Genomic DNA, 70,701 nt, shown 5'->3' with positions numbered 1-70,701 from the left:
AAGTAATACTGACTTTCCCATAAGTTAGCACGAAGCTAACGCTCACAACTAACATGTACCTAGGTAAGGTAGAGACCTGAAATAACAAACACACAGTAAGTAGGCCACGTAAATATTTGTAAAACGCTTGTTCGCCATTCAAACTGCGCTACGTAACGGAATTGCTACAGGTAAAATACAAATATTTTAAATGTGGGTACATTAGCTCTTAAATGAAGTTGTTTTGGCTGAGTTATTGTGGTTTATCATTCATTCGTCAACGTTTAGGGAGTACCTAAGGTTGTGTTGAAGCTGCGTACTCTAATTTAAAAACTGTAGGACGGGGTTTTTTTTCTGACATTTTTCTGGTAACAACATTGCCTGTTGGACGCCTATTTCAGGGACACCCTGTATACGATGTAATAGTGAGTTGCCCTATAACCAAGCAAGAAGCTAACGCTCACAACTAACATGTACCTAGGTAAGGTAGAAACCTGAAATAACAAACACACAGTAAGTAGGCCACGTAAATATTTGTAAAACGTTTGTTCGCCATTCAAACTGCGCTACGTAACGGTAAAAAACAAATGTGGGTACATTAGGATTTGAATGAAGTTGTATTTGCTGAGATATTTTATATTTGAGATTGTCATACATTCGTCAATGTTTAGGGAGTACCTAAGGTTGTGTTGAAAAAAAGTTGTTAAAAACTTATTAATTTATTGCCTTACATGTGATTATGTGATTGCGATATTTGCTAAGCTTAGGTAATGCGAATTGTATTGTAATATCATTTTTTTACTATTGTGGAAAAATCTAAAATAGTAATGTTAAATCTTTCTTCCTTTTTTTGGAATTCAGGGGGCAAACGAGCAGACTTTTCGCGTCTAAGTGGTAAACCACCCTTCTCGCACCACCAGTGGGGCCACAGGTGCGTTGCCAGCCTTTTAAAAAAAGTGTACGCTCTTTTCTTAACCTGACTCCATCCCTTTATTCTTCCAAAAAGATTTAAAAAAATCAATTAAAGGTGTCTAAAATGACCTTTGAAGTAACATTAGATTTAAAGGTAAGTTATTCAAGTGTGATAGAATGTTTCCTGCGTACTTTACGTAACATTGAATGTTATTGATAAACCTCTATCACTAACCTATCTTGTGATACTCCTATGAATAAATATTTTTCTCTGAACCATACAATTGTATATTTACTTAGGACGACTACGCAATTTCGTTTACAAATTGGCAAGTTCAAGTTAAATCAACTCATACATTTTTTATTGATGTTTAACGAAAATGGTTAGTTTGATTTGAAGTACGTAAGCCCTTTGTCGCAACATGGTGGTAGGCAGTGCCTATACAGCGCCCATTGACTTACAAATATTTCTTAAGCTTCCATTACATTAATGTACCTATCTGGTCATTCAAGTACGTTGATTATAAATGAAGATAGTAAGGAAGGGCAAACCGAAATAGTTCACAGTACTTTACACACTGATTGGCTAAACCGATTTACAAATAAACGTGCAGCTAATTTTATAGGTTCAGATTATAAGCAAATGCCACGGGGATTAACATCTTACAATGTGAGGAAATATCAAAACAAAAGAGTGTAAAATGTTTTAGGAATGTTGGACGAAAATTGTCATTGGAAGATGCAAATGACACTACATGTAAAAAACTAAATAGATTTGTATATGCATTAAAGAAACGCAAAGTGCTGACACGACACAAGCCCTTAGGCAAAGGCCAATCTAGTATGGGGCTCAACGATTTCAGATAAAAAAAAAAAAAAAAATGTACCTACGCATCTGTCCTTTTTTCATTACGTCTCCAAGTATTTGTTATTTTAGGCCGAACCCTTCCGGCGGTATTACAACCATCAATTCCTCTTGTAAATAAGTGCCTACTCGTACTATCACTTTCATTCATCCTCTTGAATAACTACTGGAAAATTTACTGCTCGAGAAGTCCGAGAGTATGGCAGGTCTAACTACTTAAGTTGGCTTATTGATAATTTAGTTTTGATACCCTAGAAGAATTTTTTAAGTATAGAATATAATTTTATATGTAATAATAGGGTTATTTAAGTTCCTAAGTTTTCGCATGCCTACTGAAGGCGAAATGTGTTTAGCTACATAATTACCTGTTACCACCTTTTTTGTACCATATTTCGGCGAATAAAGATTTATTATTATTATATTATTATTTTTTTAATTTATCGACTGATAACAAAATTGTCATTTTGACAGTGACACTGACATTACACTTCGGCAGAATTACCTGTCGTGGTGAGTCGTGTAATCTCTTGATAGAGATTATAAAATAATTGTTCTTTGGTTTTAATTAAGGCAAGTGGACTGGTAATTCTTTCTTGCCAGATCCAAAACTTCGCGCGAGGAGTCTCCGTACTCCTACAACCCTTGTAAGAAGCTACTAAGCTTCTTTTAATGTCTATGTATTCAGTGCTTATGAACAATATAAAAATGACTCTAAATCCGAAAGACGTAATTATAAGTATAGACAGGCCTAAAATACTGTTGTTAAAGAAACATATAGACTACTTGGCTAAATATGGGACGGACCAGGACGATTATGAGTACAATATGACGGAGTATCTTCGGATGTCAGGCATCTACTGGAGCTTGACGGCGATGGAGCTAATGGGAGCCTCTGATAGGTAAGTCCACCTTCATCCGAGATACGCGACTTAAAAATGTATTACATTCTTTTAAATTGTATAATTTGATTCATTATGTTACTAGAAGTTTTAAGTACTTGCAATTCTAATATACTATTTCCTGTACAGACTATATAACTGCTAATAAGAACTTTAAATAGAAAAACAATAACTTGTTCTAATTATAATTAGTTAATTGTACTCATGTATAATTGTCAAATACAATTGTTATGGAAATGGTTTAACAACTGAACTTACCCAAAAGAAATATCCTTTTATCCAATATACAACGGAAATTAATTAAAATATACTTTTATCTGGATATAACAGGATGCCAAAGGATGACATAATAAGCTTCATCTCAACATGTCAGAACAAGGAGTCGGGCGGCATCTCAGCGTGCTTCCCACATGACCCTCATATTCTATACACCTTGAGTGCTATACAGGTTAGTATACGGACTACAACATAAGACTTAATATTAATGATATTATGTTGCGAATATTAATCTATGTATTCTATGTCAAACAAGATGTATTTTTGACCTATTTACACAAACCTCCCTATAAATAACTGTAAAAGATCATGAAATTCAGTCTAGCAATCATATTTTGTACTATAATCACTAATGATGTGAATATTTTTAAATGATTCTACTTAAATGCTTTGGCAAATTATGATAACAGACTACATAGTGGACGCAGTGGCTGGGCAACTAGCTGCCATGCAATGTGTAGCTGGTTCGATCCCTGCACGGAGCAACTCATTGCGATTTACAAATTGTTGTTTTTGGACTGGGTGTCTTGTGCATGCACAGGAGAAAATCCTAGTGTGGGGCAAAATTAAAAAAAGAGAATACAAAACTTTCTTTCTTCAGGTTCTGACCATGTACAACAGGCTGGATGCCATAGATGTGGAGGGTGTGGTCAAGTTTGTGGCGTCCCTGCAACAACCTGATGGGAGCTTCTATGGTATTTATTTATTTTCACTGTTTTAATACTATCTCATTATGTTTACTTTGTGCCCAACTTATATTTTGAATCTTGATACACTTACTATTATGATAAAAAAACTGCATCCAAATCCTTAAAAAAATATATACTATTCCACAGGGTGTTAATGGAAGACTCCTGAAAAACGCAATTTTTTTTTGTCATTATAATTTTAGTTGTTTTTATTTTCGTGTTATTTATGCAACATCAACCTTAAGCAGTTGATTACAACTATTATTACATAAAAAAAACATTGAATTCCTTATTTTTTAAGTGAAAATAAGTCTCGTTTTTTACCATCACCTGTTTGCTGGATTTGGGAGTGTTCCATTTACACTTGTATATACAGGACATTTATACATATTGGTTTTTATTTCTGCTACATAGGTGACATCTGGGGTGAGCAGGACACAAGGTTCACATTCTGTGCGGTGATGTGTCTCTCACTATTGCACCGACTGGACGCCATTAACGTTGACAAGGCAGTTGAGTTTGTGCTCAGCTGCATGAACTTTGATGGAGGCTTCGGTTCCAAACCTGGCTCTGAAAGCCATGCTGGTAAGTTGTTAAAATACATATTGAATTTTGATAGTAAATAAAACTATTAAACAGCTAAGGCAAAAATCACGATTTACTCACGTAAATGAATGGAGAAGAGTTCTACTAATTTTGTGAGTAAACCATGATTTTTAGTTAAATTAGTATGTCTCATGATAGTATAAAATTCTGCTAAAGCAGTTATGGATGTCAATGTCGAAAATGTCTCTTTTTTTATGAAACACGCCAGACGTACCACCTAGTGGTAAGCAATCGCCGCCGTCCATGGACACTTAAAACAGCAGAGGCGTTACAAGTGCTTTGCCGGCTTTTTGGGGGTTAGGAATTTAAGAGTTATTGTTCGGGAATCGGGGATTAGGAGATTGGGAAGGGGGAAATTAGGGCCTCCGGTAACCTCACTCACACAACGGAACACAACGCAAGCGTCGTTTTGAAAAAACTAACTAGACTAAACAACAATTAAAACTAAAGTGTTTTAAAACTGCAACCAACAAGTTGGTAGCAATTTTTTAGTCATAGATATTCAGTATTGACTGAAATCAGTTTTGCGGTCAAGGCTTAAAAACACCTGCAACAAAGCAAGTGTGATTGGAGGTCAACCTTACTGCATATCAATAAAATTGTTAATAATTATTAAATCTTGCAGTTTTATCTTAATTTTTTCTTTACCAGGGCTCATCTACTGCTGCGTGGGCACTCTCTCCATCTGCAAGAGGCTGGATGCACTAAAAGTGGATGCCTTGGCCTGGTGGCTGTGTGAACGTCAACTGCCCAGCGGTGGCCTGAATGGCAGACCTGAGAAGCTGCCTGACCTTTGCTACTCATGGTAATAAATTATTTCTTACTTAAGTTTTCATAGTGAATATGGTGTAATTACAAATTATGGTCAATTTAAACTAGCGCAGAGTCAAAGCGCATCGAAGCATCTTTCCAAAACTGAACATAACAAATTCAACCTTAACTCCACAGTGTAACGCACACATTATTTCTGAGATTTTAAAAAGCATATTCGCGCGCTGACGCGCGAATTCCGAAGAATGCGCGCGCCTTTTTAACATCTCAAAATAATGTATGCGTTAGTAAAGTAGAAGTAGTGCGTGCGGAGTTAAAGTTAAGAAACGCTTCGACTCTGCGCTAGTATAAATCGACCCTTATTGTTTTTCTTTCATTACTTGTTTCTCATCATTGACGTGATGTAATGTGAAGTGGATAATTTCAATTAATTTATTTTTCCAGGTGGGTAATATCATCCCTGAAAATCTTGAACAAGATGCGCTGGGTGGACAAGGAGAGACTGGAGCAGTTCATAATGGCCTGCCAGGACCCAGACACGGGCGGATTCAGTGATCGACCAGGAGACATCACTGACCCATTCCACACACTCTTCGGTGTAGCCGGGCTCTCACTACTCGGCAACAGCAAAATCAAACCAGTCAACCCTGTATACTGCATGCCACAAGAAACCATTGATAGGCTTAAACTGAAACCACAAATGTTATAAGTAATTTCCAGTATGTATGTCTGAATGTGTGTATCGTAGTTTAAGTGGAAAGCGAGTAGGTAATGGAGTAACTTTTTATTATTCTTTAATAAGCATCATGATGGAAGCAAGGGCAAGTACAACTTGAGAAGTGTTATTTGAAAATGTGTCCCGATAATGGGACACATTGTCAAATGTGACGAATTTATCCGATGGCTTTGGAACTGACTTTTATGACTGAAGGTGTAGTTTCTTGTCTTTTCCTTCGTACCCTATAGTTAAGTAGCATCATTTTTTATTATAAACTGAATGTACGCTGTCAACTTTTATATTTATTATATATTTAAGCAGCTATGCAATAATAAAGAAGTATACAATGTGATAATATATAGCAATATCTGTGTTTTTCTTCCATGTAATCAATGTTAAAGACATCCTTAGCAGTTCATTAACGTTAGTCCTGCTAAATACATCAACTATCGCCTTCATTTCTATTGTTTTTGAGAATCAGTTGTTCCTGTACTTTCCACAGGTATCCATAAATGCAACAATAGTCTGTGTTTATTTGCCTAGACTCCCGCAATTTGACTTTTTTTACATGTATGAGTGGTGGTGATGGTGAGCATGAATTTTGTCAGACAGGAATGTTCAAAGAAAACAGCCGTGTTTCCGAACTATAAATGAAACTCGATCAGTGGGTCATCTTAGCGATAGGTACTGAGCAGCAAAGAAAGCAGAAAAAAATAATATTTTCAGGATTTAAATAGTCAGTTGCGATATTTATTTTTTTACTTTCTGAAACGCATTCTCTAATTTTAACGAAATCTTCTAATGCCTTTAAGGCTACTGTCCAACATGAAACTCTCATAAATATGACCAACAAGGTGGCGGTGGAGATTGTAAAAGAATGTTGGTATATAGTCTAGACGTGTGAAGTTTCATCTAAACTAAAAAGACCAGGTTTCCAAACAAAAAAAAATATGTCAAAATACTATTTGTCAATGTCAAATGAAGTTCATTCATACTTTTCAAAAGTTGTAAACAAACATAACCTAACACAAACGATGAATAATTTCGATTTTATGAAATAAAAATGCCGTGCATTTACTAAATAGTAGTTTATAATGATAATTCACTATGTTACCAGTACATTGTTGTCAGTTTTTGTTATTTAGTGTATGTGTTCACATATCTACGTTGTTTATATACTTAGTTTACTACAGTGACTTACTATCGACTGCATATTTTCAAGAAATTAAACAGGAATATGACTTTATCATTGGTAAGAATTATTTATGAAGTCTTCTTCTACTCTTTTCTGACCCTAACTTATTTTTACTGAGCTTACAACAGGTTTTTAATAATAAAATAACTTTAAGATGTAGAATAATTTCCGTCTCTCTTAATCTCTATTTATCTTATCTATTTTAGTACAATATTAATTACGCTATATCTGTCTCTCTAATAATAAACTGTGTATTGAAATTTATTAAATATAGATTGTTATTGCATGTTAATTTCTATCCTATTTCCTATTTCCAGTTGGTTCTGGCACAGCGGGCTCTGTGATAGCCCATAGACTAGCAACAGAGACAAATTATACCTTCATAGTGGTGGAAGCAGGTACCAGAAGTCATGCATTACTTGAAGCACCAGTGCTTGGCCCATTCTTCCATGGATCACTGCTGGACTGGCAGTACCAGACTGTTCCTCAGGAACATGCTTGTTTTGCTATGAAGAATAGAGTGAGTTCCTTATACTTATTTAATTTTATTTGTAAAAAAATTTTGCTTAATAATTTATTTTGTTTTTTTTTTAAGATTCAATCATAATGATAATTCATATAGTTTTTAGAAAGAAAAAAAAAACATTTATTTAACATGCTAAACATTTTTAATTTTAAATGAGGTGCAGAAAATGTAATGGAGTTCTTTAAATAAATTTTGTTCCATATATGGATTCCATTAATATAAGTAGGTACCTAATTAGTCATTTTTTTTGCAGAGATGTAAACTAGCTCAAGGCAAGATTGTTGGAGGATCATCAAAGCTGAACAACATGATACATGTCCGTGGCAACCTAACACACTACCAGAACTGGTTCCATGGTAGATACACCAAGGAATACATTGAAAAACAATTTGAATACATAGAAAATAATATTTTACACCTCAATGAAGTACAGTATGAAAGTGAACTAGCCAACACAATATTAGCAGCAGCTAAAGAATTAGGTTATACAAATCTAGACAAAGATTTTAAGCTAGGTTTCAGAAAAAATATAGTCAGTCAAAAATATGGAAAACGATGGTCCACTTCTGACAACTTAGAATCAAAACATGTTATAACAAATGTATTGGTAGAAAAAGTAATTTTTAATGGCAACACTGCTCGTGGCATTCAAGTTCTTACATTAGGTAAGCGAAGTAAAATATACGCCAGAAAAGGTGTTATTTTATCTGCTGGAGCGATTAATACACCAAAAATACTACAATTATCAGGTATAGGGCCTGAAAAACTACTTCAATCTTTAGGTATACCAGTGATAAAAAATCTACCAGTTGGTAGAAATCTCCAAGACCATATAGGTACTGGATTAGATTTTGTATTATTTAATAAATCTGTTTCCATTAGTGCTTTGGATATGATTAATCCATTCCATGTGTTAGACTATTTTATTAACGGAAAGGGTCCATGGACCACGCCAGGGTGTGAAGTAATTGGTTTCCTTTCTACCAAAAACCAGTCAGAACCAGATATACAATTTATGGTGCTCCCAGTAGGACTCTCCTCAGACAGAGGGAGTTTACTAAGAAATAATGTTAATTTAAAAGATGATATATGGGATAAATATTTCTCTAAAAGTTTTCACAGTTATGTAGGAACTATTCTACCTTTAATATTACATCCTAAGAGTAGAGGCTATGTTTTTATTAATAGTACTGATCCCAGTTTACCGCCGTTATTGGACCCAAAGTATTTGTCTCATAAGGATGACAGAGACACCTTAATTAATGGTTTGAAACTAGTCATGAAGTTTGTTAGTACAGAAGCTATACAAAATGTGGGAGGCTACATTAACCAAATAAATTTTCCTGGTTGTGAAAATTATGAGATTTTTACAGATTCCTACTTTGACTGCTACATAAAACATTTGACATTAACAAGCTATCACCCTGTAGGTACTTGCTCTATGGGGTTACCAGACTCTAAAAATACGGTAGTGGATACTTCTTTTAGAATATTAGGGGTGGAACATCTATATGTGGCAGATGCATCGGTGTTGCCAACATTGCCCAGTGGGAATATTAATGCGGCTATTGCAATGATGGCAAGCGTCTGTTTTGAGACTATTATTAAAGGTGAAACTAACATTCCAATTTGTGATAGACGCGATAGGATTAATGAATATTTGTTTAGAATATGTTTTGATAGTTAATATTGAAATGTACCTCTAGAAACCAGTAGAACTACTAACTAGTCAGAATTAAATACCTCTTCCTTATAATAGGAAATTGACATTTTCTCTGAATTTATTCAATAAAAAATGTTATGTAATTATTTATTTTATGTTTGCAATATTAGCTCTTTTGTGAGGGGGGAAATCATTCAAAGCCTTCTCCCACCTAGGGTGAGACGAGAAGGACTGTCTGACTCTTACTGAGTTTCTATTCTCACTCTTTGAGCCAGAGTCTACAATGCAATATTAGCTCCAAAATAGAGTTTAATTGTAAATAGTCCTAATAAGTTTACATGTAAAAATATTTTTTGACTTGTACAAGTTACAAGACATAACTTCCAATGTATATCTCATAAACTATGTGTCATATAGGACCTATTATACAATATACATAGAAATTGGTAAAGAAAAACAACAATATTATGTTGTAACACTTTATTGAATATATTAAGGACACTTCTAAACATGAAATCGCGTAGTTTTGAGCGTCAATTTCAAAACAACCATTTTTAATACCAAACAATTTCGGTACGATTTATTTAAACACATATTTCAGAAGAAATGTTTTATTTTTTTATTTAGTATTATAATATGATATGAATAGGTGTAAAAATGACTACTTATTTCATTTACAACTGTTTTAAATCGTACCAAATTGTAATAAATAAGTTTTGACTAATAAAGATTAGTACACAGTACTTCAACTTAATTTTTATAATAAGAAATTTATATTTGTGCCACAAGAAATTATTTTGAAATAATTATACATTATCGTTTGTAAGTTATACAAAATAAATTACAATTATACATATTTCGTTTTCACATTTAATTTTCTATAATCCTAACGTCTAAACACGTAAACACGATATTAATATGACTAGTACATGTTGCAGGCACTTAACATTAATGGACATATCGAGACATGTCTAATTCATTAGTTTTTATTTCTTTTTCATCATACTTATTTGTCAAGATATATTTTTTAAATCGCCTGCGTATCGATTCATAGCGTGATTGATACAATTTTTTTCCCCTTTTTTAATTACATACATTTTATCTGCGTTAAGGATACATCGTATAAATAAAGGCATACAATTTGTGCCTATTTCACAAACATTTTAGTTCTTAGTTTATTAGTATTACATTTCGTATCAATTCAGTGTCAAATGGGACACCTTAATTTCGAAAATATGGGGCATTTTTATTATAAAACACATAGGTAACAACCCTAATATTCTCCACGCGTAGGAGAGGTTGTATACTCAAATTTTCCTCCGATATAGGAAGCTAGCTTCTTACAAAACTTGTTCTACATCGGGACCAATTTCTAACACAGAGAATTTCCAAGTACAAAAGCCCAATAATACTTTTTCCGACCCGACAATAGAGGTCGAGACTTCAATGCTCGACTCTTTCGTTAGTTGGTCGGCAATAATTTACTACACATTATTAACTAACTAATAATCCACTTCAACAATTCATTTTTAATTTTACAAGAGTCTAGAAAGGTGTCCTGAATCCATAGTATAAGTTTGCTTTACGTTTAAAAGTAATCGAAACGAGAGCCCGTTCGGCGTTCTGATTGGTTGGTTTATTCGAGCCGGCCAATCAGAGTGTCGAACGCGCTACTTTAACGACATTACTTTAAACGTAAAGCAAAACTTATACTAAGGGTACTGGAAGATACCTCTTTATTATTAATTTTATACATAAAATCTTTAAGACACTCACGGACGGAAGATTTTTCTACATTTTAAATCTATAAAACTTTACAGATTGTTATTATTAAACACCGTATTATTTATTTATTACATATATTGTGCACGTAATTTAATTTACACATGTGTGTTTGTTCACATAAAATCTAACACAAATTATACTAATTTGCTAATCAAAAAATTTATAAGTATCTGAATATAAATATTACTAGATGCTTTTGGGTACATACTGTTTATACTGGATATATTTTTGTATAAGCTAGTCACGAGATATAGTATTACTGTTGTATAATAATAATGACGCGATATTCTTACAAAATGTCATAAATTGTGATATACATATCATTTTAATTATTTATTGCTATAATACACCCAGGATAGCTACACTACTAGGTATTCATTATACTGAAAAAAAAAAACAAAATAGTATTCAATAGTAAAATACAAAAAGCTTAAATTCTCGATCTCGAATAATAATAAACTTAAGCTTAAGCACTCTTCAATTGCTTTAAGATTTTTCACACTTATATAATATATAGTTGTTTTCTGAGCAAAATTCTCTCAAAACAGTTGACTGTTCATAATACTGGACGGATTATCTGATAATGCTTCATAAGACACTTACATAATAAGATATATAATTATATAAATATAATAAAATATTGCCACACTCCTTATAAGTTAAAAATAAATTTACTAATACTTTGTACATTTTAATACTGAGCGGTAAATGCGTCGGTTTTTATACATAAGCTTACATTTATAGCGAATTTAGAGTTAACAACTAAGGATATATAATTTTAACTATAGGTAGTTAATATTAGCCATTCATTTATACATAGAATTGAATTGCATTTATTGTAAGACCTCGTGGTAGACCGCTAAACTCGCAATCACTTGATCAGCGAGTACAACCTAAATTTCTGTTTCTAACCGTCGTACTCAGAGTCATTTAATGGTTACTTAACACATTGAACGCCGTGGTGGTCACCGGTGACCGACGTTAGCGGAGGATTTGCCTTCAATAGTTTTCTGTTGGCAGTCAAAGACTTAACTCAGTCCTTATTTATTGTTTTCAGAACAAAATCGTTAATAAGGACTAAGGAATAGCTTAAGTTATCATTAAATGTCTCTGAGTGTGGCAGTAAAGTTTCTGTCATAAAGATATTAGTTTAGAGGACTAATTTAGACATGAGAATTAAAATCATGTAATCTTTCACTTATATTTTAAATGCAAAGATATGTTTTTCTTGTCCTTCAGACAGATATTGCACAAATGGCTTTAAAACGTCCTCATGTAAGAATAATCGATATTTTTATGACTAACCCACTGACTGCTGATCAATATTAATGACCTACCATAGTTACTCATCGATTCATGTAATCAGTTAATTGCTATATTTTTAACCGACTTTAAAAAATGGAAAATTTAAAATTTGTTCTTAGTTGTTAACTCTAAAATAACGCATAGATTTACAATCTAACAAGTAAATAAATTGCTACAAATTATTTGTGCATATTTTTTTTAATAATAATACTGTTATGTTATTTGTAACCCAATTTATTAGGCAAACAACTGAGCTTTGTTTGAGCAAAATTATTAATTTTGAGACAATTCGTTTTGAAGTATTTCATACCTCGGTTTAATTGTTATTGTGAACGAAACAGTTCTATTGAACATTATTACGTTTAATTTTTGGGCCAGTAGATTTATTAAGAATATTAGGCATATTTTAACTGAAGGCACTGTTATTTTTCTTTATACCTTTATAATTATGATATTTTAATAAGGCCCATATTTTAAACGTCTAAAAACACATCTGACATTTTTTATCCGGACAGCAATGATAAATTTATATAATTTAGGTATTTGTACCTGTATTTAGAGATATTCTGTTTTTAAAGTAATTATAGGACGGCTTCGTTTAATAAATTGTGCCTTAAATACAATTATTACAAAAAAAACCTAAATAACACCATTTCATTCTATCTCTGTTCAGTATAACGATTCTGGCGTTTTGTACGACATAGTGATATGTTTAAATAATAAAAATCTATAACCTATTGACTTTTTTAAACACGTTCAATTGAAACTTTAAATAGTGTTCTTAAACACGGATCTCCCTACATTCTTACGTATAAAACAAATTCAACATTAAAATTCCTACCTAATCTTTCGCAAAAGCCTTTTGTTGACTAGACTATATTATGTATCTTGTACAAAATGAAATAAATGTAAAAATTTATTCACATCAAGTTGATAGGATACGCATACGAGATTATTATTATAAGTGTTTGACTGTCTGTTACCTCAAAATTCCGACGACGACGCAACGTTTGTAAACGATTTTCTTTTTATCCTATAGCAATGTATAATATTTTTCTTTATTCTTATTTTAAGGACGGCTTTCATAAATTCTACTATTTTTCTATCATTAATTTCATAAAGGCACACTAAAAAGATTAGTTTCCCGGGAAAAGCACAAACAGTTCATGTCGCAGTCACTATAGAAAATCGGACAACTACGAAATACACCAATTTTTAGACCGTAAAAATTAAACGTCACAAATTAAATAATTAATTATCATCAACTAGTAAAACGAAACTGTACACTCACTAACATCGATTTGGAACGGATACGACTAACAACAAATGCTTAAAAACTTACTCGAAACATGAGTCCAGGTAATTATCCAACATGTCTAGCTGCAGGTCGTTCCACTCTGTAGGGTTGAGGAGTAAGGACGAGAGGTCATCTTCGGGCATCAAAGGAGGTGGTACAGCCGGCTCCACAATCACATTAGCTCCTATATTCGTCTCCAAATCAATGTCAGGAAGACTCTGAATGCTCCCAATATTGAAATCAGGCAAGTGCAGCATCACAGCCTGATTTATTTCATTCGACATTTCTTCTACCGCATTGACCTGCGGAATATTGGCGACTGCAGTTTTTTCCTCTGTGACTTTTTCTTTGGACGCTGATTTCTTCTTCTTATGAGGTCTATTTGAGATTCGTTTGGTTCCTTCTAAATGTGCGAGATCGAGTTTCCAGAAGCCTCCTTTCCCCGGCTCGTGTTTTGATCGAGCTACTTTCACAAACACTTTGTTTAGAGACAGGTTGTGTCTGATGGAATTCTGAAAGTTGAGGGAACACACTTTAATATTCGTATCAGAATTCACATGTTAGACGTGACAAACCTCCAGACATACGTATTTGCACAAGTTGTGTAATACGTGATGAATAAAAAAATGCGTCACGTTATTTCATGGTTAAAAAGAACCCCTTTAAATTATTTTTACTACCGCGAATATATTTATAATCAGCAATCACTAATAAATATCCAATAAACTTATCAATCAAGCACTCGACTCCCTATTCATAAATCCAATTAGACGTAATCTTATCACAATGTTTGCGGACCACACGTTTATTAAATCATGAGCTTTCCCTACCGGCGCGATAGCACTCACCTGCCAGGTGGGGTCGGCGTTCCTGTAGTACTTGAAGTTGTCCCTGATCCACGAGTATATCGCGGAGAGCGTCATCTTGTCGTTGTTGTACCTCATGGCCATGCAGATCAGCGTGCTGTACGAGTACGGCGGCTTCTTCTCACTGTTCGTCCTATACTCGTGCTTGTTCTCCGTAAAGTCTTTCTGACACTTCGCTATCGTCTGGTTAAACTTCTGCAGCCTCGTGTTCTGCGGCTGCACCTTCACCTGCGGAGCCGGCGACACTGGAGGGATCGGAAACTGCGGCACCGACATTATGTTCGTAATATTCTGCAGCCACGTCAAATTCGTGAGGTCAGCCTCCGGCTCCTCGTCTACTACCATCTTGTTAGGCTTGTGTTTGCTGTGTATCTTTTTAGAGTATTCAACTTGATCAGCCGCGACGACTTGTTCACTCTGAGGCACATCTGTTTCTGTATCTTCTTGGTTAATGGCATACGTGTCTGGCTGCTCGTACACATACTCTATCTCCACTGTGTGGGACGACTCCGGGACCGTGTGGTCCACAGCAAAGTACGTCGTCCCATACTGGTCTCCTGCATCTCCGTAAAAGTTGAGCGACGCCGTGTCCAGCATCTCGCCGGACGCCGGAGACAGGCTTGACGTTATATGCATCGCGGCCTACTACATCGCTCGCCCTGAAAATATTACGACAAAGAACTGATGAGTCACGTAGTTGATGAATCAGCTAATATCGGAAACTTCGATTTCTTTGAATTATGAATAATGAAACACTGGTAATGGAAGTACTTGATCACTTGACTTGTATTACCTGAGAAAAAAGAAGGTGGTGGACGGTGTTGTCCAAGATGTCCGAAGGGAATCGATCGGCGACGGCGCGGCCGGCGTGACGTCGCGGCGGTCAGCGGCGCCCCCCCGCGCGCATGGTGTCGCGTCGGCGTCGAGTGCGTGTGTGCGCGCGGAGCGGCGGCGCGCGAGCTAGTGGGCAGGTGCGCGCCCCATTGTGTGCACCGTCGAACGATTCCGAACAGGTGTGTGCTGCGATCGATATTTTTCCACCGCAAGACAACGCCGGCCCGCATCGCTGATAGCTCCGGACAATTAGTCACGGTTATCGGACCCAGGACCGGACCGAGGCGGCATTGTGCACCAGTCTGCCACCACCAGATGTTGGCTTCCGTAGAAGTTGCTACCATAATGACATACTTTCACGTGGCAAGACGTAAATAGAGCAAAATACAGTTAGTTTCAGCAAACATTAACCAAGTATTAATATTAATGTCTGTTTTATGATCCCTGGTGCTCCAAGTGCGGGCCTGATCGATGGTTTCTGAGGCATATCGTCACGAGCTGGCTCGTGCGGGTACTTCCGCAATATCACTCACATTTTCAATTAACGTTGTTATTTTGCCCATTCATGTGGTTTTTCTTTAAAACGACTACCTAAATTACCATTCAGTACACCTAGTTTTTTGAGCGCTTGTCCAACAACATCTCTCCAACTTTTATATCAAGCGATACAAGGTCCTTTGAACCAAGAACTCATTCATAAAATATTCGAAAAAGTTACGTAGAATACGAGACCTATTCTTGCTACTTATTTGATTATTCTTCCTATGTACATACTTATCAAAAAGTTAGGTAGGTACTCATAGATAATTCAGTCATCCAAACTCCCCTTTAAAAGTCCTCCCCTCATACGAAGAAAATGTTGGAAGCACATGGCACATAATTTGTAAAGCTCCAATATGTTTGATCCGCATAAATAGAGAATTAAGGCAAGTGCTTGTCCAATGTCGTTCAGAACCCTTGTTTACTTTGTATCGATAATGATTTAGTAAGTCTTCTGGAAATAGCACCCTTGCGAGACTTGGTAATACAACCCCTTGTTGACTGACGGAAAATTTTGCTTTCGCTGTTAAAAACTGCATTTTTTTAAGAATTCGTACTGTCATGCAACGTATTCCGTTGGTATCCTATCATATTATCATGGTTTCTTGATCTATCTTTCTCTGGGTTGCATCTAAATATGTCCAACAGTTTTGGAGGATGAAAGGCAAAGACATTCTCATATTTTCTACCTTTTCTAGGTTCTAACCGGCACTGTTGCAAGCGCCATGATCACGGATGAACTGCTAAATATCCCGTCTTAAGTTCTAATGATAGTGTTAGTGACCATGTCAGTTTAAAAACTTACATTGAATATTATATATAGGTACTTCGAGAGGTCTTTGCACTGGGTCTCAATAAAATCTATAGTCAATCTAATTAGCATGGAACGTGATTTTACGAAAGCGTTACGTTTGTTCAGACTTATATTTATACGTAATCCGAAATGTAATGGCTCGAGAGGGCAAAGGTCGTTGTAACTTTAAATGTGACCTTTCAGTTTTGATGTAGGTATATATAGATATACCTATAGTAAGGTATGTGCGCCATGACTGTACATTTGGGTATGAGGTCGGAATTACTAGTGGGTACTTGAAGTTGTCTAGAATCGAATATGATATTATTTTTTATTTTAATGTCCGTCTTGTAGATTATTTTAAAATATTAGACACGTATTTTTTTATTTTCTTACGGTAAAAATTACTTTTGAAGATTGACGGATCTGAAATATCGCGTCATGTCACTTCTTTACGTTTTATACGTAGAAATGACGTATTTGCTTCCACTCTTGAATTTTGATTCGTTTTATCTAAGTATTGTTATCTTATATTGTATATGACAAATGACAAAATAAAAAATACCTGTCTAATATTTTTTTATTACTTAACTGACGGAGTTATAGATTTTTAATTTTTATACTCCGTCATCATCCCTATTGGTGTTAGTGACGTCATTATTCTTGGTCTACCAGTCATAGATAGTGGAGTATCTATTTAAATAACTTACCCACCTGTTTCTTTATTTTTGTATGAACTAATAGATAAATTACAAAAAGCTAGGAAAGTTGGGGTGATTGTTTATGACAATTAGAGTACTTATCTACTTAAAAAAATAGTAGCTATACGGACTTACCCTTTACTCATAGATCTTTCCAGAATTTATAATTTTTTCTTCATGACGTCATTGCCCTTCAAAGCTCAATGAAAAACGGAACCAATCGAACTTATACCTAATGACGTTAAACATAGAGTAGATTTTTCTTCATACTTTAAAAACCCCATTGGTAATTAGATTTTTTAATAACAAGGGATGAATTTGGAAACGGACCCGGCGACTGGCACGGCTGCGTTCCGGTTGGCGGGTACACCTGACAATATGGCCGCTGCGAAGGGTGAAAAACGCGGGAAATATTTTTTTTTAACAATATCATTACATCTCGTCACGCTCTTGTCTCTGGTTTGAAAATAAAAATAATTAGCAGACGTAATAATAAATTTTGAGATAAAGGGTTTATGAAATTAAATAACCATTTTATCGACGTAATTTTATGAAGATTATGAACGGCGTGATTCTATCGGTGTGTTTATTTATGTAAATGTGTTATTGTCGAAACGAATCGATAACTTGTTGCGTATGTCCCTACAGGCGAACTCCGTTTGTAATGAATTAGATGGTATTTATATCTAGGTACCTGATTTGCAGCAATTTAAGTGCCGGCCTGCTGGGCGGCAGCCGCCCAGTTATTTTTTTAGCTTTTATAAGTCTGCATTTGGCCACCAATCCGCTTTCTGCTAGGACGGCGAAGCGAAGATGTGGCCGAAGATGGCGCACACATATTTAGAAAGTATCTATTCACTCTGAGCTTGAAAAGACCCGGGTTGTACAAGTATTTCTCAGGGAAATTAGAAGCCGGCAGTTTGTTCCATTCCCTGGCTGCACGGATTAGGAACGTGGATCCCAGGTCAGGTACTCTAATTCAACGTTAAAAAGTAAAACGAAATAAAATGTTATTTCAAGTAATTCTATTAGTAAATCAATAAAACCTACGGCCGAAATTAAAACGAAACTTGGGATTCGAGAAGCGGAGTAGGCCCCTAGGTTCGACACCACGTCATATTTTAAATCTAGATGCCTTCGTCAGTGATAGATGCATAGAAAAGGGTATACACCTACGCAATTTCCCTCAAATTTAATGGTAATTATGCGAGAAGTACCGATTAAAACAATTGTCCTATTATTATAAGTACCAATAAAACGATTTACCATACTCATGATAAACATAATTACGTGAATAGATTAAGTGCTTGTTTCTCACTTGTGTAGCACTTAAAACTAATTGGTGACGTCACAAATGTCCGAACATGTGGACTTAGCGTTCGTAACACATGTTGTCCACCTGTCTCGTTACGGTAGGGGACATACCGCCACTGGGCATACATTACAGTAGTCCAACTTTGCATTAATGCTGATATAGGTGACCAGGAAACAGCAACTGATACAACACAATTTTGGACAACCCTATAGGTATCGGTGTAGGTAGGTACTTGTGAAAGTGTTTGATGATATGAAATCAGCGTATTATATCCAGCAGTAGGCATCCAGCAGACACATGCTGGGGATGATAATAATTAACCATGGTTAGGAAGTTAAAGCAGTTTTCAAACGGACTTAAAAAAGAAGAAAGTTCTTTGTTTGACCTGTATGTATGTTTGTGCGCGATTGTTTCTCGATTGAACGAACTGATTTTGATACGGGTTTCAGAAAAGTGATTTACGGTTTTCACTTAGAATTAAGGCAGATTTAGTATATTAACCGACTTCATAAAGTGTAAGTCGAAGTTGGTTTTTTAAACGTAGTTTATTGTAAATTGTATTATAACTAGTACTAATTTATAGTATTCTAAGCAACACTGACTCGAGAGGTTGCAATTGTTAAACAACGATTTATTATAATATGTAGGTACCCTTACAGATGGTACTTATAGACGCTATTTTGTATCCAGTTATAGTATACTTATAGAATAATATACCACACAGAAATCGGGCCTAAATAGTTTAACCGAAATTTTTAATAGTCATGAAAGAATGGCCCTTCTGTTTAGTCTGCACTACACCTCAATCACACGGGCGATTAGCTACATGTCTATGTAATTTGAACTACATTTTATTGGCACTTTTGTTTCACCGAACCATTCGTTACTAGCCCCTGTGTACTGCCCACCCTCGCAACAATATTGGCTCTAGTCAACCGGCTGATGTTCCATCAAATTATTGAGAATGCACTTTAACATAGGTGTTTTTGGACTTCATTTTATTAATTGCAATTTGGTCAATGAAAATAACAATTTGTTAGTAGTATAAAGTATAGATTTTGAGTATAAACATAATAGACATTTATTTATTGATCGTACTCAGAGGCATTTAATAGTGACTTAACCCAGTCCTTAGCATTTGTTTTCGGAACAAAATCGTTACTAAGGAATAGCATAAATGTCTCTGATGGCGGCAGTTAGTGTATAAACATAATGGACATTTATTTATTGACCATACTCAGAGTCATTTAATAGCAACTTAACCAATCCTCTGCAATTGTTTTCGGAACAAAATCGTTACTAAGGAATAATAGTTCAAGTAATTATTAAATGTTCAAGTAATTATAAAATACGGCAGTAGATAAGTTAAAGCATCTATGGAAAACATATAAAATCTCATTGAAATCAAAGAGGTGGGTAGTAAAAGACAGAATATGAAAAACTGATTTATTATTTCATACAGAATTACGTACTTACTGGATTTAAGAAAACGTCTTGAATTACCTTCCTAGTAAATAGTATTTAAAACAAATGCATAGGTGCTTTATACGTATGTTCTACTATATGTTCTACCTTTAAATTAAACATCAGTGTTGACATATTGGAAAAAAATATCCATTCAATCAGGAAAGTTTGATAAGTTAAACATTTAATTCACAGTATACTACTACAATACATTAATCAGTATATTCCTTATAATAAATCTAAATTCAGTACGATAATTACAAAAAGGCTTCAGTACGATAATTACAAAAATTCCTAAGAAAAAGTAGTTATGTACACACGCATGCTACATAGAAAATCCAATATAAACTGACCGTCTATTGTGCGGTAAGACTATACAAAGCAAGACTATTATTAAATGGTTTTGTATAGCTCGATATAACCGTCTATCTTACAGAGACCACCAACTCTTTTCTGTCTATTTCTTTTATTGCATTTTCAACTTTATTGTTTTGATATAATAAAGTAAAAAATACATTGAAAAAATGCACAGTTCAGAGTAAGTTGATCGTCTTTTTTTTTCAGGGGGGAAAATCTTTCATTGACTTCTCTCGCCAGGTAAAGCGTGAGGGAGTGTCAGACTCTTACGGAATAAAAACCACCCCCTTGCTACTCCTGCTTGTCGAACCGGAGCCCCGGTAAACCCGCTAGGTAGTCCGTAGCTCCGGAAGTTGATCGTCAGGGAACTTAAACCGAAATCAATAGATTAACATTGATTTATTAAATTGGTTGTATATAACGATTCAGAGATTGATATCGATTCAGAGAATTTGTATTAAGATCGATTTTTACTGCGCGTACACATAGTGTCATATGTATGCGTCCTTATCAATTACAAGTTTCTGTTTTTTAAAGCTTGCATTTTCAACCAAATTTTTAAATACCTATCTAATAGTCTTGCGTGTATTCGCCTGTCCTATAAGTCAAGGTGGTGCATGAACCAATGGGTGCCGTTGATGAGGTTGTCCATCTCAGCGGCGGGAGACGACAGCGAATGATTGTCATCATACATGTAGATTCTGGAACAAAGATTAAATTGTAGTATTTTATTTGGCATTTAATTAAGTTACCAGATTCGTAAAGTTAGTGGTCAAATACTTCATATAAAATATATAAAAAAAAAAATGTTGAGACATTAATTCATATAAAATATTCATTATTAATTACTATACTTATGTGGCCTTCTTCTTTCTCTGATCAGTTAATCTCTTATATATGTATAAAAATAAATTTCTGCTCGTTAGTCTCATTAAAAGTCGAGAACGGCAGGACCGATTTAGCTGATTTCGGTCTTGAATTATTTGTTGAAGTCCAAAAGATGAGAACAAAGTATTGAGGCGGTACGTAGTTTGTCGGGTCAGCTAGTAAGAACTAAATATGTATAATAAACGCAAAAAATATGACGTCACAACACAACATGTAAGACTCATAGAAACTAGTCTAGGCTCCATATTGTTAGTTCCATAAGCTTATTTTTTTTATAAAACGCGAGCCGGTAAACGAGCAGTCGTATCTCCTGATGGTAAGCAATCGCCGCCGCCCACGGACATTTGAAACACCAGAGGCGTTACAAGTGCGTTGCTGGCTTTTGGGGGGTTAGGAATTTAAGGGTTGTTAGGAAATTGAGGATTGGGAAGATGGGGAAGGGGGAATTGGGCCTTCGGTTACCTCTCTCACACAACGAAACACAACGCAATCGTTTTCACGTCGGTTTTCAGTGAGGCCGTGGTATCACTCCGGTCGAGCCGGCCCATTTGTGCCGAAGCATGGCTCTCCCGCACTTAAAATGTATCCCTATTTTCTCCACCTTACCTGGTAGGAACTCCATTGGCCTTCAATCTCCTAGCGTACTCCAGACCCTGGAAGTGTGGCACCCGTTTGTCTCCGCTGCCCAGCATGAGAGCGGTGGGCGCCTTAACCTTGTGCACGTGGGCGATGGGTGAGCAGCGCCGCATGGCCAGCAGCTGTTCTTCAGACACCGGACCCTTCTCCGTGAAGTCGAAACCTGCTTCTACTGCACACCTGGTTACATCATAGATATATGAAATGAAGGATCTTTATTTTATCCATAATAAAATATGTTGTTAAGTGTATTTCCACCAGAGATGTGCTATGTAGCTATGCTATGAAGATGTAACAGCTAAGCTGTGAAACTATGTGACTGTTTCCACTGATACTAAGCTATGTATAGATGCTGAGTATACGAGGTATGGCTAGTAGTGATGTGAAGCCATCCATATCACGCATATTTCCATATAAAAAACATAGCTTAGCTGAGTCTGTTTCCACCAGTGCTATGTTATGTGTACCAATGAATATGATTGGTGGCCAATCACAAATCAAACGCATCTACAGCAACGTAGCATAGCACAATTCTGGTGGAAAAGCACCCAAATAAAATTAGTAGGTAACAATGTTAACTAGCATTTGCTTACAATATTACTAAAATTCCAAAATTTATTAATTGTCGATGTATGTATATTTGTTACTCTTTACCTCAAAAACTACTTGACAGATCTAAATAAAACACATTATACAAAGCAAAATAAACTACCTACATAATTACAAACGGTAACTGAACGCGACATCTAACCAATATTCTTACATGTAACAAATTAGGACTTACCCATCCGAATTGTCAGCATAATGACCTTTAGTTGCCAGGTCTATCAGCGGGTTCCTCATCACCAGAGCTCTGAACCTATCAGGGTACAGTCCAGCTAAGTGTGCTACCACCAGCCCACCATAACTACCTCCATATAAAACCACACTCTTCTCACACAATCTCCCATCTCTTTCTAATAACGTGTTTAGAGTGAGACAGCAATCTTGTACGTCGTAGTCGCCTACGTGAGCTATTAGGCAACGGACGTGTTTGTCGCCCTGGCCTGTGGAGCCTCTGTAGTTTATTCGGGCTGATGCAAAACCTAGTGGAGGGAGATTTTTAATGTCGAATCGTAATAGATACGATCAGACTCCTGACTAAAAAGGCAGATCTAGTATTGCAATATGGTATTTTATGAAATCATTTATTTAGGGCAGGACTGGGACAGCACAGCTCTTATGAGCTCATTTAATAGCGGCCAAACGTCGACCCATCAAATGTAAAAAAAACTATGTATAATAATCTATATACCCAACAATTTTTTCCTGACAAAATCACTCGGAAAAACTACCACTAGTCTCGATTAGAATAATAATTATTAAACCGAATCCGTTCAAAAACGCAAATCCTTATAATATCTCGGCAATTCAGTTACCGTTTGCAAATTAATTTAGAAACAATATAACATGCATAATAATAAATTCACGTCGTATTTTCCCGACTCTAGTTATATGGGGATTAACGAGAATATGTCATTCCTTTTATCACGATTTCTCTGATCGTAGAACAATCAATGCAAACAGCACATCAAGCTACAACTGTGTCTTTAACCGATATTCAACTTTAATCCTAATAAATAAAGTTAAAAATCTATTAACAAAATCATCAATGTAGGTTATCTTAACATGCCTCAAAAATCCCCATACATTAACAGAATGGAAAAACAAGTATCATGCCAACTCACCAATCAGCTATGTCTGTAGAATTAAACATACTGGCGACATCAGTAACAGGGTTCCTGCTGACTACAGCAGCATAAACATCTGGGTATTGCCCACTAAGATGGGTGACCAAGAATCCCCCATGGGAACCTCCTGTTAAGCAAACCTTTGCGGGGTCAATGGAGGTGAATGTCTTTAGTGCATAGTCTGTTGCAAGTTTGCAATCTTTGACGTCCGCGTCTCCCACCCGTTTGAGTAGAAATTGCACCGAGTCCTGCCCCGCCCCTGTCGAGCCCCGGTAATTCACTTGAAGGGATGCGAAACCTGAAATTTTTTGGTCAATCTGCCTTAATAGTCTTTCTGGAGTTCGATCTTAGTGTGTGTGTACATAAATAGCCATTGGTATTTACAGCTTATTGTATTTTTAATACAAAGTGAAAGATGCAAGAAATATTTCTTTATGAACAATAAGTGATAAAAAAAAACGTATAATAAGATTCACTGAATACATATTTTTATTCATAGTTATGACTGATTGATTCTATAAAAATATTTAATAATAAATAATAAATGTTAATACAAGCAAGTGCAAGTAATTGCTAATTTAATTACGAAAATTTTTATGTATTATATTACACTAAATGAAAATGAATTATACAGACTAGTTTAATGGTTACTTAACCCAATCCTTAGCAACTAGCAGTTTTCTATACAAAATCGTTACTAAGGAATAGTTTAAGTAATCATGAAATATCTCCGAATACGGCAGTTAAAGTATGTAGGTGTGTTATAAAATGATCTTACCCATCATGGTGAAGAGGGCAGCTTCAATGGAGAAGGAGTTGACAAAATTGGAGTGCGGCCCTCCGTGAGGCCACACGATCAACGGCAGTTTCCTTTCCTCCGTCTCAGGAGACAAGTACAACGCCGTGAACGATTCTGTAAGAAAATCCAACTGTAAGTTCCTTCACAATCGAAATTGAAATCTAATTACTTATTGTTAAGGTTCACTTTTAGTGATTCAAAGTATAAATTCAGGTGACTCGTTGGCTCGTTTGCCACCTATTCGATAAAACAAAGGTGATAAATGATCACTTTTTTACTTGTCAAGTTAAAACTGTTTTGTGGTAAAATATTGTACATAAAAATGGTATTGTGTGACGCTGTGAAACATTAGACAGTTTTCTTATCTTAAATAAGTATGTTGAACTTTATAAACAAATACTTTTTTGAATATCATACTTAACTACAGTTAACTTAATACCGTTAGACTCTGAATTTTCAAATAAAAATACCTAACAAGATTTAGAAATCGGACATACAACGGAGCTATATGAAAATTATTCTTTAAAAACAATTATTTACTTTCAATCATTCTTCCATGTCGCTTATGGCTTTTTTAATTTCTAACAGCAAAAAGGGGTGTCGAATTTTCTTCGCAGTGGAGTCGAGATACGTATTACGCCCCTAATATGTGATCTCAAATGACTCTATAACGTATATAAGAGCTAGTTGTGCTCAATGTACATATTATTCGTTTTGCTTGAACGAAACGTACATTTCTCAAGAGCTTGATGGAATTCTGTCAGTTATTTAGAGTCATTAAATATCAAGCTCTTTGAGTACACACAGGCCGGGTAGCGTCATGCTCTGCGTCACAGCTCTATACAAATAATTGCTGTGTTGTCCAGGACTCTGAGTAGCTCCTTTCAAAACTACTTTCCTGCGGAGAAACGGACTCCTTAACATTTCGACTTTGTCACGGTAATGTAAGCAGAGAGTGCTGAGAACTTTAATAGCGCGACTTAGGATTGCACCCTTATACAGCGTCACGAAATGCAGGTAATAAGGGATGCAACCATAAAAACGTTGGCGAGCGACAGGGATAGAGATAACGGGGTGGGTGGTGTATACAATTTGGACAATGACACTGCCATCTACCGGTGTTTGGAAGAACTTTTTACAATAACAATAAGTCACAATCAGGTGACTAACATAGTATTGATTCAAATATTCGTTTTAGTCGTCAGTGGTCCATGCTTGATAGTGTAAATATTTTGTACTCAATAACTCAGTGTAATAAATTAGTGCTAGATTTATACCAATGCATGGTATTTTTGTTAGAATTATCTATTTACTACAAACAGTGAAAATAATTCGTAATTATCAAAGTGTATGACAAAATAAGATGCATGCATAAGAAGCGTGCGCTTTGATCGTCCAAGTTATAAAAAAGGCGTATCTTTAGCGCCGAGCGCTAAATTCTTGTGCTTTTTTATCATTAGAGTTATATAAATATAAAAGTCAGTTTGTTTAATCGCTTCGTTATCAATGGATGACTGTGTTAGTCACTTTTGAATTAGATTAAATGTGTAATAATTTGGTTATTTATTATGTATTTATTTAGTAGAATACCGAATTTGTATCGCTTCATGTTAGATACTCACTGACGGCGTCCTCTGAGTCATGCTTCAGGTCGAGGTACAGTACCGTGGCGGAGTACAGGGCGCCCGGCACCGCGCCGTTGAACGTGACGCGCGACCACTTGGTGCCTGCCTCGCTGTCTGCCGCTGGCAGCCGAGCTATGTACACCTGGACACATCATTAAGGACCTATTTCACAAAGGATTTTGAACCTATCACAATGTTTTTTATGTTAAATGGGCGGACGTTTGGCCGTTATCTCGCCTGATGGTAAGTGATGATGCGGCCTACGGTGGTGCCCATAAGCAACCTATTCACTCGGGCCTTGAAGACACCCAGGTTATACCCATCAGGACACACAGACTCCGGCAAGGAGTTCCACTCCCTAGCAGTTCGCAGTGAACTTGAAGTGATACGATGTGACTTTATGTGACACGATATCACGCCTTTTTATCCCCGAAGGGGTAGGCAGAGGTACACAATACGGCACGTAATGCCGCTATACAATGTACACCCACTTTTCACTATTTATGTTATAAGTCCCATGTAATGGGGGGTGAGCCTATGCCACATAAGTTTTATGAGGTATTTATATGAAGATGGAGAAACGGGCCCTAAATTTTGCAAACCTGCCACAATCTGCTCTGTTGGCCCTATACACATTGCATCCTTTGTTGGATTCCTAATGCAATGTGTTATATGGTATTTGATTCCAGATTTTTGTTTAATTTTATGCATTTGTGTATAATTTTGTGTTGCATACATCGCAATTTAATACTAATAATTTATTTTCTTTTTATTTATTTATTAATTAGTAGGTATATGAACATTTTGTTTGATTACGGTCAGAGGGCAGTTACTAAATGTTCATTTATATGAAAAAGAAATCGTATAGTGACAATTAATCTATACTAATTACTAATTACTAATAATATTATAAAGCTAAAGAGTTTGTTTGTTTGAACGCGCTAATCTCAGGAACTACTGGTCCGATTTGAATAATTCTTTTTGTGTTGAATAGCGCATTTATCGAGGAAGGTTATAGGCTATAAATCATCACGCTACGATCAATAGGAGCTAAGCAGAGCGGGTGAAACCGCGCGGAAGTAGCTAGTACTAGATATATGTAGTCACCTGTCCCGGGGCGATGAGACTGGAGCATGTGGCGAGTATGACATCACCGCGCACGTCCAGCACGCTCGTGGAGCACGGCCAGCTCTTGTTGGAGATGTCCCATATCTTGCCCGAGTCTGGAACGTAGGAATATACACCTTATTACTTGTATCAACACCGAATGAACACAACTCGGAGGGTCGGCTTCAGAGGGACTTTGGAAAAACACAAACACCACTAGATACCATAGGCGTAGCCAGGGGGGGGGGGTTGTTCAACCCCCCCCTCCCGAAATGCGTACCTAGACAGAGCATTCTTTTTCTAGTTAGCATAGTACATTCCCTGTTTGGCAAAGGTCTCTATGACTACCTATGAATGTGTTTTTTGTCACTCATATAATGGGTCGACTTTCTTGAACCCCTCCCGAAACTAAAACCTGGCTACGCCTATGCTAGATACATTCACTCACTTTATATTGTTAACACTTTTTCCGTTAGGGGCGTTGTTTGTACTCAACGAACGTCAGATTGACGCAGAACCTAACTAAATTGAGGTAACGGAACCATAGCGCGATCTATTGCGATTTTACCGCCATCTATCGAGCGCCGTGACAACTCGAACAATACATAATAATTTTAACACATATTTTGATCGCGCTATGATTCCGTTATTGCTCCGAACACCGAAATACTGAATGCGCAAACTTACTCCGCAAAAATGGCTATATGGTAGTATATTGTACTCTGCTATATGGCAGTTAATTATTACATTGTATACATACCCATATCGACGACATAGGAGCGCACTTCATTTTTCTGCGGCGTGGACAGTACGAGCCTGCCGTCGGCCGCGAAGCACCGCGCGGGCAGCGCCTGGCAGTACACGCCGTGGAAGCTCTGCCCCGTCGCTGTCTTCACTTCTGTGTCTACTATGTCTATCACTGTTGTTACTTCGCCCTGAAATTTAAGAAAATATGTATGATATGCAGTCACCTTGTCAAGTGTGGGAGTGAGGTTACCGGAGGCCCAATCCCCCCTTCCCAATCTTCCCCATCCCCATTCCCGAACAACAACCCTTAAATTCCTAACTCCCAAAAAGCCGGTAACGCACTTGTAAAGCCTCTGGTGTTTCAAGTGTCCATGGGCGGCGGCGATTGATTACCATCAGATAATACGTCTGCTCGATAACCGGCATGTCTCATAAAAAAAAAACCTTTAGCATTGTGGCAACCTCCAATCGAGGCCTAATTTATCCAATACGACGTTAAGAATCATATTAGTAGGGAGGGGTGGGGTAGGCAGTATAGCCTATAATAGGGAGGCCTGCTCCCAATCCTCAATCCTGAAGTCTCTTTAACATAAGAAACAGCAATGCACTTGTAACGCCTCCGGTACTGCTGGTGGCCATGGGCGGAGTCGATTGCTGATTTATTTATTTATTTCTTCATCACAAATACAGTGAATGGCGGACTTAATGCCTTAAGGCATTCTCTAACAGTCAACCATAGGGTAGTGCAGAGAAATGAAGCGGATCGATGCAAAGCCCAAACACAGACACAAAAGAATAAATATAAGAATACAATACAATATATAATACATATATATATATATATACATATACATATATAATACATACAATACATATAATACACATTACATTCATACAATTGTCTTGAGTCACCGTTCACCATTTACCGTTTTATAACCATAAAAGAGTACTTACATCTTTGTTCCTGCGTACGATCTGGTGGCAGGCGTGGTGCGGGCCGTCGGCCTTACGTTGCAACCACACCAACTCCCCGTTGGGGGAGAACCGGGGGGACCTCACCGCTAGTCCTTCTCCACTCAACTTTTCTAATAACAAAGTAAACCAATGTCAGAATTACTTGAAGATATGTTAGTAGGAGACACGGCATATATAATATATCAAGTTATTCTAAATAAATTCATTTTGTTTTAATTTAAATGAAACATTTGAAACATTTTGTATTATTTTGTATAATTTGAGCTTAAATTTTAACTATTATAATTTATTAATTTATATTTGCATGCCTCCTGGTAAAATATGGCTGGGCTTGCAATGTAACTAAACACATCATTATATTGTAGTAACCCATATTTGCAAATAAACTCTCTTTATCTTTATCTTTATTCAAAGCCAGTTAAACATGATCTCGCTTTGTATGACGTCGCCGTATATTAGATGATCACTAACCTTAGTCCGAGTTGCCTTTACGTTGATTGGAAACGAAACGAGACCGCGTTCGGCGGTCTGATTGGCTGGCGCGAATGAACTAACCAATCAGATACTAAACCTACTGCGGTTTTTCCATCGGACTACAATGTGGGTGTCTTCAAGTCTAGAGTGAATAGGCTCTTAAGAAACTAGTGCGCCTCACCATCAACGATTACATCACTACTTACCATCAGGTGGGATGTAGTCAAGCATTAGTTTTTGTCGAATAAAAAAAAAAAAAAAGTCAGAGCGCCGAACGCGTTCTCGTTACACGTAAAACAAACTCGAACTAAGCCCTCAGATTAAAATGATTTCAAGATTAACTTAAACAGCTTATTTTTCATGGAGTATCATTAAGGTGTTACCACACCAATCGAGCGATCGTCAATCGATGGCATCGATCGATGGTAGAATGGATTAGTCGACGTCGATCGATAGTTTCTACTACATCAATTGATCGATAGCCGATAAATGCTATCTGTCGATGGTGGAATGGATTGGTCGATGTCGATTGATAGATAGTGTAATCTACGTTGACCGATGCCATCGACCGGCAATCGATCGATTGGTTAGTCGACCGATATCCGTCGATCAATTAAAGCTACCACGACAATCGATTAATGTCGACCGATGTCGACCGACGGTATCGATGGACTATCGATCGATTGGTATGGCTAGTGCCCTTAGCCCTGTACCCTTAAATAGTGAATGATCTCCTGTGCACTACAGGGGCCTTAGTCTGCTATTACAATTGTGTCAGAATGGTCGATCACTGAGCAGTGCGAGAGGGACGGACCTATACAACCTACATAGCTCCGTCCCTCTCAGCAGCAGCATAAGGCCCCTGGACATATGTTGAAGTTGGTTTACTTACTGAAGGTGCCATCGAGAGTGCACTCGAAGATGTAGCTGGGTCGGTTGGTGCAGAAGATGAGCCCCAGTCTGCGCGGCTCCGTCTTCCACACCACGCCGACGATACTGCTCCCGTCCGGGGAGAAACGGACCTGACATACATACACACAGATATTATTATATTAATTACAACAACTGCCAAAGCCAAGAAATTTCAGATTAACTATTTAGATTTTGGGTTTTAGAAATAATAATGAGAAGATGTGTGCGTGAAACGTGATAGTCAACCCGTAATCGCTTATTACAATTGATTTTAAATAAAAAAATCAAACATCAGAACAGTACCTTTTGTGAAATCGGTAAAAATAAATGATAATAAAGTTAATAAAAAAACTTAAACTAATGTATTTATCCATATTTAAATCACATTAATTTGTATCTTTTCCCATATATCTCAAGGTATGAGGAAGAATAGAATATCGTAGGTACAGTACCTGTCCAGGGCACATTCCGTCCGGTATACCGCTGAGGATGGTGAAGGTCTCCGAGGCCAGCTGGAACACCACCACCACGGACAGGTGCTTGCCCACCAACTGCTCGCCCCAGTCCTGCCTGTAGATATGCTCTTCACCCTGAAACAAGAATATTTAACACTTTAACAATGCCGGCGTAAGGGCCACTGACACCCCGGGCGAAAATATTGTGGCGCCCACTTGAGGGAAGCAATATTAAGTGTTAGTAGTAGTTTTTAATTTTTTTAGCGCCCCCCAGAATTTGTCGCCCTGGGCCATCGCCCTATCACACCCCCCCTAACGCCGGCACTGCACTTTAAACGCCACGGGGTCAGTCATAAACTTAATTAGCTATTTTTTTTATATATTTAACTAACTTTCCTTTAATCTTCTCCCCCTGTGTGTTTATTGATTACACTCTGACAAGTTATATTCATTAAGAGATTTATTCGTCATGCCTTTTATCCCTAGAAAGGTTGCTTGCTTGGCTTGCAACCACTCGACAAACAAGGCACTCATTAAGAGAGTATTTGTTGTAACTTAAAATAAAAATGTGGCCATTGTTAATTGCTTGCTACCTTCTTAGGAGCGGTCTCTCCACTACCGTCCAGCTTCGGTTTGTCTTCAGCCTTCCTCTTGATGTAAGGCTCGAACTTTGGCAGTTTCTTCTCCGCGACATACACCAGGGACGTCTCATCAGGAGACCAGTCCAAACTGCCGAATTCCGCTGTAATTGTTAAACTATAATTACTACATAATTTTGTAAAATGTCAATAAGCCTACGCAATTTTTACCCATTATTTTTGGGTGGAGCCTCCCAAAACATGATGGCATGGTCCGCCACGCATTTAAAGTTGTAAGTCTACTTACCGCCGCACTCAGAGTAATTTAATGGTTACTCAACACTGTCCTTAGTAATTTTCTATACAATATCGTTAATAAGGAATGGTTCAAATAATCATTATAAGTACGCGGCTACAGATTTTAGTTTGTCTTGTATAGAAACTCGCATCGCATGCATCATCAGCAATGCTTACATGCGATGCGTACAGATGATGTCATACCAAAAGTGTCTCCGAGTGCGGCAGTTAGACTAAGGTGTCTGCTTATCATCAGGCAACTAATAACAGTATGAAAAATATGCCAAAACTTACAGTCGGAATAGACATCTCCGTGGATGTCCAGGCTAGTGAGATCCACGCTCTGTGCCAGGCTGCTCTTAGTCCACAGTTCGAGATACTGTTTCTTCGAGTCCTTGCCGTTGTTCTCCTCGCGGATCAACGCCTTGAACGTCTCCCGCGGAGACACAGCTGACAGTTTCCTGAAGAACCATCATCATCATCATCAGCCCGTCCACTGCTAATATATCTAGGCCACGCATCCAACCACTTTGTTTGTTTGAACGCGCTAATCTTACGAACTACTGGTCCGATTTCAATAAGCCTTTTTGTGTTGGATAGTGTCAAAAGTCAAAATTATTTATTTCAAATAGGAAGGCACTTTTGAACGTCAAAGAAAATATTGTAATACAACATAAAGAAAATAAAATGTCTGTCTGTAAGTCAGTCCTCTAGCGATGCTATTTTTTATTAGTGCTTTTATTAAGGAAGGCTATAAGCTATAAAACATCACGTTACGATCAAAAGTAGCCGAGCAGAACGTGTGAAACCACGCGTAAGTAGCTAGTAGAAAAAGATACTTATAGTAGAATGAAACGGGGAATTCATAGAACCTAGTAGAGTAAGATAGTTTTATTTGGATGAATTGTCGTAATAAACACCTCTGCCTACCCCTTCGGGGATAAAAGGCGTGACGTTGCTTTTAGAATAAGATATTCATAGTAAAACTGTCAAACTCACTCATTGCTAACATCGACCCCGAAATCACTTTGAGCGATGACATTCAGGTCTCCATCCAAAGAGTATGAAGTAGTGTATGCAGTGTTCTTGCCCTTATCCAGGTTGCGCACTGACCACTTGGCGGTGATCCTGGTGGCTGCATTGTTCAGCTTGCCACCAGCCACTGACGGTATCTTCGTCAGAGTCTTGTAAGCACTAATTATGTTGTCTAGCTGTTGAATTGAAATTGTCACTTTGGTATATTAAATTAAATTAAATTGATTTATTTCAGGTAAGTCACACCCATTGTAAATACATTAACATACAATAATTGTAATTAAATAAAATAAAACAATTAAAAAGGATAATTAAATAAAACAAACAAAAATTAAATTAAATAAAACAATTTAACGAAAATTTTAGTAAATATATGTTGTGGCACTGTGGCTGATATGATGATGACACATAGTAACATAATAAGGTGTCGCGGGTTCGTTTCCCGCACGGAACAACTGTCTAGGTGATCCTCAGATTGTTGTTCTGGGTCTAAGTGTCATGTGTATGTGAAATTGTATGTTTGTAAACGCACCCACGACACTGAAGAACATCCTAGTTTAAAACAAACTAATAAATATACTAATACCAACATATGGCCAAATGTGTCCAGTTGTAAATAACGATTACTGAGTTAGTTAAAAAAGGCTATTATTATTATTCTCATTAGAATCTGTAACTGACTGTATTTTTCGAGGTGACCAATCAAAGCGCCATCTATATCATTATTGAAAATACAAAACATAGAATATAAAGTAAAATTTAATTTAAACTCACCTGCGAAGTCATCTTCAACATAGCACTACTGAAGGCGCAATACAATCGGCCTCCTTATCTGCAAGTAACATTAAACATTTATTTACATGCGCATAATAATTGTGGATCAAGTATTAATGTACATAAGTCACTATGTAGCATAATTAGAGAATACAATCCCGAACATGTTTTTCAATCCCGGGATTACTGGATTTTAAATGTGTAATCCCGGGATCCACTTTAGTATCCCGGGATTAGACTTTGTGGTTTCTAATTGGGCTCAAATGAAAACAGAACTTGAGTTATTTAAAAAAAATGATTTTAATATCGTTGCACAATATAAATCACATCACAACACAATACAGTACGAAACGAAAATTGACAAAACAATCAAAATACTTTTGCAAGAAATTTAAAAGACAACACAACAAAACTAATTAGAATTTCGAAAATACAATCGCAGGAATATCAAAGCATCCAACGTTTCACTTCCAAGCCTGCTTCGTAGTTTATTGCCAATATAAGCAGCAGCTGAAAACGCTCGCTCAGGTTCTACGCTGGTTGGAGGAATAGACATTAGATATTTATTTGCTATTTCTAAGTGATATCCACGAGTTCCTCCATTTTCGAACAGGCTCATTTCACGTCTAATACTATTTGCCAACCCTGATTCATTTTGTATTTGTACTTTAGGATCTGGGGAATTCATACTCTTATCAATTTCCAGCTGTAACTTTTCCTTTAATGTCAATCCTAAAAATCCCGAGATTAGCCAAGTACAGTCCCGGGATTTTCGGGACAAGAAAACGGCCGGATCCCGGGATCCCGAGATTCGGGATCCCGGGATTGTATTCTCTAAGCATAATTAAGTTGGTGCAACAGGGTTTGTTCATCCTTAAATGTGTATTGTTTAACTTTAATTATAATTACCAATATTTGAGCATTACATACAAATTAAATTTCTAAATTAATAATTAAAAAATAAACTATCTTTATGTGTGGGAGAGCCATACTTCGACACAAATGGGCTGGCTCGACTAGAGTTACACCATAGTTTCACAGAAAACAGACATCAAACTACACTTGTATTGAGTTTTGTTGTGTGATTGAGTTTACCAGAGACCCGATAACTATCACTAAATTTTTACATGTTATGAAATACCTATTAAAATTACAAAAAGAACAAAAAAAAATTAAAAACAGAATATTACCACAGACAAACTTATCTCAGAGATAAGACAGTATGTACAGACATGTAGTATTTACAATGCAAACTGGCACAATACTGAATAAATAATCATGAACACAACTTTATAGCACTGATACCAGCACAACAAGCTACCCTAAATTCTTACACATTTTCAATTTTATTACTTTAACACTAAAGTTTAAAATTAATTAACAGGGGTAGTGCAGTTCAGTTATTGGTTGTACCTTACAATAGAAATTGTAGTCCACATCAACCAAATTATTGATAAATTTATTATCTAGTGGTTAACCATATTATTTCACAATGATAACATAAACATTTGTTTTATTTAGAGACATTTTAACCGACTTCCCAAAACTGAGGAGGTTGGTCGTTTTTTTTTCTATGTATTGATTGATTACAATGGAGTTTATGTATATATCAATAAGTAAAGATCACTTCCAAATTTAGACCAATTAGTAGACAGTAAGTATCACTAATGGGCTTATAAGAGTCTTATAAGATTTAATGAATGAGATTATAAAGACAGACAATAAAAAATAACGATAAGCTGTAAAATGAATATACAGTGTCAGGCGGTGTCTAAACCTACGAAAATTGGTTCATAACTTTATCTACTAAGCTACTAAAGTATGTAACAAGACTGACATTTAATTCTTAATTATTTATTTACCTATAAACTGATATTAGCTCTGGTAAACAAAGCTGACTTGCAAACCGAAACAAAACAGCTGATTTACCATTATGACATTTTTAATAGGTAACACGTTTAGTTTTCATGTCAAACTCGGAATTTCAAGCAGTAATATACTTTCGGTGTTTTATCAATATACTTAATATTTATAACAAAATTCTACAAAAATATGTTCTCTTTACATTATTTTAGCTTTTTATTCGATTCTGTTTGTAACTTGATTTTCGATTTTCAACACGCTTTATTTGACAAAGTAAATCCTACATTCAGTTGATGTTTAGTTGTCAATTTTTGTCAGTTGTGTCAAGTTGTGTGTTGTATTGTTATGTACGAATTAGATTTTTTGAATTTTTCGCAAACAGACCGCTAGAAAATTGAATATAAGCATCTATTAGATTTGCTTTAATTAATGAGTGTAATAAATATTATCCACATCAGATAATATCAATTTCTATCTTCACTAGTTCAATAAAATTGTAGATAATATTATAGTTAAATAATATTATCCTGACTTCAAGATGTTTCTGTGTTATCCAGTGGTAATGTTATGTTTTAATCAATTTAGACTATTCAAGATTATTAAGGCTTAACTTCTAGTTCCCGACAAATATGAAATTGGTGAGTGTTAATTCATAATTGCTTCGAATTTGCTGGATTAGTAGTATCATCTCTTCGGTTAATTATTATTTATTTTAGTATGATTAATTAGAAGGAGCTTATCTTTTTTATGGTATAAGCTGGTTAAAGAGCAGATGGATCAGCCAAATGGCAAGCAATCGCCGCCACCCATATACACCCGAAACACCCTAGGCGCCATAAATGCGTTGCCGGCTTTTTGGGGGCTAAGAATTTAAGGCTTGTTGGGGAAACCGGGATTTTGAAAATTGGGAAGTGAAAATCGAGAAGCTAACTGGGCCTCCGAAAACCTCACTCACACAAACAAAGCAAGTGTTATTTCACATTGGTTTTAGTTATGTGGTATTACTCCAATGGAGCCGGCCTATTCGTGCCGAAGTATAGCTATCCCACACTTAAAGATGGACTATGTCAAAATTAATACTAATAGACCTAGACCACTGTCAAACACTGGAATCTTAAAACTATAGGTACAATGTAACTAATTTGTTTGAATGTGTTTATTTATTTTAGGAATTGAAACCAATGATAAAGTTGCAAAAGCTTGCTATTCACATATGTGACAAGTGTAAGGAAGTATTCAGGAACCCTAGTGATCTTGAGGAACATGCCTGTCATTATGATAAACGGTTTTATGAACATGTAAGTGATTATACAATACTGACTTCTGTACGCTGCTTCACACGTGTATAAAAATAGTTTAGACCGTAATCTAGTCCTGTTCCAAATTTCATTCCGATCCCTTCAACCATTTTGATATCAAGAAGTAACAAACAAACATGTAAATTGTCGTATATAAAAAAAAAAAGAAATTTCTACAATAACATTCTGCACTCACTTCATACCACTTCATACCTGATTCTATTGTTATTATAGTCAAATTACTTTATAAGCCACATAAAGTGTAATTTAATATACTTTTAATCAGAGACTATGTAATATTATTTCAGGTTGCTAGTGCCTATGTTTCCGTGGAGAGGATGCCAATACATAGATGTGACAGATGTGATCAAAATTTCAAGACAAATACAGAATATTTGCTTCACAAATTCAAACATGTACAGGCAAATGTGTAAGTAGAATTTTGTTAATTTATTAGTGACACCTAACACAACAAGCAAGAAGTCATGTCAAGTTATGATAGGTAACTTTTAGTTAACAGATAGTTTAACATGTTAACCACCACGTCGGTCACCAGATGCTTAGCAGAGGATTCGCCTTCAACAGTTTTTTTCGGTCATTAATGTTTTAAGGATGGTTGGTGAAAAGTGGGACCTGTTATCAGTAAACAAAAAAAGACTTACGAAATTAGGTTCACAACTTGCATTATAATTTACTTATGTATGTACATATTAACTAATAGAATTTTATTGTAAATTTTCAGAAGAAAAAGTAGTCCTCTAGAAAGAAAACCAAATCGTCATATCTTCAAGCCCTATAAATGTCCAGACTGTGATATAAGATTTGCTGCTCAAAGCACCCTTGATCTGCATTCCATTGTTCATAGGCCATACCAACATGTATGCTATTGCGGCGTCGGGTACTACAAACAAATAGACTTGAAAGCTCATATAAAACTAGTCCATAGAAATAATAAAGCAATTGAGGAAATAAAATCTGGAAATAATTCCATACCAATGATGGCACAAACCGTAACAGAAACTCCTAAGGCAAAGAAACCATTAAAATCAGTTTTAGTAAAAAAGAAAAAGAACTTCAAAAACAATGTTGAAATAAAGTCTCCGAAAAATGGCAGGATGCCAAAAAAAATTAAATTCATAAAGACAGATGATAATAAATATTATAAATGCCCTATATGCAGTGATTTGTTCAAGTCCAACTTTAGTGTGTCGGTACATTACCGCGTACATTTCAATAACCGCGTACACGCTTGCTTTATGTGCTCAAAGGTAATGAGCACCACGGGCACCCTGAGACTCCACATGAAGGAACACCACAACACACTTAAAATCTGCGTATGTAAGTATTGTTCTAAAACTTACGTCGCTTACGCAAACTTGACGCGGCACGAACGGATACATCTAAAGGACAAGTCTCTCTCTAAATATTACCGGCACAAATGCTCTTACTGCAATAAGCCATTCTCTGATGCAACCACCCTCAGAGCCCATATGATGATACATGGGAACGACCTAAAGAAAAAAGCCTATATCTGTAATAATTGTAAACTTGGTTTTAAATTTAAATGCAATTTGGTAACACACATTGTAAGTGGAGTTTGCGAAAAACCTTACGAATGTGACTATTGTCATATGAAGTTTGTACGTAAGAAGAATGTGAGAAAACACATTTTGAATGTCCACATGAAGACTAAGAATTGGTCAAGAATTAAAGTAAAATGAATACTTGAAAATGTTGTGATAAATGATGATGAAAAGATGTGGGGAATATTTTGCTAGTCACTCAGACATAGTACGGCACAAACATACGTACGGTATAAATAATGTGATGAAGGTACAAAGGTAATTAACTATTCTAGAGGTGGTTCTACCTATATCTACACAAACCTACTTATATCTAAAGAAAAACCATGCCTATATGAAATGCTGCTCATGAATATGAGCCCCTATCGCAGCTTTAATAATTGAAAGCAGCTCAAATAAACCCAATGGCAATAGATCTCAGTTCTCTCAGCGAGCGCCCTCTGTGCCAAGAAAAACTAACGGAATTGCTTATCTGATTAATTGCAATTTATATCACCTCTATTAATTTATATTTATTTATTTGACTGAAATTCAATGTTATATTTTAAAAAATGCATAGAATACTTAGCACCTAAGACATTTTACAGGTATTTATAGTTTTAAGGAGATAGTATAGTAATGTGCTGACCTAAAATTATTTGGATGCACGGTTGATGTGGTGGCTTGGCAACAACGGGTAGTGAGTGGGATTCCCTCACGGAGCAACTCTTTGTGTGACCAACTATATGCGAACTTGTATGTTTGAAATTAAGGAAATACTAGAGTGGGACGTTTCTTTCAAATCAATAATAAAAAAAATGTAGTTAGCACGAATAAGCCGTCTCGACCGTACCGGAGTGATACCAAAGAAAACCGGCGTGAGACAACGCTGGCGTTGTGTTTCGCCGTGTGAATGAGTAGAAGCCCAATTAACCCACCACTTCAGTATATTTTCAATTGCTAACTAGTCAAATTAATTGTATTTTCCATACTATACTGTAATGTATTTATATTTAGCCGCGAACTCGAAAGTGACGTCACACTATTTACTGGATGCGCGCTCATTGGTCGTTCACTGTCAGCTTAGCTAATCAAATAAACCCAATGGCCAATAGATTGCTTCTCAGTTCTATACGAGCGCCCCTGGATACTATAGTGCGACGAGTTCTGTTTAACTCCCTCTAGAAAAACTCATGGAATTGCTTATCTGATTAATTGCAATTTATATCACCTCTATTCCAACAATTTATATTTATTTATCTTGACGTGAAATTAAACTAGAAAATTTGTGCTTTACGATTTAAAAAATGCATAGAATACTTAGCACCTAAGACATTTTACAGGTATTTATAGTTATAAGGAGATAGTATAAAGAGAAATAATGTGCTGACCTAAAATTATTTTCCTCAGGTGCACGGTTGATTTAATGGCTTGGCAACAACGGGTAGTGAGTTAATCACATTTGGATTCCCTAGTACGGAGGCCAAGATGTTATTTTTATCTTTGTATATGTACTTGCACAACAAATTGTGAATTCTATGATAATACTTAATTTTGGGTCTGGGTGTGTGTATGCGAACTTGTATGTTTGTAAACGCACCCAAGACTTTCTTGCATAAGGAGGAAATAATTTTAGAGTGGGTTCATTCTCTCACGCGTTTCCTTTAGCAAATCAATAATAAAAAAAATGCCGGGCGCGAGAAGTCGTCGTCAGCACGAATAGCCCGTCTCGACTGTGTACCGGAGTGATACCAAAGAAAACCGGCGTGAGACAACGCTGGCGTTGTGTTTCGCCGTGTGAATGACAGCGAGCTGATAAATGTGTCCTAGAAGGGCCAATTAAAAAAGGGCCATTAGGTTACACTTCAGTATATTATCAATTGATAACTAGTCAAATTAATTGTATTTTCCATACTATACTGTAATGTATTAAATTTCGATATTAATCACATTTACCAAAACATGTGATTTAGCCGCGAACTCGAAAGTAACGTCACACTATTTACTGGATGCGCGCTCATTGGTCGTTCACTGTCAGCTTAGCTAATCACGTTACAATATCATAAAATGCGACCAATCAACGCATTGCTTCGAGTTTCTGCTATACAGACTGACTGGTGAGATACCTTCAATATTTGAGGTCGTGATAGTATGCGAACATATATCATGAAATAAAATAACATAAAAATGAAATATTAAATAACTTCTTAGTAAACTTCGTACACAGTACACCGAGAGTCCAATATTTATTTATTTAACTGCGGAATACTTGGACACCGCGCGGACGCACGGGTCGAGTACCGAGTACCCTCTATAAGCATTGAACGTATTTCACCAGTCACATGGTATAGGGTTGTAATTTCGGCAGTATTACCAAGATAAAAAAAGAGTTGCCATATTTTTACTAGTTCCTATTTTCATTTTCATTTAAGTAGTAAAATTGAATCGTTTTAGTTGCGAGTAGGAAATTGGGTATTTAATTTATTATTTATTAATTACTAGATTTATAAATACAGTATTAATGCTTTAGTTAGGTTACGTTATTATTTTTGAAAATAATATGACTGATATTATTAAGAAAGAGTTACCAGTTACCTTATTAGTTTGTAAGGGTGTTGTTTTTTATTATTTATTGTATTTTGATCAAAAAATATATTTGTGTCCTACAATGGCTTATTGTTTTTATATACCACCTGATACTGTTTCCGTCTGACCGTTTTGATGGTCTAGTGGCCGCAAGCACAAGCGCCAGCTAAAGTTTATTGGGTTTGATTCCCAGGTTGATAGTCTCCGGAGCTGCGGACTACCTAGCAGGTTTACCGGGGCTCCGGCTCGAAAAGCAGGAGAAGGAACGGGGTGGTTTTTAGTCAGTAAGAGTCTGACACTCCCTCTCGCCTCGCCCAAGGCGGGAGAAGTTATTGGATGATTTTCCTCACTCAAAAAAAAAGGTTGATAGTCTGGTTAACAGTGGCCAATCCGGGCTCCTGATGATGACACACACATTACATCTGGCACATTAGGTACATAAGGCGTGTATCTAGACCGATAAATAAAATTGAAGTGATAGTAATATAGAAATACAAATGATAAAATTATGCTAAAATAACATTTTAAATGTTTTGGTCTGTTTGTTTGTTCTGGCTAATCTCTGAAATGGCTGGACCGATTTTAACGGGACTTTTAATAGCTTCACCATTCACTAGAAGACTGACCGACAGACAGACATTTTGTTTTTTTTTTAATATTGTAAGTGTAATTTGCTTTGACGTTCAAAAGTGCCTTCTCGGTCTATTTGAAATAAATAACTTTGACTTTGGCAGATAGCTGATGTGCTAAGAAGTAACTTAAGCTAGGTAGGTACTTTTGTTTTAGAAAAAAATCCATATTCGGCGAACGATGTCGCGGGCAACATATCATAGGTAGGTACCTAGTTCATAATATTATGTTATAGTAAGCAATTAGTCATTTCCATGCGACCTATGCATGAACACATCGTCATCAGAAACTTGATGTTTGTTGTTTCCCTATAGATAAGCGAACTAATAATAATGAATTTCAGTACCTACACATGTTTATTATACAGCTATAGTTAGGTACAGTGGCCAGTAGGAAGGTCAACCTAGTACCTATATATAGGTATTACTTTCTATCAAACTGTATTAGATTTTCAACTTTATTGTTTTAGTACAAAAAGTTGAAAATTCATAAAAAATTAAAAGTCATCAGAAACTTGATGTTTGTTGTTTCCCTATAGATAAGCGAACATTAATAATAATGAATTTCAGTACCTACACATGTTTATTACACAGCTATAGTATACACAGTGGGCTGTAGGAAGGTCAACCTAGTATCTATCTATAGGTATTACTTTCTATCAAATTTTATTACATTTTCAACTTTATTGTTTTGACACAAAAAGTTAAAAATTCATTGAAAGAAGGACGGAGTGGGTAGTTTGACTAGCTGGCTTCGTGTGTAATGTTTTCATCGTGAACTTCGAATCGACTGCGACGTTTTCACTGAGTTCTCTATGGCTCTCTCTCTCTCTATCTATCTCTATCTATCTATCTATCTCTATCTCTCTCTATTTCTCTATCTCTATGTCATGTCGTCAATCCACTATGAGAGTCCACCTGGACCACAGAGCCTCCTTTAAAAAAGTGACGTGTTATAATCTCCATGCTTGATTGCTTGACAACCGGTTTGGAAATCACAGTTTAACTGCCGTACTCAGAGACATTTAATGATTACCTACTTAAACTATTACTTAGTAACGATTTTGTATCGAAAACAATTACTAAGGACTGGATTAAGTAACCATTAAATAACTCTGAGTACGGCGGTAAGAGAATCAGGTTCGTCAGAGAACGCTTCTAGTTCCCCTTACCAGGTTTGCGGTCTCTGTTAAATATGTAGAATGTAGATACCTAGAGAAAAACTTGAATAGGTAGTATCTATACATAATACAATTAAAGCAAAACTTGAATAGGTAGTATCTATACATAATACAGTAGAATAAATTCGTTTTCATGAAGTAAAATTGAAAGTTTACTTGATGCCTACCTGCCTATGTAGTTAGGAGCATACGAAAGTTACGAACCACTAAAACTTAGTCAAGAAACTTAGGTATCCTCCTATTACTTACAAAAAATCTAGATGTGATAGACAGTTTCATCAAGGATTACTACCTCTGTATAGCATTTTCTATGAAAAACAAATGTGATAGTTAAAAAAGCTTTTTGTAAACTAAGTAGATACTTACCTAGTACAATTTTGTCACCTAAAACATTAGCAGACTCGGATCGTCTTTCTTAAATGCCAGATAAATCTACGTCCATCGTTTTTTACCATCGAGTTTAATTATGACGTGAGTAAATGTAATGTAACACCTACAAAGTTATCCCCATTCACTTGTTTCCTAATCAGCAAAATCAATAAGTTGAAGTTTGTAGGGGCGGCCGCCGCAGCGCGCCGCATCGGCCGCGCCGCTCGATACGCGCGGCGCGCGCGTACCGTGCGTCACCTTGCCCGGCCTTCACATCCCAGCCACCCCAATTCCCCATCAGTCCGTCATCGTGTATCATTGAAAAACACCGCCCCTATAATTGCAAACTTATTAAAAAAAGTGATCGTGTATCAAAGTGATTTACAAACGAAAACAACTCGTGTTGACGTGGACCAAATGTTTACAACGAAATAGTGAATTAGTTAATATACTTACGACGTAATATTCTAGTAAATATTTGATTATTTAATATCAATAGGTAATTAGGGTACCTACTGACAAAGTTACAATAAAAAAATAAGTAAATCTTCCGGCAAATAACCTCTGTAGATTACCTTTGTGTACAAGTGAACTGTTGTAGACAGAGTGTATAGTAGAATACAAACATAATGAATGAGATAGATTTAATCAAAGAAGTAGAAAAGCGACCAATTTTGTACGACAAGTCTGTGAGTGGTTTTAATAAAACTAAGCTTAGAGACGACGCATGGAAGGAGGTACAACAATCGCTACATGTTTCTGGTAAGTTATAATGTACTTAGTTTAAGAGGTACATTTAAATATCACCTAAATTACTTAAGGAACTTTTGATCGTATTCGCTCAAGGAAATATAAGTAGAGTTACTTACATGTAGGTACCTACAGATAAAAGTGCAACCACAAAGTTAGTGCAAGCACATAATACACTTTCGTATTAAACAAAACATATTACCGATGTGCCTAAGTAATATTATGTAGTAAATAATATCTACCTATAAGAAAATTTTGCAAAAAATAATTTTATACCTACTGCATATACAAATATTTCCTTTTGTAGACGCACAGACTATAGACACCAACATAGGTAGATAGCTAAGTCACCTACCACCCTAAACTGTCAAAACATTTTGATCGAATTTCAACTCTATTACAAAGCGATTAAGTTTAAAATCAAAAAGTTGATCAGCAGCTGTTGTGTGTCTACAGCTGATGTTTCATTGTTTTGTTCCTCAGAATCGGAGTGTAAGAAGCGATGGAGGTCCCTGCGCGATTCGTTCATAAAACTCCAGAGGACCCACGGAGGTCGCACGAGGTGGCCTTACCACCAGGCCATGAGGTTCCTGCTGCCGCACATAGAAACTAAGGACAATGGGTAAATATCCTCCTTTAACTATCTATTTATATTTACATACAATATTAAAAAAGAAAGAAAATGTAACAAAAATCATTAGAATAAGTGTTATCCTTATGAAGCATGGGGTCATTGTATGGGTTCGATTGCCATGTGAATTTGTGATTAGTATTCAAATCTTTGTATTACAAAATAGGCTATGCAGTGAATGGCTAGTGGGTAGGGATACTTGTATCTAAACGTAAACATTACACGGGAGAAAATTGTAAAGTGGAAAAATATTTTTTTAACCAAGTTTATAATTTCTCATCCACAGAGCAATTCACAAAAAGGAGCCTGAGGACTCGGACGGCGAAGAGGAAATGCGGCAGCGTGCCATCCAATGCTTACCAGACCTGTCGTACAGCCAGGACAACAAATACGATGACGATGATGAGGAAGACTCCCAACCTTCGCCTAAGAAGGCTCGCCAGAACTCCACGGACGAAGAAGCAACATCTTGCTCCTGCAACAATAGAACAGACCCTGACGAGTTATTCCTCATCAGTTGTGCCCCCACCCTTAAACGGCTGAATGCTAAACAGAACGCGCTAGCCCGACTCAAAATCCAACAAGTTTTGTTGGAAGCAGAATTCGGTTCGCAAATGGAACTCCCGTACGTGACGCCGGCGAGTGATTGTGACTTCGACGCGGTTGAATAAGGCTGAATAGTGAATGTACCAGCAGAGCCTAGTACTAGTTTGTTTTATCTCGAAACGTTGCGTTTAGCCCTCTGATTGGTTGGTTTATTGGAATAAGGATGATAACGGGGTATGAAAATGAAAAATCTATAGTCCGTCAGTTAGATAATTAAAAAATATTAGACATGTATTTTTTTTATTTTGTTGTATATACTTAACAACATTTAGATAAAACTAATCAAAGTTTAGAAGAGGGAGTAAATACGTCATTTCTACCTATAGTATAAAGTGAGTATAGAATAGATGACGTCAAGCGATATTTCAAATCTATATGTATAACTCCGAAAGTATTTGTTTCCTGACTTTCAAACCTTCAAGAAGAGCATACTCCTTTTTAAACGGCCGGCAACGCACCTGTGACTCCTCTAGTGTTGCGGGACTGCGGGTGTCCATGGGCGGCGCTGATCGCTTACCATCAGGTGACTCGTTTGCTCGTTTGCCACCTATTCCATAAACATGAAACATACTCGTACTAGGCCCTCAGACACCTACATAGCACATTATAGATTTTATCAAAATATTTTACACGAACTTAGGAAGATTTACAACGTAAGTTTTAAATGGCTTTTTGTTCTCAAGAGGTAACTTAATAGTGATTATACAGAGTCTAATATTATATTATTCTTAAATAAAGTTTTATTGCTATATGCTATCCTAGTCATTTTTAGATCTTAGTGCTGTACTAAGAGACATTTAATGATTACTTAAATCATTCCTTAATAACGATTTTGTACCGAAAACAATTGCTAAGGACTAGTTTAAGTAATCATTAAATGTTGCGGAGTATGGCATTTAGTTATTTTATTAAGTTTAGGTACTTTAATGTGCTCGAAATATTATAACAACAAGACGTTTTAATTTTTTTTTCTGCATTATATTTAAGTACTTTAATTGTGTCGAATTTTATGTAAGTAGTAGACGTTTACGGAACGCTTCCAAACGCTAAAAACGAGTTCTTTTTCCCAAAAAATAAGGATTAAAATTTTTATTTTATATTATAATAGTTGTAATCAACTGCTTAAGGCGGAGATTGCATGAATAACACTAAAACAAAAACGATTAAATATAAAAACAATAAATTTGTGTAGCGTATTTTGGGAGCGTTCCGTTTACTTACTACAATTTATTATAAAACCTACGAGCTTTAATGCACACTCCAGCATTTATGTTTTTAATATTTATGTAAACAATAACAATACATATTTTAAGATCTCGATTCAGATGTGTTCATTGCTTCTAACCTGTAAGAAAGGAGCGTCGCTCCGTATTAAAAAAGCGAATAACATACAGACAGACATTATGCATGCGCAGACCGATGGGACTGCATAGTAGTGGCGCACTGTATAGGCCTGCACACGAAAGCCAGTGCCTAAATTTCTTTCATTGTTTTGTTTTTTATTGTTATTATTACATTACTAACATAGGCTAAGAACATTGTTACTAACAAATTATGGAAGCAATTCTGAAATAAAATTTGATTTGATTTGATTTGATTTGATTTGATTATGTAACTAGTTTAATCGTTGTTTAACCCTAGTTTAACCCTAGTTTAATCCTTCATTGAAGAAATCAAAGAGATTCAAACAGGATTCACCTAGTTTTGTAGTTTAATCGTATCTATATTTACACACTATTATCAATGTGTTGTTATTTTAAAGGACAGCTATTTCTAAAACTATTTAAAAGTAACAAATAAAACCTTTTGGTTTAATATACTATTAATTTATTTTGTATTAGCTTTTGCAAGCAGCTTCGTCCGCGTTCCCATGAGACAAAAAGTACCTTATCCGTATCACCCAAGTCATTTCATACCAAATTTCATCAAAATCCGTTCAGTAGTTTCAGCGTGATTGATGGACAAACATCCAAATAAACAAACTGGCACATTTATAATATTAGTGTGATTATAATACGATAAAAACTTAATGTTTTTAAAATCGAATCGACTTTAAATATAATTTCTTAAATAAATCTTTTAACATTATATATCCTAAAGTCTATCATTCCACTAGATAATCCCGGCATAATTACAGTAAAAGAGTACCTTTACTGCCAGATTGATGCTTCAGGGCTCCCTTAAGTGTGGGAGAGCCATGCTTCGGCACGAATGGGCTGGCTCGATCGGAGTGATATCGGCCTCACAGAAAACCGACGTGAAACAACGCTTGCGTTGTGTTTCGTTGTGCGAGTGAGGTTACCGGAGGCCCAATTCCCCCTTCCCAATCTTCCCAATCCCCGATTCCAGAATAACACAACCTTTAAATTTCTAACCCCCAAAAAGCCAGCAACGCACTTGTAACGCCTCTGGTGTTTCAAGTGTCCATGGGCGGCGACGATTGCTTACCATCAGGTGCGCCGTTGTCGTTTGCTCGTTTACCGGCTTCATAAAAAAGGGCTTAAAAAGTTACGTTGTTGATCCAACCCGTTCCGCAAAGAGGTTGATTCACTTTAACCTATTACGCTGTCGGTTCCACAAGAGGTTAATGATAAAAAAAGATATGCACCTCTGCCTGACCCTTCGGGAATAAAAGGCGTGACGGTAACAATTGAGAAAAGCTGTACTACTTTCGAGTCTCAGAGGGACTCTTCATCATGAGCAGCGTGCGCAGACGCGGTGACGTCGCGCAGCCTACGCGCAGTCAGTAACAACAAACAGTATAGGTTCTAATAATTAGACTGTTTCTGACAAAGGCAAAGATAATTATGTATTTGTAGTATTAACCAATGCACCTGTAGGCAATGTGCTTATTAATAATCGACAAATAATGTAAATATTTTTCAATTTGTTTGTAGGTCAGTAAAAATGTATAATTAAACATTCCATTACATGCATAAAATGTAGGTACATAAAGGAATAATAGGTATTACAGGTACAAGACACAGAACAGAGAAATATTTGGTACAAGCAATATATTCGAACTTGTTTGTTTGCTTCTCATACGATTAATTAGCATCATATTAATTCTACCTATGAAGCACAAATTCATTTTACAGACAAAGTTGTGTACCCTTAGTATGAGTTAGCTTGCTTAAAGTAATCGAAACGAGAGAGCGTTCGGCGCTCTGATTGGTTGGTTTATTCGAGCCGGCTCGTACTAAGGTAATGATTGAGTAAACTGAATAAGGGCGATGCCACACACCACTGCATTGCGATTTGCGATGGTACGCCACTTCCATGCGACACGAAATCAACGTATCACTGATGTGTCATGTGTTGCCCCTAGCCCCTTCATTTTCATTATACAAACAAATCTATACTAATATTATAAAGCTGAAGAGTTTGTTTGTTTGTTTGAACGCGCTAATCTCCAGAACTACTGGTCCGATTTGAATAATTCTTTTTGTGTTGAATAGTGCATTTATCGAGGAAGGCTATAGGCTATAAAACATCACGCTATGACCAATAGGAGCCAAGCAGGGCGGGTGAAACCGCGCGGAAGTAGCTAGTGGATTATACAAATTAATGATTACATGAAAGATTTGTTTTATCTCATCGCATTACTAACTACTATTATTATGTAATTAACTTAGGTATGTATGTGTATATGTGTAAGTATATGTAAAAAAGTATTATCTACTGCGCAGCTGTTTTACTTCGCGTCGCGACGTAGTACAGTGTGGTCTCAGCTTAAGTGTTCCATAACAATTTATTCACGCAAATATGCGGGAAAAAGTTAGTTTTCTTTATAAATTAATTACCCTACTTAAGTGTTTAATTACTTTTTAGCTGATTCATGTTATTCAAATATAGTGCTGTGTTAGGTCACACCGCACATGTCACTTAGGAATTTTACAAGAAACTACTTACCTAAGTATTTGTTTAATTGTTTTGCAATTAATTATTTTTACCTACTATACTGTTTGCCAAGTTTTATATGAACGAAGCATTAAAATTTCTATATACTGAAACTATAAAAATGTGCAGTGTTGAAAAGATATTGATTAGCTTTTGCAAACATTTTCGCTCGCGTTACCGTGGGATGTAATATAATAATAAAGCTGAATATAATAGATATATAGATATATAGAATAACTAGCTACTTCCGCGCGGTTTCACCCGCTCTGCTCGGCTCCTATTGGTCATAGCGTGATGTTTTATAGCCTATAACCTTCCTCGATAAATGCAATATTCAACACAAAAAGAATTATTCAAATCGGACCAGTAGTTCCTGAGATTAGCGCGTTCAAACAAACAAACAAACAAACAATCAAACAAACTCTTCAGCTTTATAATATTAGTATAGATAGTCCAGAATCCACCCTGTATCTTTCATCCCCATCCCTTCAGCCGTTACGTACGTACCCTGAGGTGAAGAAAATGATTATGTGCTTACCTTGTGCTTCAACGGGAAACGAATCAATGCTATCTTGTATTATTTTTGCCCTGTAGGCCCCATCTGCGGTGGTCTGGTAGAAGTCAAAGTCAAAGTCAAAGTCAAATCATTTATTTCAAATAGACCAGGAAGGCACTTTTGAACGTCAAAGCAAATATAATAATATTAATAACGTCTGTCTGTCGGTCAGTCCTCTAGTGAAGCTATTTGAAGATAGAACTATTGTAGTTGGGAAAACAATTTATTGGTTGAGTAGTTGTAAACTCGACTGCCAAAGGAGGAGACTGAGGTTTGATTATTACCTACCGGGCTTGAAATTCTCAGTTGGCATTGAACAGTCTGAGCCTGTCTCGTGGGTTAAGTTCAAATTGAGCAGAGTTACTTGTTTTGGTTATAAAGGAGGATGCCAGATTTTCTATGAACTCTGGTTCCACCTTCCAATAGCTATGTGTGTTAAAGCAGAAATATAATTATAACGTAAGTATAGTATTACTTGGCTGCTGATAAAACTACCATGTTTAATAATGAATAACTCTGTACTAAGATTTGGAATTTGGCGCCATAGTAACTTTTCATTCAGCTCAAAATTACCTATCCAATGATAGCTAATTGTAACACACATAGCTATTGGAAGGTGGGACCAGGATTTGCATCTTCCTTTAAATATTATAAACATAACTGGTGAAAGGAATACGCTGTCGTGAAACTCATCATATCATAGACTGATAATTAGGTAATTAAAACAAGCAATATGTATACAAAAATATGATTTATTAGTGAACATAACTTTAGCACATATCTTAAGTACAAAATTTATACTTCTTACAAAATATACAAATGTGTTAGTTTCTTTACCGATATTCTTATACTGTACCTACCTAATTGTATAAACACTATAGGTACCTATTTCAATAAATAAATATTCTGTCAAGTCATAAGATATATCTAGGTACTTTTAGCGGTACGTATGTAAAGTCGTATATGTATACTAACTAATGCCCGCAGCTTCACTCGCGTGGATTATGGACTTATGACTCTATTTTTTTTAAATAAAAGTAGCCTAAGTTACTCCTTAGTACGTCAGCTACCTGCAAATAGCTCCCGTCAGAGATTAGCCGGAACAAACACACAAAAAATGTTATATGTATCGTACTACGTATTTTCATATGCATGTAGTAAAAAGCTATTATTTCGATATTACAAAATACAAACAGACATTCCAATTTTATTTATTAGTCTAGATAATAAACTTGTAAGACAAACTCGCACATCGTATGGGCAGATTGACAAATGTTTGAAATAAATAAATATCTTATTAAAATAGAAAATGTAAGTATTGGAACTGAGTACACGACAAGCCTTTACGACATTAGTTTCACATTTCACTAAAACACGTTTCGTTTTAGATACGACACGACATACTATTGTCAGGTCCGGCTAGGATTTCATTGAAAGCACGAAAAACGACACTGAGCCAAAGGGTAATTGAACACTTTACTGAATAATTAAGTAACAAGACCAGAGAGACATGCCATTTGTTCTTAAACTTAGGTTTTATATCTTGATACAAAATGATTTCGCTACACCATTCTCACGGTCGGCAGACCGCCATCTCCATCATCTAACCTCAACTCCTTGCCATATCTCTGTAACAGCTCTAACACGATTCCATTGGTCCACCCGAACCCTGACTGCACGGAGTACTCGCCGCCGCCCCCATGGTCCCCTGGCTGCACACAGCTGTACTTCTCAAACATCTTCTGCCACTTAGTATAACCTATATAATTTGCACGGATCCAAATCGCCACTTGTTCCCTTGCTAACTCTTTCGCTTCGTCATGGCCGCTTTTTTCCAAACCACCGATCATGATACTCTGAAGAGGCGGCCAGGCGTTGGGAAAGTCCCACTGCTCACCAGTGTGCAACAACGACGTCGGTATACCGCCGGGAAAGCTCAGTGCACTATTTGATTGTAAATACGTAACCACGCGGGACGCGTATGTTGGTGCACTCGACGTCTCCACAGCGTCCGCCCACAGAGGAGTAGCACAGCTTGCGTAAAATTGCTTCTTTCGTGACTTTGCCGTCGTATCATAATCATACCAAACGCCATCATCCGGGTCCCACAATACGTTCTCAATCGCCACTCTCCAGTATTTCGCCAAACTCCACCATTTTTGAGCACTACGTCTATCCTTAAGTTGATATCTAAGGTCTCCCATAATTTGCAAGGCGCCAGCAAACATAGCATTAAGATCAACGGGGAGAATACGTGATGTATGGACGTCGGTCAAGTTGTCTGTAGTCACATTCTTTGCGTTCACAAACCACCTGGATGAGAAATCCCAGCCGCTCTCTGCCGCACTCTTCATTTCCTTGTAAAACTCTTCACGCTTGTCTTCCGACAGTACTCGACTGCTGGCATAATCTTCGTAATACGATTCGGGACGAGGCCCTTTGTCTTGTTCATCCGAAATGTACCGCAACAGCCTGTACTGTTTACCTTTCACATTCACCGTCATCTTCTTCTTTTCCAACCAATAGTATAACTCTCTTTCTACTGTTTCGATAATCTGCTCGAGCCAGGCGACGTCCCCCGTTGTGGTGTAATAGTCGCGGACCATCAGGGTCAAGAGCGGTGGTTGGCTGCGACCTAAATAATAAATTCGGCTTCCATTGGGTACGTAGCCTAGTTTATCCACAAGATATAAGAAATTATCGATCATCCCTTTCGCTGTATGTGTCATATTGCTAATCAAGAGACCCCGTATAATCCAGTATGAGTCCCAATAGTATAACTCTTTGAACCTGCCACCGGGAACAATAAATCCGTTGGGCACATAAATAAAACTGTATTGATCCGAGTTCTTATCTACATCCGGAGATACTTTGCGGCCGAGGTCTGGCCAAATGCTGATAATATCTTTAGCAAACTGCTGTAGCTTGGGGTCAGCAATCTGGTCGAGGATCGGGGGATGGGGATCAAAATCTGGAGGGTTCCAGTTGAGCAGCTCATCTCCTTCTATAAAGTTCGCATCGACAAATGACGAGACTTGTTCACGAGTTGGATTATTCCTCGTTTGTTTCATAAGGTTTTTAAAATTGGCGAGTGTTACATTTTCCGTATGTGTGAGTTTTAGGTCGACGAAAGTCTTCGAGTCAGGGAATATTCTGGCGAGCTGCACCGTGCGCAGGAGGTCTCCAGCGCAGTAGATGGAGGAGTTGCAGACGGAGACGATGTTAATGGCTTGCGCGCACGCACCGAGCAGCCCGAGCACCGGGTACAGCGGCACGTACCGCGGCAAACATACCTTGAACATTGCTATTCACTGTCACAGTTTCCGCCGAACACTGACTGGCGAGCGAGGGGGAATGCGCGATAACCGCAATGTCTGAGCGCGCGGCGTACAACGGCGCGACCTGACGCGGGGCGACTGGCCGCAAATCTGACTCGTTAAATGCATTTCGTGCATCATCACGATCGGTTGTCGCGAACACGTTGCGATGACTGTGTGTTAGGTCGCCGACCCATATCAGCTGTTACTTCGATCACTTTTACTACCGCGCCTGTTGATATCATTTACATTATACACGCACTATAATACAAGGTCATTTGGTACCCAAAATAAACACGTTCCCTTCTCTCAAAGTCACAACAGAAACTGTCACATTGCACTGACATTACGTTGTCTATGTTTTAACTACATAGATATCCAGTATCTATGACTGTCGGTCTATACGCATGCGTGAAATACGTCACGAGCCATTGACCTGACTTGATTGACCTATAAAACGAATGTGTTAGCGCAACTTTTATTTTGTTAAGAAAAATTGGTACCCATAATTATCAAGGAAGTTGATTTTTTCTATCTAAAAGTAAACATTTATGTTACTAAGTTTATTAATAACTGTTTTATGTAAGTACATAATGTGTACAATATGTACATAAATAGTCATATAATTATTACTTGATGGCCTACGAACTAGTTTTCAAGCCCATACTATTTAATTAAACGCAATCAAAGCGGATGATATAAGAACATTTATAAATATTATGCACAATCACGACAAAGGTAATCACCTAACTTCCTATTAACAATAATAGGCTAGTTTCCTACTAGTCGAATTCAATACTTTTTACAAAACGTCAAATATGTTATTTTCTATGAATTTTGTATGCAATTGTGCGTTATGAGTAGAAAATTTGCTAAAAAATCGAATGTAAAGGGCGTCGTACCTCACGACTTTGATGAGGATTATTTTTTGACGCTTGAAGTTAGTTTTTATTATTAGGTATTTAGTTAATATGATTTATTTGTTAATATGGTTAGGTTCATATAATATTTTAATAATATTAATTATTATCTATGTAAAGTATTAAGCAGATATTGATAATCTATGAATTAAAGTGTGTTTATTTTTTAATATTTTATTGCATTGAAAAGTCGAAAGAATTTATTTTTGACTGAGGATATTACTCAATTATTATTATATTATATAGGTTTGTGCCAATTTTACTAATAGAAGATGATAAGTAATCAGAATGTCGAACATTTCGATACCCTATTCATATACCTTTTAACCACTAGAATCAAGTAGTAGCCAACAGGTCAGAAGAACACTCCTTGGCTTTTTTGTTTTTTCTATCAACTTTATTGTTTTAATATAAAGTCGAAATAAATGGCTAGACTGGAGTAGGTTGACCAGCGGGTCACTAAGCAGACAGAATAGACAGAAAGAAAAAACATAAAATGCATAGATTAAGTACTTCTTTCCTCGACTGTACAGTCGGCTCAGTGGCTGGGCAACCGGCTGCTGGAATATTACTTGGGCTATATGTCTTCCGTGTAGCACTGGTGAAACCACCAGTAAAAGCATAAATATAGCAGGAATTTATCTGATGGAAAGCTATTAGCATGAAGCAAGTATAAAGAGGAGACGCCATAAATAATGTGATTGTAAATGTACACTGTCACAAATCAAATCGGTTCTGCCTAATGATATTTTAAGTTAAAGATCATGCATGTGCATGTAAACTTGTATGTTTGTAAACGCACCCACGACACAGGAGAAAATCCTAATGTGGGGCAACGTTTTTAAAAAAAGAAAAAGAAAGAAAAGATAGGTTTAAGCGCTCAGAAAGTGGCACATTAAAATAATTCGTGAAAAATTCTGAATAATATAAATCAACGCCATCTAGATTCTCATAATAGAAAACACTAGGTACACACCCAACACGCTATACATAGATGTCGCTACAATACAGTATCTATTCTGAAGCAATGGCAAAAGTAATAAATAATAATATAATTATATTATAATAAATCCGCAAGGCAGCTTGTGGCGAGCTGTTGGGCAGTGGCGACACCACGGACCTGACTCCCGGGAGTATTTTTTAACTCCGGTTAGTACTCGTGACTATCCGGAGTGGCCTCTCCTGCCTCATTCTTGTCTTAATCGGCTGGTTTGAGTGGAAATTCGCAAGAGTGGAGTTGCCTTCAGCTCCACTTGGGGGAAGGATGTATCCCAGTAAGATGCTGGTAGGGGTCTTGACCGTACTTCCGGGATTGCTCTGATAGCCGTGGGATGCCTCTCCTTCCTCAAGCAGCTCAACGTATGTTGCCCCCTTGTCGCTACATGCTAGCGGCCGTTTCCGGGGGCCCATTAATTGAGTTTGCGAGTCACCCCCTGCCTGTTTATCCTTATTTTTCAATATTGGTCAGGGGCAGGGGCCATAGTAGTCCATAGTTATCATATTTACCAGTCTATCAGCCACTCACACCCATAACCCAATCATTTTTCTTCCATATTGCACAATAGTCCTGCATCAGCCGGGGATTGTCCTTTGGTGTACTTCCATAGTGCATACAGGGATAATCGCCGGCTGATGTCCCATTACATTTAGATTAAACTTGTTCAACGGACCTCTGCGAGTTTGCCTCGGCCACTCGTACGCCTTCCGAAGGTCCGGGACCCTGCGGTCCCGTAAATGGAAAGGACATACATAATATAATAATATAATATTTATAATATTACTCTATACCTATTGTATTTCGTCACGACTATATCCCATTGGGATAGGCTAGGACGATGTAATGCTAAATGATATGATTTAGACATCTTTCGCTGCACCTAGATTTCGACCGCGGGTAGCGTGCGTGCGGCGCGTCGCGTTCTGCGTGCGGCTCAAAGAGCCATCAAACCACCACAGATGGAGCCCAGTAGGGCTGATGCCTGATCCAGAGCTGCGGACTACCTAGCGGGTTTACCGGGGGGGCTCCGGCTCGACACGCAGGAGTAGGAACGGGATGGTTTTTAGTCAGTAAGAGTCTGACACTCCCTCTCGCCTCGCCCGAGGTGGGAGAAGTCATTGGATGATTTTCCCACCTTAAAAAAAATGCAATTGGAAGTACTAGATGCATGGCTCAAGGCTTATCGTCAGAACATATTGAAAAAAAATGAGTGAAATGTTATTGGTTTCTTTTACAGTACTTACATACATAATCGCCGAAGGGGTAGGCACATTATGCGAAGAAGATAGAAGAAGAAAGAAAGAAAAATAAATTATGGGCAGATATGCTCCACCGTAGGCCGCATCGTCACTTACCATCAGGCGTGATAGCGGCCAAACGTCGCCCATTAAATGTAAAAAAATGGACACAGGCAATAAAAGTCAATGTCAAAGTCAAAGCATTTATTTCAATTAATCCATTATCAGGTAACAACTTTAAAATCCAACAATATAGTACATGTGTACTTTCATCTGTAACATTCACAATCGCTGATAACCATTGGTCACACAAACACAACCGTTGTCATAGTAGGTAAGTAGATATAATGTATTAACATCAGGATACTTTTACTTATATCGTCCATTCATACCAAATGAAGAAAATTAAAAGTACAAAGATACAACCGTACTTTGAAGTAAAAAATAGGTAAGCACTAATCTGTACATTGTACAAGTTTAGTTTATAAAACTTAATTAAATTTAATTGCTGTTCGTTAGTCCCGCTAAAACTAGAGAACGCGGTCTAAAGTTGATGCGGTACAAAGTTGCCGGGTCTGTTAGTTTGATATATTATTTAAACTTATCATAAAAGTTATAATGCAGTTGATTACTCCGAATCCCATTCCTACGCTGTTGTTCGGGCTTTCGCAGTGAAAATCTTCTGATTCTGTATTGGTAAACTGGTCAATAAAATCGCTGGCATTCATATTTTTATTATATTTCATTAAAAGTTCTAACGCCAAACTGCTGGTCCAGCCGAAACCAACCTGTGTTTGGTATTTACCACCAATACCACATTCACCAATTCTATTTACATTATATTTGTGACACATATAATTGCACTTCTTAAAGCTCACGTAACAAGCCCTAATATATTTTTCCGCAATATTAAAAGCCATATTCTTCGCTTCGTCAGTCTCTATAGATTCAAGAGCGTTTACCATAATACTAACAGATGGAGGAAATAAGTTAGGGAGGTCCCATTGTTCTCCAGAATTTATCATTGAATTAGGCACTCCCCCAGCATAATCTAAAGCATTGGAATCCTTAAGATACTCTATAATCATCTCCCCTTTAGCTTTCACAAAATCCGATGCCACAGCAGACTGCCACAGAGGTGCGAAATTTGAAGTGTAAAAATATTTTCGATGTGTATTTTTTCTAAGATCATAGTCGTACCATATTCCATCTTCTTCATTCCAGAACACTGACTGAATGGTGGCCTTCATTCGTTGCGCTGACTGTGCGTATGCTTGTGCCTTTTGCGTATTCATCAAATCAGTGTAAAAGTTTGCAATGTGCTGGAGAGCATTAGCGATGATTGCGTTCAAGTCAACAGGAATGATGTGCATGGTACGCGCGCCTGTTCTAGGGGTTGCTTCACTGGTATCCCTAGGATCTTTAAACCATCGCGATGAGAAGTCCCACCCACTCTCAAATGCACTCCAAACACCGTAAAGTAATTCTTTGCCATCTTGTTCGCTTAAATCTTCCGTCATCTCAGTATCAGAATAATATGCGTGGGATCGCGGATGTGCAATGGGAACAAAATATCTAAAGACTTTGTAATTTTTACCATCCTTTTCGATGTCAACCGATCGTTTATTGAACCAAAAATCGATTTCTTTTTCCAAGTATTTAATATTTTTTCTGAGAAATACTATATCGTTAGTGTAACTGTAATAAGAAGCAACCATCTCCGTCAACAATGGTGGGTGACTGATGTTCTCAAAGTACCATCTGTTTGCAGCGGGTACATGTCCTAACTTATCTACTAGTTCGAAAAGATTCTCAATGACTCCTTTTGCAGTTTCTTGCATTCCACTTATTAGCAGGCCTTTGACAGTCCAATTAGAATCCCAGTAATACATCTCCTGGAACACTCCTCCGGGAACGAAGAATCCATGAGTGACAGGAATTAAACTATAACGATCTGGGTTTTGAACAACGTCATCTTTGACTTTGACGCCTGACCGAGGCCAGGAGTTGTGAATGCTTCTGGCAAAGTCTCTTAAAGTTTCATCTTCTATGTCGTTCAAGAATTCAGGATCAGTGTTGAAGTCTGGTGGCACCCACGGTTCTACTCCGCTGTCATTAGAGAAGTACTTGTTAGCAAATTTTATCAACTGACCCTTAGACAGGTAGTTGTTACTTGAGTTGAGTAATTTCTCGAAATCATTTAATGTTTTGTTTTCATCATAATTCATGCGCAGATTGATGTACTCCCTAGGACCCGCATAGATCCTATTTATTTCCATTAGGTGTAGAAGCTTGCTGTTGCAGTAAACGCGCTTTCTACAGGAAGGCAGTACATCCGTAGAGTCGGCCAGCATTACTACAGCTGCCAGTAGAAATGGAAATACCTGCATCTGGAAGTAAAGAGAACATGAATCAATAAATATTAAAAAATAATGAATTGGGATAGGACGGCTAAATTCCTCAGGGATGTGGCCGGCGACGGCGACCTCTCGCGCCCGGCACTGGTTCAGGCCATGGTGCGGAGCGAGAGGGACTGGGATGCCGTCTCCTCTTTCTGCGAAGCAGTCATGCTAGCTAAGGAGGAGGCGGGGCGCGTGAGAGAACAAACCTCCTCACGCCCCAGCCGTCGTGAGAGACACTCCGGGCGTCGGGGATCGCGGGACGATCTCCGGCCACCGTAAGTGCGGGCCTGCGGGCGGCGAGTAAGGGTAGCTCACCGCCCGAACAGAACCAGACCCGTGCGTACGGCGCGAAGCGTTCCGCGCGCGCCTCAAAGAGCCATCAGACCACCACAGATGGGGCCCAGTAGGGCTGATGCCTGATCCGGAGCTGCGGACTACCTAGCGGGTTTACCGGGGCTCCGGCTCGAAAAGCAGGAGAAGGAACGGGGTGGTTTTTAGTCAGTAAGAGTCTGACACTCCCTCTCGCCTCGCCCAAGGTGGGAGAAGTCATTGGATGATTTTCCCCCTCAAAAAAAAAAAAAAAAGTACGGCTAAATACCAGTTAAACGCTATCGAATAGGTGCCTACATCGAAAGGTGTGCCAAGACTTGCGATATACAATGTGATCGGGATGAGACTTCTAACCCGTTAAGGCTGAGTACAAAAAATAAATAATATGTGGGGTTGAACCCCCGATTGAAAATATTGAAAAAAGAAAAAAAAATCGGTAAAAATAATTCAGAAATGATTTTTTTCTCTCCAAAACATTATCAAACTTGAAAAAAAGTAATGAATTAGTTAGCCAAGGTTATTAGCTACCGTTTGTCGTTTTTTTTTTGTTTCTACGACGCATACAACCTTTTATATCACATAAAGTAAAAAAAATGTTTTTAGGGGGAGGGGGTTCAACCCCCCATTATTTTTAGTCGATAAAATTAGATGTACTACTCAGCCTTAACGGGTTAGAAGTCTCACCCCTATCACATTGTATATGAATAAATCAATCGCCCTTTTCAATAGTAAAGAATGTTTTTATCTAATCAAATTGTGGGACAATTTGACATAATCTTGAAATAATTACTTTGCCAGACCATATTAAAGTTTATGTTACTGAATAACATCTCGTAAAATTAACTTACTATCGAGGTGTATTATTTGTGCAAACTTATCTATACAATTTGACTATATTAAAAACAACAAAAAAATATGTTAAGTGCGAGTCGGATTCGTCGGCCGTCGCAGGCGGTTCCGTAGCAATATCATTTAACAGTAGCCGACCAAACAATATATTTTTATATAATTTATTAATTGAAACCTAACATTTACGATACGTTTACAAAAAAAAACCTTTTCCCACAAATATGTGGTTTAAATTAGGTCATAAGAGTTTTGTCCATACGGTGTATAAGCCGCCCCTAAAACCAATATCTATGTATTATTTATTTTTGTAAATGATTCGGAAAGCGTTTACAGAAGTTAAATGTATTACCTACTAAGTCTATAGTCTTAATAGTTTCCGAATAAAGAGGTGTGACAGACAGCTTTTGATAGTTACCGGGGCTCCGGCTCAAAGCAGGAGAAGGAACGGGGTGGTTTTTAGTCAGTAAGAGTCTGACACTCCCTCTCGCCTCACCCAAGGCGGGAGAAGCCATTGGATGATTTTTCCCTCTCAAAAAAAATGCTAGACTTCTGATTTTTGTCCTTTGGCTACGGAACCATAAAAATCTCCAAATCTAACCTGAATTTTATTCAATATTCTTTATTTTTACTTGTAGATCCGGTTAGTATTGCATCGCTTTTGTGTTCGAAACCTGATTGTTTAAAATTTTTAGAATATGACATAACATTTATATATACTCGTATCACATGGACAGAGATGGATGAATAGATCTCTCGTTTAATTTTTATAATGTATGAGTTTTTTGCGCCGTTCTATTCAATTAAATAAATAAATAAATACTATATATAATGGACAAACACACAAATGTCACCCAACTTAAAGACTATGTATGTTTGTTACTCTTTAAAATATACAATAGTAATAACAGTAATACAATAAAGTATAGTCTAAACTACAAATGGGGGCAAACTAGTTATTTCAAAAATAGCAGAGATCTTTAAATAAATATGAATAACTTAAAATTAAGTAGTACTTGAGTAACTGCCTCACTACACAACGCACTCATAGTCATTTAATGTGTTATTTCAAGATGCAAGACGATTAAATGAAATTATTAACTTTTCAGGAATTACAATTAATTTTTACAGAACAATAAAATTATAAACAATAATCCGTCTCATCGACCAATATTCGAATTTTAATTATTTCCCGCCATTTTTAAATATATCATTTGACGTTCCATTTCAGCTAACCATTATTTTAAAACAGTTTATATAGTCTATGAAATGATGAAAGAGGTTTAATATATTTATTCCTATGAATAGTACTCAGTAATTAAATACTAACCTTTTTATATTATAATTACATCCTACATTATTTCTGTCTGGTATTGCTAGTTAACTAATTACTTAAATTATTCCTTAGTAACAACTTTGTTTGGAAAACATTCGCTAAGGACTGGATTAAGCAACCATTAAAAATTACTCTGAGTACGGCGGTAAGTGTTTGTCTTATAAGACCAAGTTTAAAAGTTGCCGGGATAGACAGTAAGCTGTGAGGGTATGCAATAATGACGACCCTTCGCAAGTGGGTTAGTGATCACAATTTTAGTCGCATAATTTTGAATGATAATAGTGACTTACCTTCATTAACTAAAAAATATTTTTAGTTTCGAGTCACAGAGGGAGTCTGTAGAACTTACTAGTACTCTAGTGGAGTTTTTTTCTCCATTAATTTACGTGAGTAAACCGTGATGTTTAGTTAATTTAGTATATTCCACGATACATAAGTTTTTAAACTGACATGGTCACTAATACTATTATTAGAACTTATGACGGAAGATTTACCATGTTTATTAATTTTGATGAGTTTCCGATATTTCGGCACTGTTGCAAGCGCCATGATCACGGATTAAATATCGGAAACTCATCAAAATTAATAAACATGGTAAATATCCCGTCATAATGTCTAATAATAGTATTCCACGATAGTTATTATAAAAATATTTTACCTTATTATCTTCAAAACACACAAGCCACGCGGCTGTCTGGAGGACACTGGTGAATAACATTATAATAATATGCATCGGTGTTGATTTTCTAGTATGTATATTATCTATTAGTCTTCTCAGCTCCTCGTAAAAAACCTCAATAAGACATCATCAGTAACAAATAAACACAAACTTACGCATTTATAATACTACTTTTGCACGCGGCTTCGCCCACCTACCGTGGCGTAAAAATTCTCCAGTGTGTTATTTCAGAACATAATCTACCCTAGTTCCAAATTTCATGTCGTTGCTTACAGCAGTTTTGACGAGAAGAAGTAACAAACATACATACAAATTACATTCGTAATATTAGTAGAATAAAAGGTGTGATGTTATGTTATTTTTAAGTAAGTAAACAACTGCCTCGTTGGTGCAATAGCGACATAGTCCATTGAAATGTGACAATTTGAAGGCGGAATAATGCATTTCTTAGAGGACGCAATTTTATTTTTTGAACATGTGGGGGTGGTCAATAGAAGCTTAACTTGAAGTTTGTGGGGTCGCCACCCTTGTCCCCCGGCCGCCATCTTGGAAAAGGGGGTGAAAACACTTTTTTTGCTATATCTCGGAAACTATGCATCGTACAAAAAATTTTTAAAATCATAATTTGTAAATTATTTTGCCTCGTTTTGGCCGAGTGGTTGCAAGTGCGACTGCCGGACAAGGGGTCTCGGGTTCGATTCCCGGGTCGGGCGAAGTATTACTGGGCTTTGTTCGGTTTTTCGAAAATTTCTCAGTGGTAGCACGGAGTCTGGAAATGTGCCCGGTATATGGCTCACTACCAATTACATGGGACTTACAACATAAATTGTGAAATGTATACCCAGATTTCACTTTTTTTTTTAAACGTTGCCCCACATTAGAATTTTCTCCTGTGTCGTGGGTGCGTTTACATACAATTTCACATGCACATGACACCCAGACCCGGAACAACAATCTGTGGATCACACAAAGAGTTGTTCCGTGTGGGAATCGAACCCGCGACACGTTGCACGGCAGCCAGTTGCCCAGCCACCGCGCCAACCGTGCAGTCAAATTGGTATTATGTGCCATAATGTGCACCTCTGCCTACCCCTTCGGGGGTTAAAGGGGTGAAGTTATGATGATGATGAAGATTATTTTGCCTACAAATATGTTTTTATAACTTTTTTCCCTAAATTAACAATTAAAGAAGTTATAAGTAAAAAAGTGAAAAAAAATTATAAAAATTTTGAGAAGACCAGATTCTCATGAGCATTGAAGAACCCGGTTAACTTCGGAGCGCTGTATCTGAGTTTCTAATGACTGAAATTGAAAAAAGTTGTAGGGAAATTTTTTTCTTATATTCTACAAGATTGGTCTGAAGTAATTTATTTATAAAATGTAAAAAAGTAATAGAGCAAAAAAGAAATTTTTTTTAAATTTTTCTTATAACTTCTTTAATTGTCAATTTAGGGCAAAAAGTAATATAAACATATTTGTAGGCAAAATAATTTTCTACAAATTATGATTTTAAAAATTTTTTGTACGATGCATAGTTTCCGAGATATAACAAAAAAAGTGTTTTCACCCCCTTTTCCAAGATGGCGACCGGGGGACAAGGGTGGTAACCCCACAAACTTCAAGGTAAGCTTCTATTGATCCCCCCCCCCAAATGTTCAAAAAATAAAATTGCGTCCTCTAAAAAATGTAAAGCTCATGTAACATTTCGGCATTTTTCATATATCGTCAGCCAAGATGATAACAAATGTGTGGTTTAAATTAAGTCATAAGAGGTATCCCCATACGGTATACGCGCTCAAGCCTGGAGTAGACTTCAATGTCTCTGTGAAGCCCCTATCTTCACATCCATCATCATCCATCATCACCACCTCGAAAGCGTCTGGGAAGCGTCTCGACCATCGAAAGTGTCTGGGAAATGTAAAAACATTATTTTTATAGTTCCCTGAATAAAATAATATAAAATTCCCATTCCCTTTCCCCCTTTCCAATCTTCCCAATCCCCCATTCCCAAACAACAACCCTTAAATTCCTAACCCCCAAAAAGCCGGCAACGATTACCCGATGGTAAGCAATTGGCACGCCCACGGAGTTACGGTAAGAACGAGTGACCACAGCGCCAGCCCTTGGCGAGAGGGAAAACGGGGTTAGATCCCTATTGAGGTAGTTTTTAATCTATACTATATATAATATTATAAAGCTGAAGAGTTTGTTTGTTTGTTTGTTTGTTTGTTTGAACGCGCTAATCTCTGGAACTACTGGTCCGATTTGAATAATTCTTTTTTTGTTGAATAATGCATTTATCGAGGAAGGCTATAAAACATCACGCTATGATCAATAGGAGCCAAGCAGAGCGGGTGAAACCGCGCGGAAGTAGCTAGTTGTCTATAAACGAAGAGTTTGCAATTCACGCGTCGATGTTCGGCCACACTAAGTGCGGGTCTGCGGACGGCGACCACGGGTAGCGTGCTTGCGGCGCGTCGCGTTCTGCGTGCGGCTCAAAGAGCCATCAGACCACCTCAGATGGGGCCCAGTAGGGCTGATGCCTGATCCAGAGCTGCGGACTACCTAGCGGGTTTACCGGGACTCCGGCTCGACGCGCAGGAGTAGGAACGAGATGGTTTTTAGTCAGTAAGAGTCTGACACTGGTGGGAAAAGTCATTGTATGATTTTCCCACCTTAAAAAAAATTGCAATTGAAAGTAGTAGATGCATGGCTCAAGGCTTATCGTCAGAACATATCGAAAAAAAGTGAGTTCAATGGTTTTGGTTTCTTCTACAGTACTTACATACATACATATCGTCATGCCTATAATCGCCGAAGGGGTAGACACACTATGCAAAGAAGAAAGAAAAATAAATTATGGACAGACGTGCTCCATCGTAGGCCACATCATCACTTACCATCAGGCGAGATAGCGGCCAAACGTCGCCCATTAAATGTAAAAAAAATGGACACAGGCAATAAAAGTCAATGTCAAAGTCAAAGCATTTATTTCAACTAATCCATTATCAGGTAACAACTTTAAAATCCAACAATATAGTACATGTGTACTTTCATCTGTAACATTCACAATCGCTGATAACCATTGGTCACACAAACACAACCGTTGTCATAGTAGGTAAGTAGATATAATGTATTAACATCAGGATACTTTTACTTATATCGTCCATTCATACCAAATGAAGAAAATTAAAAGTACAAAGATACGACCGTACTTGGAAGTAAAAAATAGGTAAGCACTATTCTCTACAAGTATATAAAACTTAATTAAATTTAATTGCTGTTCGTTAGACCCGCTAAAACTAGAGAACGCGGTACAAAGTTGCCGGGTCTGTTAGTTTGATATATTATTTAAACTTATCATAAAAGTTATAATGCAGTTGATTACTCCGAATCCAATTCCTACGCTATTGTTCGGGCTTTCGCAGTGAAAATTTTCTGATTCTGTATTGGCAAACTGGTCAATAAAATCGCTGGCATTTATATTTTTATTATATTTCATTAAAAGTTCTAACGCCAAACTGCTGGTCCAGCCGAAACCAACCTGTGTTGGCGAAATACCACCAATACCACATTCACCAATTCTATTTACATTATATTTGTGACACATATATTTGCACTTCTTAAAGCTCACGTAACAAGCCCTAATATATTTTTCCGCAATGTTAAAAGCCATATTCTTCGCTTCGTCAGTCCCTATAGATTCAAGAGCGTTTACCATAATACTAACAGATGGAGGATGTACGTTAGGGAGGTCCCATACTTCTCCAGAATCTATCATTGAATTAGGCACTCCCCCAGCGTAATCTAAAGCATTGGAATCCTTAAGATACTCTATAATCATCTCCCCTTTAGCTTTCACAAAATCCGATGCCACAGCAGACTGCCACAGAGGTGCGAAATTAGAAGTGTAAAAATATTTTCGATGTGTATTTTTTCTAAGATCATAGTCGTACCATATTCCATCTTCTTCATTCCAGAACACTGACTGAATGGTGGCCTTCATTCGTTGCGCTGACTGTGCGTATGCTTGTGCCTTTTGCGTATTCATCAAATCAGTGTAAAAGTTTGCAATGTGCTGGAGAGCATTAGCGATGATTGCGTTCAAGTCAACAGGAATAACGTACATGGTACGCGTGCCTGTTCTAGGGGTTGCTGTACTGGTATCCTCAGGATCTTCAAACCATCGCGATGAGAAGTCCCACCCACTCTCAAATGTACTCCAAGCACTGTGAAGGAATTCTTTGCCATCTTGTTCGCTTAAATCTTCCGTCACCTCAGTATCAGAATAATATGCGTAGGGTCGCGGATGTGCAATGGGAACAAAATATCTACAGACTTTGTAATTTTTACCATCCTTTCTGATGTAAATCGATCGTTCCTTTAACCAAAAATCGATTTCTTTTTCCAAGTATTTAATATTTTTTCTGAGAAATGCTGTATCGTTAGTGTAACTGTAATAAGTAGCAACCATCTCCGTCAATAATGGCGGCTGACTGATGTTCTCATAATACCATCTGTTTGCAGCGGGTACATGTCCTAACTTATCTACTAGTTCGAAAAGATTCTCAATGACTCCTTTTGCAGTTTCTTGCATTCCACTTATTAGCAGGCCTTTGACGATCCAATTAGAATCCCAGTAATACATCTCCTGGAACTGTTCTCCGGGAACGAAGAATCCATGAGTGATAGGAATTAAACTATAACGATCTGGGTTTTGAACAACGTCATCTTTGACTTTGACGCCTGACCGAGGCCAGGAGTTGTGAATGCTTCTGGCAAAGTCTCTTAAAGTTTCATCTTCTATGTCGTTCAAGAATTCAGGATCAGTGTTGAAGTCTGGTGGCACCCACGGTTCTACTCCGCTGTCATTAGAGAAGTACTTGTTAGCAAATTTTATCAACTGACCCTTAGACAGGTAGTTGTTACTTGAGTTGAGTAATTTCTCGAAATCATTTAATGTTTTGTTTTCATCATAATTCATGCGCAGATTGATGTACTCCCTAGGACCCGCATAGATCCTATTTATTTCCATTAGGTGTAGAAGCTTGCTGTTGCAGTAAACGCGCTTTCTACAGGAAGGCAGTACATCCGTAGAGTCGGCCAGCATTACTACAGCTGCCAGTAGAAATGGAAATACCTGCATCTGGAAGTAAAGAGAACATGAATCAATAAATATTAAAAAATAATGAATTGGGATAGGACGGCTAAATTCCTCAGGGATGTGGCCGGCGACGGCGACCTCTCGCGCCCGGCACTGGTTCAGGCCATGGTGCGGAGCGAGAGGGACTGGGATGCCGTCTCCTCTTTCTGCGAAGCAGTCATGCTAGCTAAGGAGGAGGCGGGGCGCGTGAGAGAACAAACCTCCTCACGCCCCAGCCGTCGTGAGAGACACTCCGGGCGTCGGGGATCGCGGGACGATCTCCGGCCACCGTAAGTGCGGGCCTGCGGGCGGCGAGTAAGGGTAGCTCACCGCCCGAACAGAACCAGACCCGTCCGTACGGCGCGAAGCGTTCCGCGCGCGCCTCAAAGAGCCATCAGACCACCACAGATGGGGCCCAGTAGGGCTGATGCCTGATCCGGAGCTGCGGACTACCTAGCGGGTTTACCGGGGCTCCGGCTCGAAAAGCAGGAGAAGGAACGGGGTGGTTTTTAGTCAGTAAAGTCTGACACTCCCTCTCGCCTCGCCCAAGGTGGGAGAAGTCATTGGATGATTTTCCCCCTCAAAAAAAAAAAAAAAGTACGGCTAAATACCAGTTAAACGCTATCGAATAGGTGCCTACATCGAAAGGTGTGCCAAGACTTGCGATATACAATGTGATCGGGATGAGACTTCTAACCCGTTAAGGCTGAGTACAAAAAATAAATAATATGTGGGGTTGAACCCCCGATTGAAAATATTGAAAAAAAGAAAAAAAAATCGGTAAAAATAATTCAGAAATGATTTTTTTCTCTCCAAAACATTATCAAACTTGAAAAAAAGTAATGAATTAGTTAGCCAAGGTTATTAGCTACCGTTTGTCGTTTTTTTTTGTTTCTACGACGCATACAACCTTTTATATCACATAAAGTAAAAAAAATGTTTTTAGGGGAGGGGTTCAACCCCCCATTATTTTTAGTCGATAAAATTAGATGTACTACTCAGCCTTAACGGGTTAGAAGTCTCACCCCTATCACATTGTATATGAATAAATCAATCGCCCTTTTCAATAGTAAAGAATGTTTTTATCTAATCAAATTGTGGGACAATTTGACATAATCTTGAAATAATTACTTTGCCAGACCATATTAAAGTTTATGTTACTGAATAACATCTCGTAAAATTAACTTACTATCGAGGTGTATTATTTGTGCAAACTTATCTATACAATTTGACTATATTAAAAACAACAAAAAAATATGTTAAGTGCGAGTCGGATTCGTCGGCCGTCGCAGGCGGTTCCGTAGCAATATCATTTAACAGTAGCCGACCAAACAATATATTTTTATATAATTTATTAATTGAAACCTAACATTTACGATACGTTTACAAAAAAAAAACCTTTTCCCACAAATATGTGGTTTAAATTAGGTCATAAGAGTTTTGTCCATACGGTGTATAAGCCGCCCCTAAAACCAATATCTATGTATTATTTATTTTTGTAAATGATTCGGAAAGCGTTTACAGAAGTTAAATGTATTACCTACTAAGTCTATAGTCTTAATAGTTTCCGAATAAAGAGGTGTGACAGACAGCTTTTGATAGTTACCGGGGCTCCGGCTCAAAGCAGGAGAAGGAACGGGGTGGTTTTTAGTCAGTAAGAGTCTGACACTCCCTCTCGCCTCACCCAAGGCGGGAGAAGCCATTGGATGATTTTTCCCTCTCAAAAAAAATGCTAGACTTCTGATTTTTGTCCTTTGGCTACGGAACCATAAAAATCTCCAAATCTAACCTGAATTTTATTCAATATTCTTTATTTTTACTTGTAGATCCGGTTAGTATTGCATCGCTTTTGTGTTCGAAACCTGATTGTTTAAAATTTTTAGAATATGACATAACATTTATATATACTCGTATCACATGGACAGAGATGGATGAATAGATCTCTCGTTTAATTTTTATAATGTATGAGTTTTTTGCGCCGTTCTATTCAATTAAATAAATAAATAAATACTATATATAATGGACAAACACACAAATGTCACCCAACTTAAAGACTATGTATGTTTGTTACTCTTTAAAATATACAATAGTAATAACAGTAATACAATAAAGTATAGTCTAAACTACAAATGGGGGCAAACTAGTTATTTCAAAAATAGCAGAGATCTTTAAATAAATATGAATAACTTAAAATTAAGTAGTACTTGAGTAACTGCCTCACTACACAACGCACTCATAGTCATTTAATGTGTAATTTCAAGATGCAAGACAATTAAATGAAATTATTAACTTTTCAGGAATTACAATTTTACAGAACAATTATAAACAATAATCCGTCTCATCGACCAATATTCGAATTTTAATTATTTCCCGCCATTTTTAAATATATCATTTGACGTTCCATTTCAGCTAACCATTATTTTAAAACAGTTTATATAGTCTATGAAATGATGAAAGAGGTTTAATATATTTATTCCTATGAATAGTACTCAGTAATTAAATACTAACCTTTTTATATTATAATTACATCCTACATTATTTCTGTCTGGTATTGCTAGTTAACTAATTACTTAAATTATTCCTTAGTAACAACTTTGTTTGGAAAACATTCGCTAAGGACTGGATTAAGCAACCATTAAAAATTACTCTGAGTACGGCGGTAAGTGTTTGTCTTATAAGACCAAGTTTAAAAGTTGCCGGGATAGACAGTAAGCTGTGAGGGTATGCAATAATGACGACCCTTCGCAAGTGGGTTAGTGATCACAATTTTAGTCGCATAATTTTGAATGATAATAGTGACTTACCTTCATTAACTAAAAAATATTTTTAGTTTCGAGTCACAGAGGGAGTCTGTAGAACTTACTAGTACTCTAGTGGAGTTTTTTTCTCCATTAATTTACGTGAGTAAACCGTGATGTTTAGTTAATTTAGTATATTCCACGATACATAAGTTTTTAAACTGACATGGTCACTAATACTATTATTAGAACTTATGACGGAAGATTTACCATGTTTATTAATTTTGATGAGTTTCCGATATTTCGGCACTGTTGCAAGCGCCATGATCACGGATTAAATATCGGAAACTCATCAAAATTAATAAACATGGTAAATATCCCGTCATAATGTCTAATAATAGTATTCCACGATAGTTATTATAAAAATATTTTACCTTATTATCTTCAAAACACACAAGCCACGCGGCTGTCTGGAGGACACTGGTGAATAACATTATAATAATATGCATCGGTGTTGATTTTCTAGTATGTATATTATCTATTAGTCTTCTCAGCTCCTCGTAAAAAACCTCAATAAGACATCATCAGTAACAAATAAACACAAACTTACGCATTTATAATACTACTTTTGCACGCGGCTTCGCCCACCTACCGTGGCGTAAAAATTCTCCAGTGTGTTATTTCAGAACATAATCTACCCTAGTTCCAAATTTCACGTCGTTGCCTACAGCAGTTTTGACGAGAAGAAGTAACAAACATACATACAAATTACATTCGTAATATTAGTAGAATAAAAGGTGTGATGTTATGTTATTTTTAAGTAAGTAAACAACTGCCTCGTTGGTGCAATAGCGACATAGTCCATTGAAATGTGACAATTTGAAGGCGGAATAATGCATTTCTTAGAGGACGCAATTTTATTTTTTGAACAAGTGAGGGGGAGTCAATAGAAGCTTAACTTGAAGTTTGTGGGGTCGCCACCCTTGTCCCTCGGCCGCCATCTTGGAAAAAGGGGTGAAAACACTTTTTTTGCTATATCTCGAAAACTATGCATCGTACAAAAATTTTTAAAATCATAATTTGTAAATTATTTTGCCTCGTTGGCCGAGTGGTTGCAAGTGCGACTGCCGGGCAAGGGGTCTCGGGTTCGATTCCCGGGTCGGGCGAAGTATTACTGGGCTTTGTTCGGTTTTTCGAAAATTTCTCAGTGGTAGCACGGAGTCTGAATATGTGCCCGGTATATGGCTCACCACCTATTACATGGGACTTACAACATAAATTGTGAAATGTATACCCATATTTCACATTGGTATTATGTGCCATAATGTGCACCTCTGCCTACCCCTTCGGGGGTTAAAGGCGTGAAGTTATGATAATGATGATGATTATTTTGCCTACAAATATGTTTTTATAACGTTTTTTCCCTAAATTAACAA

At 37.0% G+C, this 70,701-nt stretch overlaps 8 protein-coding genes across 12 annotated transcripts; 4 read left to right on the top strand and 4 right to left on the bottom strand.

Moving 5' to 3' along the window:
- The first annotated feature begins 2,233 nt into the window (after window positions 1–2,233).
- LOC118264667 (geranylgeranyl transferase type-2 subunit beta) lies at window positions 2,234–6,080 on the top strand. Its single transcript, XM_050704895.1, has 6 exons — window positions 2,234–2,655; window positions 2,986–3,103; window positions 3,533–3,626; window positions 4,035–4,205; window positions 4,878–5,031; window positions 5,442–6,080. Exons 1-6 carry the CDS (start codon window positions 2,426–2,428, stop codon window positions 5,704–5,706), a joined length of 1,032 nt encoding a protein of 343 aa, XP_050560852.1. The 5' UTR covers window positions 2,234–2,425; the 3' UTR covers window positions 5,707–6,080.
- A 614-nt stretch (window positions 6,081–6,694) lies between these two features.
- On the top strand, window positions 6,695–9,955 carry LOC118264715 (glucose dehydrogenase [FAD, quinone]). The gene is made up of 3 exons (XM_035577316.2): window positions 6,695–6,967; window positions 7,228–7,430; window positions 7,690–9,955. Exons 1-3 carry the CDS (start codon window positions 6,823–6,825, stop codon window positions 9,121–9,123), a joined length of 1,782 nt encoding a protein of 593 aa, XP_035433209.2. The 5' UTR covers window positions 6,695–6,822; the 3' UTR covers window positions 9,124–9,955.
- Window positions 9,956–12,101: 2,146 nt separating this feature from the next.
- Window positions 12,102–15,884, bottom strand: LOC118264779 (uncharacterized). Its single transcript, XM_035577410.2, has 3 exons — window positions 15,146–15,884; window positions 14,335–15,011; window positions 12,102–13,998 (listed from the first exon to the last, which is right to left on the bottom strand). Exons 2-3 carry the CDS (start codon window positions 14,986–14,988, stop codon window positions 13,528–13,530), a joined length of 1,125 nt encoding a protein of 374 aa, XP_035433303.2. The 5' UTR covers window positions 14,989–15,011; window positions 15,146–15,884; the 3' UTR covers window positions 12,102–13,527.
- A 4,083-nt stretch (window positions 15,885–19,967) lies between these two features.
- On the bottom strand, window positions 19,968–35,516 carry LOC118264495 (acylamino-acid-releasing enzyme). 4 transcript variants are annotated; one of them, XM_050704870.1, is made up of 16 exons: window positions 35,251–35,394; window positions 33,389–33,446; window positions 32,579–32,790; window positions 31,874–32,040; window positions 31,298–31,446; window positions 30,702–30,839; window positions 30,230–30,359; window positions 28,843–28,973; window positions 27,902–28,076; window positions 27,142–27,257; window positions 26,032–26,176; window positions 24,389–24,523; window positions 23,608–23,908; window positions 21,851–22,060; window positions 20,923–21,057; window positions 19,968–20,724 (listed from the first exon to the last, which is right to left on the bottom strand). In XM_050704870.1, the coding sequence occupies exons 2-15, from the start codon at window positions 33,407–33,409 to the stop codon at window positions 20,955–20,957; spliced, it is 2,133 nt and encodes a 710-aa protein (XP_050560827.1). In that variant the 5' UTR covers window positions 33,410–33,446; window positions 35,251–35,394; the 3' UTR covers window positions 19,968–20,724; window positions 20,923–20,954. The 4 variants fall into 4 exon arrangements, with proteins under 4 accessions (XP_050560827.1, XP_050560828.1, XP_050560829.1 ...); XM_050704871.1 differs by lacking the exon at window positions 23,608–23,908 and adding an exon at window positions 22,665–22,965; XM_050704872.1 differs by lacking the exon at window positions 35,251–35,394 and adding an exon at window positions 34,579–34,686.
- Window positions 35,517–35,666: 150 nt separating this feature from the next.
- Window positions 35,667–38,848, top strand: LOC118264204 (zinc finger protein 99-like). Its single transcript, XM_035576640.2, has 4 exons — window positions 35,667–35,889; window positions 36,421–36,549; window positions 36,858–36,979; window positions 37,292–38,848. The coding sequence occupies exons 1-4, from the start codon at window positions 35,881–35,883 to the stop codon at window positions 38,268–38,270; spliced, it is 1,239 nt and encodes a 412-aa protein (XP_035432533.2). The 5' UTR covers window positions 35,667–35,880; the 3' UTR covers window positions 38,271–38,848.
- A 4,025-nt stretch (window positions 38,849–42,873) lies between these two features.
- On the top strand, window positions 42,874–46,953 carry LOC118264498 (transcription factor Adf-1). Its single transcript, XM_035577020.2, has 3 exons — window positions 42,874–43,638; window positions 44,110–44,248; window positions 44,544–46,953. The coding sequence occupies exons 1-3, from the start codon at window positions 43,506–43,508 to the stop codon at window positions 44,926–44,928; spliced, it is 657 nt and encodes a 218-aa protein (XP_035432913.1). The 5' UTR covers window positions 42,874–43,505; the 3' UTR covers window positions 44,929–46,953.
- A 3,100-nt stretch (window positions 46,954–50,053) lies between these two features.
- LOC118264354 (uncharacterized) lies at window positions 50,054–61,484 on the bottom strand. The gene is made up of 3 exons (XM_050705152.1): window positions 61,364–61,484; window positions 56,373–58,181; window positions 50,054–52,627 (listed from the first exon to the last, which is right to left on the bottom strand). Exons 1-3 carry the CDS (start codon window positions 61,436–61,438, stop codon window positions 50,882–50,884), a joined length of 3,630 nt encoding a protein of 1,209 aa, XP_050561109.1. The 5' UTR covers window positions 61,439–61,484; the 3' UTR covers window positions 50,054–50,881.
- Window positions 61,485–64,357: 2,873 nt separating this feature from the next.
- Window positions 64,358–69,822, bottom strand: LOC118264150 (trehalase). Of its 2 annotated transcripts, none has more exons than XM_050704877.1 (2): window positions 69,700–69,822; window positions 64,358–66,530 (listed from the first exon to the last, which is right to left on the bottom strand). In XM_050704877.1, the coding sequence occupies exons 1-2, from the start codon at window positions 69,772–69,774 to the stop codon at window positions 64,719–64,721; spliced, it is 1,887 nt and encodes a 628-aa protein (XP_050560834.1). In that variant the 5' UTR covers window positions 69,775–69,822; the 3' UTR covers window positions 64,358–64,718. The 2 variants fall into 2 exon arrangements, with proteins under 2 accessions (XP_050560834.1, XP_050560835.1); XM_050704878.1 differs by lacking the exon at window positions 69,700–69,822 and adding an exon at window positions 69,332–69,612.
- Between the last annotated feature and the right edge of the window lie 879 nt (window positions 69,823–70,701).

The sequence above is a fragment of the Spodoptera frugiperda genome, chromosome 26 (assembly GCF_023101765.2).
Source record: "Spodoptera frugiperda isolate SF20-4 chromosome 26, AGI-APGP_CSIRO_Sfru_2.0, whole genome shotgun sequence".
Lineage (NCBI taxonomy): Eukaryota > Metazoa > Arthropoda > Insecta > Lepidoptera > Noctuidae > Spodoptera > Spodoptera frugiperda.
This window is presented reverse-complemented; position numbering and strand designations above follow the sequence as displayed.

Bases quoted from the DNA above. Each gene is read 5' to 3' on its own strand.
- LOC118264667 (XM_050704895.1), top strand. From the start codon at position 2,426: ATGTCTATGTATTCAGTGCTTATGAACAATATAAAAATGACTCTAAAT. The intron at 3,627-4,034 runs GTATTTATTTAT...TCTGCTACATAG, and splicing joins ACCTGATGGGAGCTTCTATG to GTGACATCTGGGGTGAGCAG. The intron at 4,206-4,877 runs GTAAGTTGTTAA...TTTCTTTACCAG, and splicing joins TGGCTCTGAAAGCCATGCTG to GGCTCATCTACTGCTGCGTG.
- LOC118264715 (XM_035577316.2), top strand. From the start codon at position 6,823: ATGTTACCAGTACATTGTTGTCAGTTTTTGTTATTTAGTGTATGTGTT. The intron at 6,968-7,227 runs GTAAGAATTATT...TCCTATTTCCAG, and splicing joins GGAATATGACTTTATCATTG to TTGGTTCTGGCACAGCGGGC. The intron at 7,431-7,689 runs GTGAGTTCCTTA...TTTTTTTTGCAG, and splicing joins GTTTTGCTATGAAGAATAGA to AGATGTAAACTAGCTCAAGG.
- LOC118264779 (XM_035577410.2), bottom strand. From the start codon at position 14,988: ATGCATATAACGTCAAGCCTGTCTCCGGCGTCCGGCGAGATGCTGGAC. The intron at 13,999-14,334 runs GTGAGTGCTATC...CTCAACTTTCAG, and splicing joins ACGCCGACCCCACCTGGCAG to AATTCCATCAGACACAACCT.
- LOC118264495 (XM_050704873.1), bottom strand. From the start codon at position 33,409: ATGTTGAAGATGACTTCGCAG. The intron at 31,447-31,873 runs GTAAGTTTTGGC...TAACAATTACAG, and splicing joins CGGAGATGTCTATTCCGACT to CGGAATTCGGCAGTTTGGAC. The intron at 26,177-27,141 runs GTGACTACATAT...TGATGTGTCCAG, and splicing joins GTCTCATCGCCCCGGGACAG to GTGTACATAGCTCGGCTGCC.
- LOC118264204 (XM_035576640.2), top strand. The intron at 36,550-36,857 runs GTAAGTGATTAT...ATATTATTTCAG, and splicing joins ATAAACGGTTTTATGAACAT to GTTGCTAGTGCCTATGTTTC. The intron at 36,980-37,291 runs GTAAGTAGAATT...GTAAATTTTCAG, and splicing joins AAACATGTACAGGCAAATGT to AAGAAAAAGTAGTCCTCTAG.
- LOC118264498 (XM_035577020.2), top strand. From the start codon at position 43,506: ATGAATGAGATAGATTTAATCAAAGAAGTAGAAAAGCGACCAATTTTG. The intron at 43,639-44,109 runs GTAAGTTATAAT...TTTGTTCCTCAG, and splicing joins ACAATCGCTACATGTTTCTG to AATCGGAGTGTAAGAAGCGA. The intron at 44,249-44,543 runs GTAAATATCCTC...TCTCATCCACAG, and splicing joins ATAGAAACTAAGGACAATGG to AGCAATTCACAAAAAGGAGC.
- LOC118264354 (XM_050705152.1), bottom strand. From the start codon at position 61,438: ATGCATATTATTATAATGTTATTCACCAGTGTCCTCCAGACAGCCGCG. The intron at 58,182-61,363 runs GTAAAATATTTT...CTTTACTTCCAG, and splicing joins TGTGTTTTGAAGATAATAAG to ATGCAGGTATTTCCATTTCT. The intron at 52,628-56,372 runs TAACAGACCCGG...CTGTGACAGTGA, and splicing joins GTTTAAATAATATATCAAAC to ATAGCAATGTTCAAGGTATG.
- LOC118264150 (XM_050704877.1), bottom strand. From the start codon at position 69,774: ATGCATATTATTATAATGTTATTCACCAGTGTCCTCCAGACAGCCGCG. The intron at 66,531-69,699 runs GTAAAATATTTT...CTTTACTTCCAG, and splicing joins TGTGTTTTGAAGATAATAAG to ATGCAGGTATTTCCATTTCT.